General features: G+C 37.7%; 1 long non-coding RNA gene and 1 pseudogene across 1 annotated transcript; both read left to right on the top strand.

The window, feature by feature from the left end:
- The first annotated feature begins 21,093 nt into the window (after positions 1-21,093).
- Positions 21,094-34,805, top strand: LOC117313584 (uncharacterized). Its single transcript, XR_004528112.2, has 5 exons — positions 21,094-21,222; positions 28,404-28,526; positions 30,330-31,576; positions 32,272-32,392; positions 33,853-34,805. It is a non-coding gene; the product is annotated as an uncharacterized lncRNA (long non-coding RNA).
- Positions 34,806-34,956: 151 nt separating this feature from the next.
- Positions 34,957-38,101, top strand: LOC109548811 (taste receptor type 2 member 2-like; annotated as a pseudogene).
- Positions 38,102-52,533: the final 14,432 nt, after the last annotated feature.

Below are 52,533 nucleotides of genomic sequence, written 5' to 3'. Positions count from 1 at the left end.
GATATTCCTGTCTATACGAATAATGAGCAATAACTAGGAACAACTAATGAACACTGTCCTTGTTTTAATTGCACTGTGTATTAGCTATGTTTTCTTTGCCTAGATTAAAGGAGTTGGGGGCGGGAGGGTCTTCCCTCAAAAGAGATCTAATTTACAGTAGCAAAAGGAATTGGAACAGAATCAGTGTCTGATTATCCTTTTTGCTAATTAGAATTTCCTTGCCGCTAGAATGCCTGGCAGGCTCTAGAAGTTACATACAGATTAGTGAGGGAATTTTAGGGGGAGCAGGACATCAGCAGCAAAAATACAAGACCTCCCTCTCCTCGGGGAGAAGACAATTGCCAGTACGCAAAGGAAAACTAAAACCACTGGAAGAAAAGTGACCACTGCAAAGGCCAGAGCGAGACAGGGTGGCCGTCGGTCAGGGTCAGTCACAAGCTCCAGCTGTACATTAAGATGCTCAGCTACACTCCGCTTACCTTCTGACAGATAGAGCCTCCCACCTCCACACCCAGCGGCATCCCCCTACCTCTCTGACCTTCCTCGTGGCTAGGAGCACCAGCCGGTGCCCTGGCTCCAAAGACCTCAGGGAGCCCAAGCCGCGGGGACGGGAAGGATGGGGCCGTCCCGGGCTTCCCTGTCTGTTCCTGCTACAAGTTCAGTTTGGCCACGGGTCTTCACTCATGTCTCAGCCAGCCCTCTTCTTGAACAGCGATGTCAGCCTGTGCGCTGCCCCTCCTGTCTGCGACCACGGCCGGCGGGTCCGAAAGCTGCGCCGTCGCGCCCGCTCCCTCTCGCGGCGTTTCCAGTTCCCGCATCCCGCCGGCCGCTTGCACCTAGTGCCAGCGCTCACCGGAAGTAGAGTGGCTCCGCGCCCTTCTCTTAGTGTAATTGTTTTGGGGGAAGACTTGGTAGTTTTACAAACTTCAGAAATGGACTTTCAGTAGAGGAAGCCAGGTATGGTTCAGTTGGCAGGAGCACCGTCCCTGATTATCCCTGCAGACAGATTCTTCAACCTCTATTGGTTCCTGTTGGATTGTCCACGAAGAGCGTGCTTCTCAGAAGATGCTCCTGCCGCCTTACGTCTCAGTGAGGAAAGGTAGGAGGAGGGAGTAGACGGTTAATGTAGCAGCAACATTCCTCTTTCCCTGCAGCGTTCACAACATTTCGGAAATGAAAAGAACAGCCTGAGACACTTTTCAAACACGTGGCACCAGTAACCACTGTATGATGACGTTTCCAGAGTTCCCTCAACAGAATCTCTCTCCTGACTCCATGCCCGTAAAACCAAATGCCGATTGAATAGCTAGCCCGTGGTCTCCACATCCCAGGATGCCAACTCTGCGTATCTGCACCATCCACACCCTTACTTTTCAAAATTCTCCATGATTTTCTGTCTCAGGAATAATTCCCTCATTTCCTCTCAGCTGAAAGCCTGCAGGTCATCCTCACTTCCCTCCACTGCACCTCCCACAGCTAGGCAGTCCCCCAGACCTGTCTGCTCCTTTAACATCCCTCAATTCCATTCATTTTCTTCCTTCCCTCCTGACGCTACATGGGCAGATAGCCATCAATTCTCACCTAGTTTATGGACAATAACTTTTTTTTGTTTTCATTTTTGCCCACATGTCTATGTAAATCAATTCATCCCCATCCTTTGCATTAGCCCCATGTTCAAAAGATAAGCTACAAGAGTCTTCAGAGTGGCCCCCCTCCATCCTCACTCAGCCTCTTCTTCCACAAGAATGCACACCTCCACTCTCACACAACAGCTCACAATTCTCTGATGTGACCAGGCTCTTATTCATTTCTTTCATATGATAGATCCCTGGCCTGAAGGCTTTCTGTTCCTTATCTTTTACCTGACTATCACCTACTCAGGCTTGGCTTTCAGCTGAGACATCACTTTTTCCAGTGTTTTCTTGACAAACCGAGGATTCCTATAGCTCCATGTACTTAACATTCTCACAGCTCTTTTTTTTTTTGGTAACTATTTTTTTTAATTGGTGTAGAGTTAATTTATAATGTGTTAGTTTCAGGTGTACAGCAAAGTGATTCATATATATATATATATATATATATATACACACACATATATATATATGTTTTCTTTTTCAGATTCTTTTACATTCTAGGTTATTAGAAGATATTGAATATAGTTCCCTGTGCCATACAGTAGGTCCTTTATCTACTTTACATGTAGTAGTGTGTACATGTTAATCCCAAACTCCTAATTTATCTCCCCACTCCCCGCTGTCCCCTTTGGTAACCGTAAGTTTGTTTTCTATGTTTGTGAGTCTATTTCTGTTTTGTAAATAAGTTCATTTGTATCACTTTTTTAGATTCCACATATAAGTGATATCATATGGTATTAGTCTTTCTCTGTCTGACTTAATATGGTAATCTCTAGGTCCATCCATGTTGCTGCAAATGACATTATTTCATTCTTTTTTATGTCTGAGTAATATTCCATTGTGTATATATATATACACCACATCTTCTTTATCCTTTCAACTGTTGATGGACATTTACCCATCATATGGAAGTTCCCCACTTCCCTAACTGCCTACCTCACCAAATTGTGAGGTCCTTGAAGGTAAAGATTGTCTGGATCAACATGTTTGCAGAAGATGGCTCAGTAACAGACACTGTTGACACTCAAAAAGTACTTGCTTGGTTAAACTGAATCCAGTAAAAGTATGAGTTATGCTGACGCGGAAAGCTAGGTCAAGGGTCTGAATGGATATAGTTATTCACTAGGTTCATGAGGGAGTTAGGCTCATTATTGGTCTCAGAAGACAGAGTAGCTTCTGCACCCCCAGCTGATAGACGTGGCTTTGATACATGAAGGTGCCAAAATAACCTACTTTTAAAAACTGCTTTGTCCTTTCATTTTTCCCCTCAAATATTTAAAAAACAAAAGATACAACCTAAGTGGATATACAGTTGTAGCCATTTGGCTCTAATTGTCTATCTGGTCAATGAAATGCTCACTAATTAATCATATTCTCAAAAATATGTCTAGCATTTTTTTTGAAGACAGTATAATCTATTCCAGTTACACTTGCTTAGCATGACATAACTCAGTGTTATTATATCTAGACTGCAGAATATCAGATGATAGAGGGGTCTTGTATTTGAATTAGGAAATTGAGATTGATGCACATCGTTTTCTGTAATTACACTGTATTGCACTGTGACATCAAAATGTACCACATGTTTCCACATGGCCATACCCTTATTCTCACTGTTTCTTTTGCCTAAACTGTCTTTCCCCTTATTTCTTACTGCAAAGAGCATCTTAATGATTCAGCTGAAATATATCCAGTGATACAGAAGTTATAAATTCCATGCCAAGAAAAGTAAGTCATCTCCAGGGTGTCACATGCATAGCTCTCTATGCCCCCTCATTGTTGCAACCATTAATCTTCATTTATACTCACGTAGTGACTGGCAAGCTGTATTTTAATAAACTTTATATGTCTCTTCCCAACATTAAAAATGATTTATTTCTTGTAAATAAGCAGCACTGGCAGGCTGTGTTTGGAAAAAAATGTTGCTGAACAGGCAGCACTAGAGCTGTAAAGCAAATATGGCATTTTTCTAAGGGTTAGTCTCAGTTGCATTATAATACATGAAAGTAGACGGACTTAAATGACTACATACTCTTTGATTCCATTTATATGAATTATTGCAAGGCAATACTATCTGCCCAGAGAACAAATAAGTAGCTTCCAGGGGTTGGCAATGTTATATTTGTTGATTTCAAATGGATAAATAAGTTCATTTTGGAGTGAGACATCTGCTCTATATTTTCCTTATAGAGGTAGGTGCACACTGATTATGTTTATGAAAACTCTCAGAACTGTGCACAAAGAGGGTACGTTTAGTGTGTGGAAATAATATTATTTTGAAAGGAGTAAGAAGAAAGAATTGGAAACAGCCATATTGTTGTTTTTATACCCATAAACCCAAACCTAATTTGTGGTTAAGCTTTCCAGCTGTTCGAGGAGTGAGGAGGTTGAGGAGAACTTGCTGTTAATACTCCTTCTCTTGACTAAGGCGCTGTAACAGGAAGATCACTTTGTACTCATATCACAGATCACTGTGTAACCCTGGTTTATTCATGTTTATGTATGTGTGTTATATGTGACATTAAAAAGTTCACAAAAATTTAAAAAATCTAAGCCACAAATAACCTTGTTCCTAAATATCAGCCTTTGAAAAATACATGCCAAATTTAGTAAAATATGGAACAAATAAATGGCAAATTCTGAGATAATATGCATAGCTCTATACATTTTGAGTAACTCACAGAATTCAGTAGAAATAAAGAGCAGCAACTGAAGTGTCAACGTATTATTTCTCACCTGAAATGACAAAATGAGGGATGTGGTATGCCCTAATTTTTAATAAGTCCACAAAATGATGTGGGGCATAATGAGGAAACATACCATCAATATAACAAAATGGTTATTAATGTGTGTGTGTGTGTGTGTGTGTGTGTGTGTGTATTTGACACAAGGGTTTTTTGGAAGACAGAAGAGTGCTTGCTTCTTGTGTTATAACGCTGGTACTGTCAAGGTACTGGGGGCCCTGCAGAGTGGCAAGGCTTTGTCAGGATGGGGGCCCTGCCCTTCTGCTTATCCTCTGCAACGGACATTGCCTTGCTTGTCATGCATCCTCAAGTCCTCTCAGCTTGCTGCTGCTTCACAGCCATATTTAGAGCACTGAAAACTTTCTTCAAGGCTGATCCTGGTCTTTCTGCCTAGATCTGCCCTATAGCCACTCCTTTAAAGACTCTGTCCCTACCTCTCTCTTCTCCCTTTTCCAAATCTAGAGTAGTCTGGTTGAGGCATGGCCATGTGTCTTTGTGTTTGACGTGGTGACAGGGGAAGGGGAACATACTGTTCTTGTCATCTTTCTCCCAAAGATATTTCATTCAGTCTGCAAATACTCTCTCTTAAAAAGGTTTAAGCTTTTCAAAATAAAAAGCTAGAACATATGGAACAAATTTCTGTTATCTTCCTGTTTTACCATTCTCTCAGAGGTTATACAAAGAGGCTAATTGTAGGAAAGAAAGGAAGGAAAAAATGAAGGAAACAAAGATTAACACCTTAATATATTATATTTGCATAATTATTGGCAGGTTAAATTGCCTAAAAACCAAATAAATGTGCAGCATGTGAAAGAAGAAAACTCTACTGAATATATAAAAGAGTTTAATTAAATATTCATGTATGTTTTTCTGTGGATATGAGGCATCATTAAAAAAAAAGTCAACTTTCCCTATGATAATCTATAAAATTATTATTAAACCAATAAAAATCTTAATAGTAGGTTTAACTGGGACTATGGAAGAAACTCAACTAAATTATATTGGACTCATCTACAAAAGATTAAGTATATCCAAAAAATGAGAAAAATTCCTAAAGAGAATGAAGAATAAAAACACTAATAAGTTTTGCCAGGGGTTTGTTGTTGTTTTGGTATTTTCATGCATGTTTTCTGTTATTTTCAAAACCAATCATCAATTACTAAAATAAATATTAGGTTATTTGTACAGATTTCTTGATAGTGTATAGAAGTAGACTTTAATGTTTCAAATATCTCAAACTGATCATGTCAAGCTTCAATTATGGCTGAAGTAGTCATGGACTAATTTATTCATTTAAAATACAGTACTTACACAGTTGAATTCTGGGAGGTCCAAAGAAATGAAAATAATGTATTAGTAAGAGTTATATTTCAGCCATCTGTATTCTGGAACTACTCTCTTAGGAGCTATAAAACTTTAATAAGGCAAAATGCATCATCAGTTAAAGGGCAGCAGTTACACTAGAAAAATATCAATCAAAATTTCTTTAAAGAGAGGAAAACACATCAGATCTTCTGCTGTGCGTATGGACATGCGGGAATTGGCTGCTCTACGGCTGAATCAAACCTGCACATCACCCTGGATCCCTGTGCCTTCATATCCCTCTCCTCCCCTGGGCACCTGAGGATGCAGGGAATGCCCTGACCCTCTCTGGCAGCTGCCCTGAGCTGCAAGTGGAATAGCAGGTGCAAAAGGGTCTTTTGGCAAACTCTGATTCTGCCCACTTTTCCCTGTTTTGATCATTTTCTTTCCTTAGCTCATTGAGCTTTCAGTTAACAGAGCTGCCAAGCAACTTCAGGTTTTTTGTCATAGGAGAAAATCCTATGTGATAGAAAGAAGTGGTGCTTTCCAATTCTTTCTCCACATTTTGGCTATCTTACTGTAGGTGTCAATGTGTAATGCTGATGTTTTCATAAACTTTGGGAAGTTTGTACTCTCTTCGTCTCCTTTTTTTTTAACCAACGAATTTATTCCATCACAGTTCTGGAAGTCAGAAGTCAGAAATCAATTCTCTGGGTTAAAATCAAAGAGTTGGCAGGGACTCACACCCTCTGGAGCCTCCAGGGGAGGATTCCTTCCTTGTGTCTTCCAGCTTCTGAAGGCTGCCGGCATTCCTTGGCTTGTGGCCACATCATTCCTATCTCTGCCTTCCTCTTCACATTGCCTTCCCCTCTGTGTATTCTATTCCATTTTAAGTTATAAATTCCCTCGTCAATTGATGCTGTGTTTCATATTCATGATGTAGTTTAGACAGTTTTTGAAGTCTCAGCTGAGGCTTTTGAATCTCATGTTCAAAATAGGCATTTTCACACTGTAAAGATGCTCTCTCAGTTTGAGACTTTTAATTTGAATTGTTTCACTCATTTGATTGGTTTCACATAACTTTTAAAATATCACTTTTTTTTCTCTTTTAAGTCTGTTTAAAGAAGTATTTAAGCTTCTTCAAGTCCATTTCTGACTGATTATCTTGGTCTCATTCTTCTGAATCACTTTTTTTCCCTCTGTTTCCAAATTGCCATCATCATTGTAATCTTCTCTAATGAGATGCGGAACACTTATATTCAGGAAAGTTTCAGTCAGAGATTTTAACTCTCTCTATCATTTACAATGAGTTCCCATTGTGTGTCGAAGTTGTCAAGCATTTTGTTGTTGTTCCTTTAGTTTCCACATTCTTTCTGCCGTTCAGCATCTTCTTTAAGCTTTCTCGCGTTGAGCATTTGCATCAAAACCATTATTCCCCTGTGACATAGTTCTTTATGCTTCTGAGATGACTTTAAGTTATTTTTGGACTCAGTCACTTTGAGTTGTAGGGATTTTGATGCCTCTTTAAGTGATTGTGACTGCCTTTAGAGATAGACGATCCTCATGCCATTAAATGAAATTTTTTGTAGCTCTCTTTTCTGTTCTCTGCCAAGACTTATTGTATCCCTCAGGGACCTGTTCACAGCTCTACTAAGTGCTACCAAACACAGAGTTTGTAACTTCAGAGGGCTGGGCTCCACTGCAGGTGATTCGAGGACTTTAGAGTCTTTTGCAATCAGTCTAATCTTCTCACTGATGCCCTGATATTCTTTAACTCAAACAGAAAATCTTTTCCTAGCCTTTTCCCTCCTTAAAGTAAATTGGCTTTTTATGTTAAACACAATCAAAGCAGTTCATACTAGAATTTCATAGGGAAATCCAAACAGACTTGAGCCTTGTGCCCATAATTCAGACAACACCATCAGAGCACTGCACAGCTGCTACGGGACTGGCTGGAAGTTCATTTATTTGGCCTCCAGGAGGCCCTCTCTGATTCCAAAGGGCATTACAGCTCTACTGTGGAAGTTAGCTTGCGGGTTACAAGTCCTTGCCTGGAACCCTGCAAGTGTTTTACTTCAATCCAAACAAGTGCCTGGCAACCAGGACAGACCATGAGTGGGGCTGGTGCAGGGATGGGGGACAGATTTTACAAATTAGTGCTCTCTAACTGTGTCCTGGTACTGTAACTATCTTGCAGGTCATAAGGGTGGGGCCCTAATCTGATTGGACTGTGGCCTTCTAACAAGAGGAGAAGAGATCTCTCTCATTCCACTGTGTGAGGACAGTAGTCATCTGCAAGTCTCCTTGTGACCTCTTTTAACCTTAATTACTTCCTAAAGACCCTGTCTCCAGAGATAGTCACAATGGGGCTTAGGGCTTCAGCATATGAATTGTGGGCAGGGGCCCTGAGGGTGGGTGGGGGGCGGTCGAATCAATCCATAGCAGGAGGATTCAACATAGAGCTCATTCTCTAAACCCATCATGTCCTTACCTTTGGAGAGTTTGAATTCAAGACATGGAAAGTCAGCTGGGTAGGGGGTGAGTTGCTGCCAGGTTCCCATTGCTTTGAGAGCTACTGCATTATACTAAAGGAGGAACAATGTAAGGCAGTTCAGCACAGTGGTTAAGAGACCTGGAATCAGAATGACTTGTTCTGCAAACTAGTCCTGTCACTAACCAGGGTAACTCTGGGCAATTTATTTAACTTGTCTTACCTGTTTTGACATCTGTAAAATGGGGATAATAATATTTGCCTCATGCAGTTTTTGTGTGGATGAAACAAACAATGCATGTGAAGCTTTAGCATAACTGGTGTGTAGAATGTGCTCAACAGTGGGGAAACTTTTGTTATTTTTAGTATTATTATTTGTCGTACGGCCTATCAATGAAATCTCATTAACTGAGCAAATCTACCCAGTGCAGCCAGAAAAAGACTAAATTACATATTACCTGCAAAATTGTCAGGGAGTTTAGAGATTACCTATGGCCTTCATATACCCATCCTCTCTTCTGTTTTTCTGGTTAACTCTTCCTCTTCCCTATGAGTTAGCTAATACATCACCTCTAGCAAACTTACCTCAGCCTCCACTCTCACACTTCCTAATCCGCATTTATACATTATTAAAGCTGAACTCTGCTCTTGCCCTGTAGTACATTTTCTTTTACCTCATAGTCTTGAAATTATATCTGTTTCTAGGTTTACGTCACCTACTAGACTATGAGCTCCTTGAGGATCAAAGCCTTGTTTATATATCTCTGAATGTGCAATGCTTAATTAAGTGTTTAATATTGATGATAAATATTGTTTGAACTGAATTAAACTGAATTAAAATGTATGAAACTCAAGCTACATCTGACATTCACTACTGTGTTACTGGTGGATATTGGGCTGTCTTGATGCAAGCTGTAATACTCTATTCTTATCCATAGGTGGCAGCAATCCCCTAAAATAAGGAGAAAAATGGTCTGTGCACAGATAGAATTGATCAGAGAAGTTAAAACGACTTATTCTAACGTGTATTTTGGCCTTTACATGAATAACTGTGTAAATTCTCATTTTACAGAAATACTAAGGTGAATAGAATACAATCTATTAAACTAGGAACTCCTTGAAGTGAGTATTTTTTCTGTCTTAATTACTCAGTATCTCCAGAGTCACCTACAAAGCCTTGTCTAACTCTTTCCAGCTTATTCTTTGTAGAGGCTGTCGTGCTGTTTGGTGGTCGCTGAGCAAAACTGTGAAGTTGTTTGCATTTGGTTTTGGCAACATCTTTTTTCCTTGACACAAGTTTTTATCACTTATTCCATATCAGTCTTCCTGAAGTACTCACTAATTTCTAATAAAATATTAGTTACATCTTCTATCTATATGGCCATGGACAGAAGTTAGGAGTATTCTTTTTAAAAAAAAAAAAAACTTATTTATTTGACTTATTTTTGGCTGTGTTGGGTCTTCGTTGCTGTGCACGGGCTTTCCCTAGTTGTGGCGAGCGGGGGCTACTCTTCGTTGCAGTATGCAGGCTTCTCATTATAGTGGCCTCTCTTGTTGTGGAGCACAGGCTCTAGGCACGCGGGCTCAGTAGTTGTTGTGCATGGGTTCTAGATCGCAGGCTCAGTAGTTGTGGCCCACGGGTTTAGTGCTTCGCCGCATGTGGGATCTTCCCGGACCAGGAGTTGAAACCATGTTCCCTGCATTGGCAGATGGATTCTTAACCACTGTGCCACGAGGGAAGTCCCAAGGAGTATTTTTAATATTAGGCTCACAAAAAGAAAAAAAAAGATAGGTAGACAGATGATAGACAGATATTTGATATAAATATAGCTGTTATGTATATGGGTATAGATACAGGTATAGGTACAGGTGTAGGTATATTTTGGGTGCAGTTAAGAAAGAAGGAGCTTGTGGTATCAGCAGCCCATTTCCCTAATTTTACACTTCTTTCACTGAAGTCAATGCACTTGTGGGGTCCAGGCTTTCTTTTTGAACTTGACTGGTGAAAAAGCAGTTATTGATCCCTCCTTGACCATTGTTATAACTACTTCAGTGCAACCTGCTTTAGTATATAGTTCAAGTGGAAAGTCCAAATTTTGAGTTGGATCTTTATGTGGAATCCAAATAAATGTCATGTTCAGTGCAACTGTGCCACTCAGTCCCTGAGGATCAGTTTTCTTTTCATGTTCCCAAGGTCTGTTCCACCATAAAAGCAGGAAGCTACTCTTCATCAAGGCATACTCCACAGAATTGTTACACCAGAAGTCAGGAGCTGTTTCCGTTTAATTCAGTAACAATATTACTGGCGGGCTTCCCTGGTGGCACAGTGATTAAGAATCAGCCTGCCAATGCAGGGGACACGGGTTTGAGCCCTGGTCTGGGAAGATCCCACGTGCTGCGGAGCAACTAAGCCTGTGAGCCACAACTACTAAGCCTGTGCTCTAGAGCCTGCGAGCCACAACTACTGAAGCCCGTGTGCCTAGAGCCCATGCTCTGCAACAAGAGAAGCCACCGCAATGAGAAGCCCGCGCACTGCAACGAAGAGTAGCCCTTGCTCACCATAGCTAGAGAAAACCCGCGCACAGCAAAGAAGACCCAACACAGCCAAAAATAAATTTTAAAAAAAACTTAGAAAAAGCAACATTATTGGCAAAACTGCTTGTTAGTAATTTATGGAATTAAATTTTTGTATATCTAGGTCTCAAGTGGCCCTATTGTTACTACTGATTTATTTCAATTATAGATGCAGTCTATAATGAAACTTGATGCTTATCCTTTTTTCCTAATCCCCCAAAGAAATTACAAACATAAAAATCTTCCCATAATAATTAATCCACACAAACTAGAGAGTGAAGCGCCAGGTAGAAGAAAGAATAGTTTACTAAAGATGAAGATCAAGGATAATGACGACGTTTAAGGAAACCAGTAATACATGGTGATGAACATTGTTTTCTTCTAAAGGAAGAGAGAGGGACAAAGCATTTTATGCTATTAAAATTTCATATCTAGTATTTGGTTCAAATAGAAACTGTTTATATCTGCTATAGTGTCCTTGCTAATAGTGGGCACATACTGGATGTTTATATTGGTCAAATTATCCATTTTAATCATTTATTCGGTCAATATTTACTTACTGAGATTATGGGATCCTAGGATTCTACTTCCCCTTCATCATCAACGTACTAAAGGACTTTGGGAAATTTGATTATCTATTAAAATTATTTCCTAAATTTCTTCCAATTCCTTTCACACTAGAAGCGGTAATGAGGCTCTGTAATAACAGAGTCCAACATTATAAGCAACAGCAGTAACAACAAAATAATTCCACCAAGGTCTTTCCCCTTTCTTAACACTGTTTGGAAGAACAAGCTATTAACATTATTTTATTTGATTAAATCAACATTAGACTCTTGTTTCTGATACATGACTTGACACTGCCAATAATTTTATTAAGAAATACCTAATGCAATAATATCCTCTCTCACTGGTTTGCATATAAAATTTGAACAGCAGTAATTTAATTTCATCATGTAATGAAATTATGTATTAGTATTGCTTATATCATAAAATTAAAACGAATTACTCCTGAAGAAAAAGCATACAATGCAGTTTGAGAAAATTTTAATTAGGTGGAACAGAGTAAGAAGAAAATAGGTTTATGTTTGTGTATTTGTATGTATGCAGGTGTCAATTCACACCTGTAAATATACATTTTTTAAAAGATGGAACATGTTTACTTATAGACCTTGTATCTTCTCCTTATATAAACTACTATGACTTATTTTATGCCATATGGCTTATTTCATCATACTTTTAATTCTGACATGCTCTAAAACACCTTTGATTATTATATTACTTATATATCATCAATCCCTCATTCATTTAAAAATATTTCATTTAGCCAGTAGCCCCCATAGAGAGGCTAATTTTTCAATAAATAATTTTAATCTCTGTCTATTCTTTAGATAGAAATAATAAATGTAATTAGTTCATCTATCCCCAGTCTTTTAAATTTTGCTTTATTTTTAGTCAATATCTATTTATTTTGAGAACAATGAATGAAAGCATTTTTAAGTAACAAATGATATTAAGGTTTAAGTTTACCTAGAACAGTATGATTCATTTTCCCCTTCCTTTATTGGCTTATTTTGTTTTGATAATAATGGAAATACATACTTTTAATAAATACTTTGCAAAGTCCAATATAATATTAAAAGCTAGAAAATATGGCTTATAATCCCAACAGCCAGAGGCAACCACTATTAACATATTCTGTTTTTATTCACTTACTTTTTCATATCCCCCTTTTTACATTATACTTGATCCCTCAGCATATAACGATTTCCTGTAATGTTCTTTTGTTTCAACATGGTAGAATAGAGTAGGCAACCTTCTTACATATTGGCTGGCTTTTCCCAGAGAAAGCATCCCAAGAGAACCAGGTAGAACTCGAATGGACTTTTCTGACCTAGTTCAGAAGTCATATAGCCTTACTTTTACGGTATTCTATTGGTGGAATCAACCAAAATCCTACCCAGATTCAAGAGAGGGGGCATTAACCCCCTGCACTGTCATGGGAAGAGAGTCGAAGAATTTTGGTTTATGTTTTAAAATCACCACAATACAAAGACATAAATATTAATCAAAGTCATAATTGGCATTACTTCAATAAAAGAAATAATCAAAATTTCTACAATGGACAAGTCCAAGTTGTTTCTCATCCCATTCCACTAAAAGAGCTCATATGTTCTTTCTCACATTTAGTATGTGAAGCTCTTTCTAAATTTCCCCAATAAAATTTATGGTCACAGTAGGAATGCTTAAAAGGAAGCAGATTTTAGAAACACCTTACGGTGAAAATTTGGAATATCTACATTAACAGGAATTTGGAAGAAGTTGATTCCAACCCTCATGGATGACTTTGAGGGGTTCAAGATTTCAATGGAGGAAATTGACTGCAAATGTGGTAGAAATAGCAATAGAGACTTAGAATTCCTATGTATCATGAATGTTCTTAATGGCATTTAGAATGGTGAATCCTTTCTAGAAGGTTTTCAACTTACTTTGCCCAGATCCATCAGAGGAATCACAATCTACAGCAGCTAAAGCCTTACAAAATGTATTTCTTAAATAGTAGGACTTAAAAGTCCAAATGACTCCTTGATCCATGAACTGCAGAGATGCATGAACTGCACGTCTTAGCAGGGGTGAAAACAACATTCATCTCATTGTACATCTCCGTCAGAGCTCTTGGGTGATCGGGTGCATTGTCAATGAGCAGTAATATTTTGAAAGGAATCTTTTTTTTCCTGAGCAATAGTTCTCAACAGTAGGCTTAAAATATTCAGTAAGCTATGTTGTAATTAGATGTCCTGTCACCTGTTGTTGTTCCATTTAGAGAGCACAGAGTATATTCAGCATAATTCTTAAGAGCCCCAAGATTTTCAGAATGGTAAATGAGCACTGGCTTCAACTCAAAGTCATCAGCTGTATTAGTCCCTAATAAGAGAGTTAGCTGTCCTTTGAAGCTTTGAAGCCATGCATTGACTTCTCCTCTCTAACTATGAAAGTCCTAGATGGTATCTTCTTCCAACAGAAGGCTGTTTTGTCTACATTGAAAATCTGTTGATGAGCGTAGCCCCCTTCATTAATTATCTTAGCTAGATCTTCTGGATAACTTGCTTTAGAGATGGCTTTTCTTAAACTTCATGAACCAACCTCTATGAGCTTCTAACTTTTCTTCTGTGGCTTCCTCACCTCTCTTAGTCTTCATAAAATTGGGGAGTTAGGGCCTTGCTCTGGATTAGGCTTTTGCTTAAGGGAGTGTTGTGGCTGGTTTAATCTTCTATTCAGACCACTGAAACTTTCTCCATAGCAGCAACAAGGCTATCTCACTTTCTTATTTGTGTGCTCACTGAAGTAGTTCTTTTAATTTCCTTTAAAAACTTTTCCTGGGCTTCCCTGGTGGCGCAGTGGTTGAGAGTCCGCCTGCCGATGCAGGGGACACGGGTTCGTGCCCCGGTCCGGGAGGATCCCACATGTCGCGGAGCGGCTGGGCCCGTGAGCCATGGCCGCTGAGCCTGCGCGTCCGGAGCCTGTGCTCCGCAACGGGAGAGGCCACAACAGTGAGAGGCCTGCGTACCGCAAAAAAAAAAACAAAACAAACAAAAAAAACTTTTCCTTGCACTCACAACTTGGCTAACTGTTTGGCACAAGAGGCCTTGCTTTTGGCTTTTGACATGCCTTCCTCACTAAACTTAATCATTTCTAGCTTTTGACTTAAAGTGAGAGACATGTGACTATTCCTTTCACTTGAACACTTAGAGGCCACTGTTGGGTTAATAATTGGCCTAATTTCAATATTGTTGTGTCTCTGGGAATAGGGAGGCCAGAGGAAAGGGAGAGAGATTGTGGAACAGCTGATCAGTGAACCATCAGAACATATACAGCATTTATCTATGAAGTTTGCCATCTTATACAGGCACTGTTCATGGGGCCCTAAAACAATTACAATAATAACATCAAAGATCACTAACCACAGTGACTTCCCTGGTGGCGCAGTGGTTAAGAATCCACCTACCAACTCAGGGGACACGGGTTCGAGCCCTAGTCCGGGAAGACCCCACATGCCACAGAGCAACTAAGCCCGTGCACCACAACTACTGAGCCTGCGCTCTACTGAGACCATGAGCCACAACTGCTGAGCCCATGTGCCACAACTACTGAAGCCCGCGCACCTAGAGCCCATGCTCCGCAACAAGAGAAGGCACCACAATGAGAAGCCTGCGCACCGCAACGAAGGGTAGCCCCCGTTCACCACAACTAGAGAAAGACTGTGTGCAGCAATGAAGACCTAACACAGCCAAAAAATAAAAAATAATAAATAAATTTATTTTAAAAAATAACATCACAGATCACCATAACAAATACAGCAATAATGAAAGAGTTTGAAATATTGTGAGAATTACCAAAATGTGACACAAAGACACGAATTCAGCAGATTCTGTTAGAAAAATAGTTGCTGGGTACAGAGTTGCCACAAGCCTTCAATTTGTAAAAAATGCAATAAAATGAGGTATGCCTGTATACATAGGTATATGTATATGTATATATATGTGTTATATACAGTATATGCAAATATTGTAAATAAAAATGTGTCTGTATTTTGAAATGTTGGTATTAGCTTGGTAAAATGTCTGTAAGGATACTTATCAAATTGTTATACTTGGAACTTGTTATACTTGTTATATTTGGAATCTTAAGGGGTTGGGATTGGAGTAGGGAAGGGCACTTCAATTTTTTTTATAGACCTCAAACTGTTAAAATACATGTATATTACCCCTTTAGTGGTAAACAAATTCATGTCATAATTTTTTTTTGAGAGAAAGAATTGGGACAAAGGAAAATTGAAAGTAAGAAATGTAAAATGAAGCCAGGAGTCTAAACTGGGAGACGTGCAAGACATTCAAACCAGAGAAAAAAGTGCTGTGGGAACCTAAGGGACGGATGTTGGAGCTGCTTGTGAGGCTGGGAAAGGTTACTCTGCACTCTAAGAAGGGGTTCTCTGGACAGAGCGTGGTGACGAAGCCCACACACAGGGGAGACTACTCGTGCAAAGATACGAAGGAGGAAAATAGGCTGGAATGGACCTATTGTGAGACGTCTCACAACAACCAAACGTTGTGAGACGCTTGGTGGAATAATATTTTGAAATATTATTCCATCTTCTTTTTCTTCCAATATTTTGTCTTTTATCTGCTTAGATTTTTAGTACATAGTCTGCTCTGTGTTCATTGCCTCCAGGAGAATTCTGAGACAGAAAGCTGGAATATATTGAGAAACTTGCAGCTTTTGCTTTAATTGCACAAGTTCACAGGAGAATTTAGGGGATAAATATCACTTGTGGATACCGTGATACCCTTGAACTTCTGTATTCCATGCAAAAAATACTCCACGGGGCTTCCCTGGTGGCGCAGTGGTTGAGAGTCCGCCTGCCGATGCAGGGGACACGGGTTCGTGCCCCGATCCGGGAAGATTCCACGTGCCGCGGAGCGGCTGGGCCCGTGAGCCATGGCCGCTGAGCCTGCGCGTCCGGAGCCTGTGCTCTGCAATGGGCGAGGCCACAACAGTGAGAGGCCCGCGTACCGCAAAAAAAAAAAAAATACTCCACGTGAGCAGGGAGTAGAAAAAGGAGGGTGATGCTTTGTGCACAGAGAACATGAGTTAGAGAATGGAGGGCCATGCTCTCTGTCATTGTCCCAAAGGCGAGGCTGGACCAGAGAAGCAAATATTTCTTGACTCATTATTATTTTTGTATTAACAATTTTCTTTGTCTTGCCAAATCACAAAATTATTGCAATTAGAGAGACATCCTGTTTTGCAGGAGATGGCTGTCTTGTTTGATGTGATTATTATAGACTATTTCGCTCTCAAAAACTGCCATGGTTTGGGTGATAAATTATAGAGTCACTCTAATTATCATCAGTGCATATCGAATGTATGCTCTTCTTTGTGTTCTTCCACTCTTCCTTCTCCACCTTTCTCATTTTCAAAAGAATTTGAAGCATCCTTGTAAATAAATATAAGACAACATGAAAAGATAAGTATATTGAGTTCAAAAGACCATAAAGATAGAAAATAAAACAAAACCAAGAATAATGTGGACACACACAGTGACTAATATAAGGTTTCATGTATCTAAGCTATGAACATGTATTTACCTTTAAAATTAGCAACAGGATTCATAGTAACAGCGAGATGAAAACATCAATAGCTCAGTGCAAAACACCAACAGGAAATATTTGAGGGCCCAAAGCAAGCTAATCTGAATGAAAAATTTTTGAGTCAGAGTTTATCAGTTTTCTCATTGATGCCTGCTGTAAACCATGCATGAAACTGAAGTGTTGGGGTGAACAAGACCAGGTTCTAGACCTCATGAAACTTACATTCTATTAGAGGAAACATAATTAACGGGTAAAATCAATAATTTTATTCTATTTAACTATAAAGGAAGTAAAACTACTGCTAGTTTTAGATAGAGGTATCAGAAGGCAAATTTTTTTGGATCCAAGAATAAAATATGAGGAAGATAATGTGGCCTCAATATCCTTTAAACAAAGTAACACTCTCTCTGAGAACTAAAGACTCAATCAATAATTAAGCAATCTGTAATTTAAAACCATATTCATTAGACTTACATGTTTATAATGAACACCTAAAAACGTTTTTCTGATTCTCCAGTTTGATTTTACATTTTATTCATTTTTACTTTTTTATTCATTTTTCCTTTAAGAAAATATAGCTTTTCTAGAAAGCTATATTTTAAGGTTGAAGTAACAGATATTTAAACTAGAAAACTGAATGTATGAAGAAAAAATTTATTGTACATCCTTCCAAATTTTTTCCGTGTGACTGATTACTTACATTTAGCTCAGCGAAGCTACTATTCCTGTGCTTTGTAGCAACTTTTTTATTTTTATGATATATTATTATTTTAGTTTTAATAGAAGAAACTGTATATCATCATTTTAATGGTTACATATTCCTGTATCATTGTATGAGTCGTATGGATGTAGTGTTTGATTTAAAAATACTCTATCATTATTTCGGTTAAGAACTACTTCAAGTTTTTATAATTTAATGGTTGTGCTTAGTCCTTAGCGTGAAGAAATTTAAAAGGATTATACTGTACTGTGTTTGAAATGACATAAGATGTTATTACAAGCAGAAAACCCTACTAAGTCATTGGCCAGTATATTTGGAAATGAAATTTCTAACTATTTGCAAATAAGGATATTAAGCATTAAAATTATTTTGGGCTAAAATTTTTTACTCAGATTTTAATCTAGACATGTTCAAGAATAATGCACACTAATTAATCTAATAGTAAAAAAAAGTTATTATACATTGCTTACTAAATATGCACACAAAATTCCAACATGTTTGACATTTTGGTGTTTGTTGATAGTGTAAACAACAACTTATTTATTCTATTGTTTATTCTAGAAGTTATAAAAAGGCATGATTATTCAAATTCTAAGATACACTTTACGTTGAATCATATATTTGTTATATGTATTAAATGCATTTTCTGTCATTTTATCTCTTTATCTTTTTAAATTATAGTAGCCAATGGTTATACAATATGTCACAAGGTGAGCAGAGAATGGCACCTAAATATTTTTCTGTGCTTTGTCTTTCAGGCAAAGGCTCTTTTATTCTGCAGTGGATTCCTTTGGTAGGGCCTTTAATTAGGAGTTGTTACTTCCTCATTGTTCCTAGTGAATCATAATGCAGTGAAATAGCCCAAAGCAGATGTTTCAGACCAAGAAACACATGTTAAATCAGTGCAATGACAGGCCATATCCTGAAAACAATCACTTTTCTCCTGGGAGATAATCTTAGCTGTGTATTTTGCTCACAGCCTATCAGGGATCATTTTCCCTCCAGCCCAGCAGACTAGAGGAAAGATTGTAACCAGGAAAGGACTGAACTTTGAATAGAACAGCACACAATGTGGGCTGGACTGTTTGTACTGAATTAGTTTTATGTGTGTGTGTTTGTGTGTGTGTGTGTGTATGTGTGTATACACAATAAGCCAAACTTAGATAAATGTATCATCAAATACTTTGATAGTCTTCACCGGTGCACAGGACTGGACTCTTCCTTGTGGTGAAAGCACCCACCTAAAGGGAAAGGATATGTTTTCACTGTCAAGAAAACCAGGAAGGATTTAAGAGTAGGATAGGAAATGAGAAAGGCCTTAGCATTGGGAGGTGAGAAGCTGCTGTCTCCTTAGAGCATAGGTAGTTGGGCCCAGACTGTAAGGTGAGAAAATGCCTGAAGCATTCAGTAATGGATGAACTGGCTTCTCTCTTGTAGAGAATGGCCAAGAGCTAGGCCTGCTTCAGAAGGACTTGTTAAAAGACTTACTGAGGTATATTAAAAATTTTACGAGTTTGAGCAAAAATTGATTGGATTCAGGCAGTGCAAAACCAGCAGTGGTTAGGAGTGCTCAATTGGTAAGAGCTCTGGGAGAAATTCTTATGGAGAAAAGGGGGAAGCAAAGCAAGAAAATTATTGATTGGCAATCGCTTAAAGCCTAAGCTGTGTGTGATTGGTTGTCCTTGGGTTTTGATTTTGTAATCTTGAGGCATTTACAGGCTTCGATTTTTGGTTTGCTTACATCGGCTGCCATGGCATTTGAGCCGCCTCAGTCTAATAACCTCTTTGTTTAATGAGTTTAACAGACTCTAATGCAAATTGCAAGTTGCCCTAGAAGTTATGCCTTTATTTTAATTCAATACTTCAACAAATTCTAAATGTTAAAAGTCACAGCCTATTCTCAGTTGTACTGTGTGAAGTAAGAGCACACAGTGTCTTCCCTGTACCAAGGCCTGAGAAAGCATCAGCCGTGTCCCCATAGAAGGATAGCTGTGAATCTTGGATACACATGAGACAATAGCCTGGAAAACTTAGAAAGCTAGGAAGAAGCTTAGAGCTAACTTTACTAGTTGGACTAGTGGGTTTAGTGCTACAGTATAATATAAATAAATATCACCGTTTTTGTAATCGTAGACTAGAGTGGCCATGTACATAAGGGTTCCAAGTATTCTAATAATGTACTTTCACACCATTTATTAAAAATTCTTACCAAGAAACTATTCAGAGAAGTTGTTCAAATTGGTGCCCCCATTTTACAGATAAGAAAACAGAGACTTGGAAAATTGAAGTTACTTGTCAAGGATATACCACAAGCAAACAACATAAAGAGCTCTCAAATCCATGAATTTTGGGCCATAAATTCCATATCCATTCTACAATAAATCAGTCATCTTCATATTCTACCTACATCTCTGTATACTTCCTTGCAGTTTTATTGAAATACTCCATATATTTCTTGATTTTTATCATTCATTTTTTCACCGGAATTTATTGTGACCTACGTGTCAGCTCTCCTGCTGCCCTCTAGCTCCTTTATCCATAGAACCCGGGTCTCAGCTCTTGTTCAAACCTCCTTTCCTAAAGAATGCAGAGGCTTCAAGCCTGTACATCAAGCCAAAGATTTTTTCTTAATAGTCTCACCCAGGAGTCAAAAGAGGGGGCCTGTATTGCAAATTTCATAATAAATAACTCAGAAGTTCTTATTCATCCTTTTGAATGCTCCAGCCCTTTTCAGTTTCCTGTCAAAGACTCAGCCTGGCACACTCTTCCTCTTTCTAGTTTCCTTTTGGAAGGCAAGTTCCTCTCTCGGTAGCAAAAATCCCCTTTCCTAAAAGCTTGAAAGCCAGGCAGGGCAGGCTTACTAAGCCTCAGTTTGAACCCTAGTAGCTTTACCAACTCTTGTCCTTCACAAAGAACAAAGAGATGCTCTCTCTTCAAGGGGTCTTCTCACCAACAGTTAGTGAAGTGCTTCCTACATGTGAATCGGAATTATCTCCCTGTGGGAAGATAACCATTGTTCAAGATGAAGGGAGAAAATAAGAGAAAGAGCTGGTGTGAGGAGATGGTTCTTTTGTGTCTGGAAACTTGTGGAAACTTGGAGGAGTATGAGCTCTGCAGCACTCCCCTGGAGATGGGGCTTTGTGTCTTCATTTGCTCAAGATGCTCTAACAAAATACCATAGACTTGGTGGCTTCAACAACAAACATGTGTTTCTGACAGTTCTGGAGCCTGAGAAGTCCATGATCAAGGTACCAGCAGATTCAGTGTCTGGTGAGGGCTTTCATCCGGGTTTGGAGAGGGACTTCTTCTTAATGTGTCCTAACGTGGCAAAGAGAGAGAAAGCAAACTCTGCTGTCTCTTCCTTTAAGGGCATTAATCTTCTAATGAGGACCCCAGCTTCATGGCCTAATCTAGACCTAACTACCTCCCAAAGGCCCCACCTTCTAAACCACCACGATGGGGGGTAGGATTTCAACATAAGAAATGGAGGCACAAACATTTAGTGCACAATAGACTTTAACCCCAACTACCCCTTACATCTCTCCACAGGAGGTCTGTGTGGACAAGAAGAGACCAAAGAAGGAAGAGGGGAAGGAGGAATCCTGAGGTAATCGCTCAAATGTCTCTCCACAGATTGCTCAAACAGGATAAGACATGCAAGACGATATACAAGGAATAAGTTGTTTCCCTCAGAAAACAATGCTCTGTAAGATTAAATATTTAGCGCATATCACATGATTTTTGCTCAGCTATTTTATTTTTATTTTTTAACATCTTTATTGCAGTATAATTGCTTTACAATGGTGTGTTAGTTTCTGCTTTATAACAAAGTGAATCAGTTATACATATACATATATCCCCATATCTCTTCCCTCTTGCGTCTCCCTCCCTCCCACTCTCCCTATCCCACCCCTCTAGTTGGTCACAAACCCTAATCTCCCTGTGCTATGCGGCTGCTTCCCACTAGCTATCTACCTTACGTTTGGTAGTGTATATATGTTTATGCCTACTCTCGCTTTGTCATAGCTCACCTTTCCCCCTCCCCATACCCGCAAGTCCATTCTCTAGTAGGTCTGTGTCTTTATTCCTGTCTTACCCCTAGGTTCTTCATGACATTTTTTTCCCTTAAATTCCATATATATGTGTTAGCATACAATATTTGTCTTTCTTTTTCTGACTTATTTCACTCTGTATGAAAGACTCTAGGTCCATCCACCTCACTACAAATAACTCAATTTCGTTTCTTTTTATGGCTGACTAATATTCCATTGTATATATGTGCCACATCTTCTTTATCCATTCATCCAATGATGGACACTTAGGTTGTTTCCATCTCCGGGTATTGTAAGTAGAGCTGCAATGAATATTTTGGTACATGACTGTTTTTGAATTATGGTTTTCTCAGGGTATATGCCCAGTAGTGGGATTGCTGGGTCATATGGTAGTTCTATTTGTACTTTTTTAAGAAACCTCCATACTGTTCTCCATAGTGGCTGTACCAATTTACATTCCCACCAGCAGTGCAAGAGTGTTCCCTTTTCTCCACACCCTCTTAAGCATTTATTGTTTCTAGATTATTTGATGATGGCCATTCTGACTGGTGTGAGATGATATCTCATTGTAGTTTTGATTTGCATTTCTCTAATGATTAATGATATTGAGCATTCTTTCATGTGTTTGTTGGCAGTCTGTATATCTTTTTGGGAGAAACGTCTGTTTTGGTCTTCTGCCCATTTTTGGATTGGGTTGTTTGTTTTTTTGTTATTGAGCAGCATGAGCTGCTTGTAAATTTTGGAAATTAATCCTTTGTCAGTTGCTTCATTTGCAAATATTTTCTCCCATTCTAAGGGTTGTCTTTTGGTCTTGTTTATGGTTTCCTTTGCTGTGCAAAAGCTTTTAAGTTTCATTAGGTCCCATTTGTTTATTTTTGTTTTTATTTCCATTTCTCTAGGAGGTGGGTCAAAAAGGATCTTGCTGTGATTTATGTCATAGAGTGTTCTGCCTATGTTTTCCTCTAAAAGTTTAATATTTTCTGGCCTTACATTTAGGTCTTTAATCCATTTTGAGTTTATTTTTGTGTATGGTGTTAGGGAGTGATCTAACCTCATACTTTTACATGTACCTGTCCAGTTTACCCAGCACCACTTATTGAAGAGGCTGTCCTTTCTCCACTGTACATTCCTGCCTCCTTTATCAAAGATAAGGTGACCATATGTGCGTGGGTTTATCTCTGGGCTTTCTATCCTGTTCCATTGATCTATCTTTCTGTTTTTGTTCCAGTACCATACTGACTTGATTACAGTAGCTTTGTAGTATAGTCTGAAGTTAGGGAGCCTGATTCCTCCAGCTCCGTTTTTCGTTCTCAACATTGCTTTGGCTATTTGGGGTCTTTTGTGTTTCCATACAAATTGTGAAATTTTTTGTTCTAGTTCTGTGAAAAATGCCAGTGGTAGTTTGATAGGGATTGCATTGAATCTGTACATTGCTTTGGGCAGTAGAGTCATTTTCACAATGTTGATTCTTCCAATCCAAGAACATGGTATATCTCTCCATCTATTTGTATCATCTTTAATTTCTTTCATCAGTGTCTTATAATTTTCTGCATACAGGTCTTTTGTCTCCTTAGGTAGGTTTATTTCTACATATTTTATTGTTTTTGTTACAATGGTAAATGGGAGTGTTTTCTTGATTTCACTTTCAGATTTTTCATCATTAGTGTATAGGAATGCCAGAGATTTCTGTGCATTAATTTTGTATCCTTCTACTTTACCAAATTCATTGATTAGCTCTAGTAGTTTTCTGATAGCATCTTTAGGATTCTCTATGTATATTATCAAGTCATCTGCAAACAGTGACAGCTTTACTTCTTCTTTTCCAATTTGGATTCCTTTTATTTCCTTTTCTTCTCTGATTGCTATGGCTAAAACTTCCAAAACTATGTTGAATAAGAGTGGTGAGAGTGGGCAACCTTGTCTTGTTCCTGATCTTAGTGGAAATGGTTTCAATTTTTCACCATTGAGGACGATGTTCGCTGTGGGTTTGTCATATGTGGCCTTTATTATGTTGAGCAAAGTTCCCTCTATGCCTACTTTTGCAGAGTTTTTATCATAAATGGTGTTGAATTTTGTCGAAAGCTTTCTCTGCATCTATTGAGATGACCGTATGGTTTTTCTCCTTCAATTTGTTAATATGGTGTATCACGTTGATTGATTTGCATATATTCAAGAATCCTTGCATTCCTGGAATAAACCCCACTTGATCATGGTGTATGATCCTTTTAATGTTATGTTGGATTCTGTTTACTAGTATTTTGTTAAGGATTTTTGCATCTATGTTCATCAGTGATATTGGCCTGTAGTTTTCTTTCTTTGTGACATTTTTGTCTGGTTTTGGTATCAGGGTGATGGTGGCCTCACAGAATGAGTTTGGGAGTGTTCCTCCCTCTGCTATATTTTGGAAGAGTTTGAGAAGGATAGGTGTTACCTCTTCTCTAAATGTTTGATAGAATTCGCCTGTGAAGCCATCTGGTCCTGGGGTTTTGTTTGTTGGAAGATTTTTAATCACAGTTTCAATTTCAGTGCTTGTGATTGGTCTGTTCATATTTTCTATTTCTTCCTGATTCAGTCTTGGAAGGTTGTGCATTTCTAAGAATTTGTCCATTTCTTCCAGGTTGTCCATTTTATTGGCATAGAGTTGCTTGTAGTAATCTCTCATGATCTTTTGTATTTCTGCCGTGTCAGTTGTTACTTCTTTTTCATTTCTAATTCTATTGATTTGAGTCTTCTCCCTTTTTTTCTTGAGGAGTCTGGCTAATGGTTTATCAATTTTGTTTATCTTCTCAAAGAACCATCTTTTAGTTTTATTGATCTTTGCTATTGTTTCCTTCATTTCTTTTTCATTTATTTCTGATCTGATCTTTATGATTTCTTTCCTTCTGCTAACTTTGGGTTTTCTTTCTTCTTCTTTCTCTAATTGCTTTAGGTGCAAGGTTGGGTTGTTTATTCGAGATGTTTCCTGTTTCTTAAGGTAGGATTGTATTGCTATAGACTTCCCTCTTAGAACTGCTTTTGCTGCATCCCATAGGTTTTGGGTCGTTGTGTCTCCATTGTCATTTGTTTCTAGGTATTTTTTTATTTCCTCTTTGATTTCTTCAGTGATCACTTCGTTATTAAGTATTCTATTGTTTACCCTCCATGTGTTTGTATTTTTTATAGATCTCTTCCTGTAATTGATATCTAGTCTCATAGCATTGTGGTTGGAAAAGATACTTGATACACTTTCAATTTTCTTAAATTTACCAAGGCTTGATTTGTGACCCAAGATATGATCTATCCTGGAGAATATTCCATGAGCACTTGAGAAAAATGTGTATTCTGTTGTTTTTCAATGGAATGTCCTATAAATATCAATTAAGTCCATCTTGTTCAATATATCATTGAAAGCTTGAGTTTCCTTATTTATTTTCATTTTGGATGATCTGTCCATTGGTTTAAGTGGGGTGTTAAAGTCCCCTACTATGAGTGTGTTACTGTTAGTATTTGCCTTATATATTGAGGTGCTACTATGTTGGGTGCATAAATATTTATAATTGTTATATCTTCTTCTTGGATCGATCCCTTGATCATTATGTAGTGTCCTTCTTTGTCTCTTGTAATAGTCTATTTTAAAGTCTATTTTGTCTTATATGAAATTGCTACTCCAGCTTTCTTTTGATTTCCATTTGCATGGAATATCTTTTTCCATCCCCTCACTTTCAGTCTTTATGTGTCCCTAGGTCTGAAGTGGGTCTCTTGTAGACAGCATATGTATGGGTCTTGTTTTTGTATCCATTCAGCCAGTCTGTGTCTTTTGGTGGGAGACTTTAATCCATTTACATTTAAGGTAATTATCAATATGTATGCTCCTATTCCCATTTTGTTAATTGTTTTGGGTTTGTTATTGTATGTCTTTTCCTTCTCTTGTGTTTCTTGCCTAGAGAAGTTCCTTTCGCATTTGTTGTAAAGCTGGTTTAATGATGCTGAATTCTCTTAGCTTTTCCTTGTCTGTAAAGGTTTTAATTTCTCCATGAAATCTGAATGAGATCCTTGCTGGGTAGAGTAATCTTCGTTGTAGGTTTTTCTCCTTCATCACTTTAAATATGTCCTGCCACTCCCTTCTGGCTTGCAGAGTTTCTGCTGAAAGATCAGGGGTTAACCTTATGGGTTTTCCCCTGTGTGTTAGTTGTTGTTTTTCCCTTGCTGCTTTTAATATGTTTTGTTTGTATTTAATTTTTGATACTTTGATTAATATGTGTCTTGGCTTGTTTCTCCTTGGATTTATCCTGTATGGGACTCTCTGTGCTTCCTGGACTTGATTAACTATTTTCTTTCCCATATTAGGGAAGTTTTCAACTATAATCTCTTCAAATATTTTCTCAGTCCTTTCCTTTTTCTCTTCTTCTTCTGGGACCCCAATAATTTGAATGTTGGTGTGTTTAATGTTGTCCCAGAGGTCTCCGAGACTGTCCTCAGTTCTTTTCATTCTTTTTTCTTTATTCTGCTCTGCAGTAGTTATTTCCATTATTTTATCTTCCAGGTCACTTATCCGTTCTTCTGCCTCAGTTATTCTGCTATTGATCCCTTCTAGAGTATTTTTAATATCATTTATTGTGTTGTTCATCACTGTTTGTTTGCTGTTTAGTTCTTCTAGGTCCTTGTTAAATGTGTCTTGTATTTTCTCTATTCTATTTCCAGGATTTTGGATCATCTTTACTATCATTATTCTGAATTCTTTTTCAGGTAGACTGCCTATTTCCTCTTCATTTGTTAGGTCTGGTGGGTTTTTATCCTGCTCCTTCATCTGCTGTGTGTTTTTCTGTCTTCTCATTTTGCTTATCTTACTGTGTTTGGGGTCTCCTTTTCTCAGGCTGCAGGTTCATAGTTCCCGCTGTTTTTGTTGTCTGTCCCCAGTGGCTAAGGTTGTTTCAGTGGGTTGTGTAGGCTTCCTGGTGGAGGGGACAAGTGCCTGTGTTCTGGTGGATGAAGCTGGATCTTGTATTTCTGGTGGGAAGATCCACATCTGGTGGTGTGTTTTGGGGTGTCTCTGGCCTTATTATGATTTTAGGCAGCCTCTCTGCTAATGGGTGTGGTTGTGTACCTGTCTTGCTGGTTGTTTGGCATAGGGTGTCCAGCACTGTAGCTTGCTGGTCGTTGAGTGAAGCTGGGTGTTGGTGTTGAGATGGAGATCTCTGGGAGATTTTTGCTGTTTGATATTATGTGGAGCTGGGAGGTCTCTTTTGGACTAGTGTCCTAAAGTTGGCTCTCCCACGTCAGAGGCACAGCACTGACTGCTGGCTGCAACACCAAGAGCCTTTCATCCACACGGCTTTCGCGCCGCCCTTGTCTCGGATCTCCCGCCCCTGCTCCTCAGGCCGGGTCCCCATGGGAGGTCGCTTCTTTTTAGTTTTTTATGCATTTAAAATTAACATTGTAATGAATTAGTTAGTTAATTCTAGGACCTGGCATGTAGTAAATATTCGATCGTGTAAATTAATATCAGTCGAACTGTGCTTTTGAGAGCAAAGATAATTTTTATTTTATCTGTGCTTGAGCCAAGTTCTTGAAAATTGCAACTTCAGTTTCTTAAGTAAAAGCAGTACTTTTCAATGTAGAAAATGTAGAAATGAATGTAAGCCAAAAGAATATATATTTTAAAAACCACCCATAATCCTGCCATACAAAGATGACTAACTGTAACATTTTTGATGCAAACTTTCTTTTTGAGGGTTGGGAAGGGAAATTTAAAGGGATTTAAACAGAGAAAGAAATGTATCTCCCCAGAGGCTGATTGTGGTGATAGCATCAGGAATGAAGTTAGAAAGCCACAAAAAAAAGGTTGTTGGACCACTTTTTCCTAAAGATTCTTCTTTTGGAGTCCTTCCTTGTAAAATTCTCAAGGGGCAGAAACAGGTTTTATGAGGCCTACAGTTTATATAATCTGGGCCCTTTTTATTTAAAAACATACAAAATTAGGCACACAAAATCATATACAAAAGTGAGAATTATTTAGAAAGAGAAATTACAACATATTACACATTTTAAAAAGCTGGCAAATACCATAAGCATCACAAAATGCAAACAAAATGCATACTTTTATTAATAACTGCCTCACTTCTAAAATACATTTTCCTACATTTTTTGGCTGTATAGTCTTTGAGTGCCTCCTCACATAAAGCAGTACTATACCACTTTAAAAAGAGACTAGGAAGATAATTCAGTCTTTTAGCACAGTTGCTTGAAATGTTTTATTATTAATAATAATTTAGAAAAATTTCTTTCAGATTCACTGTTTACAACTAGTGCTATCATGTAAAGTTTTAGGGTTGTTGTTTCCTTTGTTTATAGGCTATAAGGCTAGGACAAATTTTTACAGACTAGCTTTTGAATACGTTTATTTTTAGACCAATTCTTTCTCCATTTCTATACTTCTAGTGTTAGATGTTGTTGGACATGTTTATAAACTAATGTGCTTCTGACTCAGGTGCTAACATCTTTGTGACATGATGTAACAGAGAAGAACAAACCAGACTCTGTATTGGATCTATTCTTTTAGGTCTAACACTTGTGCTCTGTTGCCTGTGCTTAGTCATGCTGGCTCTGCACCTCTGTAAAAGAATGTTGCCTATAACCTGAAATATGCATGATAGCCTATTCTCAAGGCTCTGACCTTTAAAGGTATAACGCTTGTCCATTCATAGAGATAAAAAGTTGCGGAACAGAAAATACCAATTGTCTTATTGGTGTTTTACAGGAACATTGTGACCAAACCTACATGGACAGCTGCAAGAGCAAAGGATTCTGGCAACAAGAACTTTGCAACAACCAGCCACACCTCCTCCCCTTTTAGTATGAGAGAAGCCTGAATTCTAACTGGGTAAGATGGTTCTTTGGGACACCTGTCTACCATCTTCTTGGTCTGCAAGCTTTCCAAATAAAGTTACTATTCCTTGCCCCAGCAACTCTATTTACTGACCTGTCATGTAGGAAGCAGTAGAAGCTTGGACCCGTAAAAATGACACCCAGCCGAATTGGTATGATGCCTGGTCAAAAGCCATTCCTGCACAGAGACAGCTAAGTCTCTAGCTACTATGTAATAATAATATGTAACTATCCAAGTAAGAGACTGTGAACCACATAAGTATATCATATTAAACTTAATCTCAATGTATCACCAACTCAACTTCCTTTTAGACAGATCTCACAAATTGCTGCAATCATTCCAGTCCCACTTAACATGAGGAAAGTACAAAGAAAACAAAGTGAAGAGAGAGCAGTCTTAGCAAATTTCAGATAAAATATTTTACTTTTGCAGATATTACAAAAAAATATTTGGCTATGGTCCCTTACAAGGCCTTGGCCAGTGGTAATAAGAGGCCCTGAAGCTTCTGCTTCATTAGCTTCTTGATAAATCCACCTCTGCCTGGAAAGTTGTGTTTTATTTTACCAAAAGCTGGTGTCCTGAAATTCCTCCCTCACCCAAAGTTGTTAACTCTTCATAGACATAGAGGTGTGTGGCACAAAGCATCCGTATATCTTCATGAATACTTGCTCAGCTAAGGAGATCTCTTTCCATACCAAAGATGATTTATTTCAGTATTTCAGCTTCTTGGACTAGTAAATTTAATAATGGATTTAAATTATGATTACATATTTATATTATGAGGGCAAACAATAATAATAATAATAGTTAACTCATCTATAATAATGCTTCCCTATGTTTATATGGTATTTTTAACTTTTCAAAGTACATTTCCATAAAGCACCATGGCTATTAAGTTTTACTGTCACCAGTGAAAATCTGGATAATACATGTAAATATGTATTAGTAAAAAGACTCACCATCTCACTTATTTACATAAAACAAAATCTGCATTTACCTACACTGCGGTGATTTAATGTCTAAGCAGACACAGCAGGAACTACAGCCCCTCCCCTATGTAAATATGTGTCATTCTGTATATACAAACTACCTTGATAACAAAATGAAGACTAGATAAATGGGATTAAAAACCATAGTACATGATTTTATCTTTAGAAATATGCCATTTAAGCAATTTCAAGTATTACTTAATTAGTAATCTCTTTTATTACTTCACAGATTTAGGTATTTTATGACCTAGTTACTAATGATAAAAGTTAAAATAATGTTATTATATTAGATATGAAAGAAGAACAATACAATAATTAATTATAAAAATATCTGTATTTTGACGATGGATTATGACCACAAAAATCTAAATGGTAAGAAAATATGTTTTCTGTAAAAAAAAACTAGAAAGTTTTCTTTTAAAAATGTACAAGAAATATGAAAATGAGATTTCTTATAAACAAAGACATACAATAAGTATTCTGATTTTTAAGTGAAGTTCACAATATCAATAATATGTTAGTTAACCAGAAAAAAACAATCAAGATACCACATTAACTGGGGGAGCAGTAAGTCCACTGTGTCACACTGTTGAACATGATAAATGTTCTGAATCTACATTATATGACACCAAAAAGCTGTTTTGTTTGTTTTTTTATAATCAAGTAGTGGACTTCATTGTGTCTAGATGATTTGCTATGGAAAAAACTGATTTGAAAAGGTATTCCCTTAGAAGCCAGTCTTGTATTCATAACTAACGCCTTTTTGCGGTACGCGGGCCTCTCACTGTTGTGGCCTCTCCCGTTGCAGAGCACAGGCTCCGGATGCGCAGGCCCAGCGGCCATGGCTCACGCGCCTAGCTACTGTGCGGCATGTGGGATCTTCCTGGACCGGGGCATGAACCCATGTCCCCTGCATCGGCAGGCGTATTCTCAACCACTGCGCCACCAGGGAAGCCCGTGATTTACGTTTTAATCTGTCTTGATACCTTTTAATACATCATCTACAGATGGAGCCCAGAGTACACTGGAAATCTGGTGAGTTCACATGCTGATACCTGCTGAACTGCATAAAGGATATCATAGGTTTAGATTCTTATTTCTCAAGCTAAATGTGATGTTAACCTTAATCCAAAATGTGATGATTAGATGCAGACCTTTGCAAAGCTACAGATGTGACAACAGGGATAATATTTAAGATGCCAACGACCATATAATTAATACAAATGATAGAGAACGAGACACTCACCATAGACTCTGCTTTCACTTTTATAGAATCCATGGTCATATTGAGTTACCTTTTTAACAGATATTCTTAAACTTCCTAGGAAAAATAGGCTCACTTTATAATTTGTCGTATTTATTTTATTGGCTACTGCTAACTATTGACTGGTCATTGCATGTTAATTTGCAAGATTTACAGTGAATGGACATATACTCCTCTTCACTTAGAGACAGAACTGCTCTAGCATTAATACATAAACTCTGTCAAGAATTTCCCCCTCATTTTCCTCTACCTGTTACCAGTGATAGCCAAATGTTAGAGAATCAGAATATATGCACTTAAAAGAAGCAACACATATCTAGTCCAAATGAAAAATTCAATTCCAAAAATCCAGTATTCAAACTTTAGAATCAGCTGGTTAACCTGTTTCCTAGAATCTATGTTACATTTCCAAGGGGCAGAATCAGCAGAATGTAAGTACACATATTACTGTACACACACACACACAAATGTACTATGCATGTAATCTTAGAAGAGGAAACATTTCTATTCTATTCACTAGTTTTTGGATGTCACAGTCATACATATACTAGGTTGATATTTTGGGTTCAGAAGAAATAATGTCTCTTAGAAGTGTTAACATTTTTATATGTGGATACCTTTTAGGGTAAAGCTCAATTTACACATGCTGCTTTGAACATAATCTGTTTTTCTGTTTTTTCTCTGAGTTAGCACAGACGGCCCACGTGATCACATCCATATGTAAATCAAGGAAAGTTTGTGCTACTTTTTTGTTCACTGTGGATGGATGGCTTCATATGATCTTCTGAAAGGTTCGTATATCGCCAGTTCAATTCATTAGGAGTTCTTCTGAAATGACAGTATCACTAAAATTGAGCACAGAGCTTTTTATTTTCTACAAATGTTGTCTCAAGGTAGCATCAGCTAGATCTCAGACAAGGAAAAATATTGTTTGATTAAGCTTTTGATATCTCTCATAAACAAAGGACATGAAAAAAAAAATAACCCAAAGGACAGAAATTGATCTTGTATCATGGACAGCCTGAACTGTCATAGTAAAGCTAAAGAAGATAAATGATGGTGTTGGAGTTTTAACTCATTGCTGATTGGTTTCTAGCTGCTATAAATCTTTCCTTTTAAGAATTTATCCTTGGAAAGATCAGGAAAATAGTAACAAATGTATCATTCTCCAACAAATTGCTACCTATTTTCGTTTTGAGTCCACAGTGCCTCCAGAAATATAAAGGTATAGAGGGGTCTTGTGTTGGAATAGGATCACTTTGTATGTGAAATAGATATTGAAAAAAATGGATATTGGAAAAAAAAACACTGAAGAAGGCACAGATCACTGTCAAAATGTCTAAACACTGTAAATGTTTACTTAAATGTATTGAAACAATTTGGTCTTCAAAATTGGCTAAATAATATCAGACTTTCTTGATTTTTTTTATTGTTATTATGTGTGTTCTGAACTATGATTTGGAGTTGTATTCTTTTTATATTTCAGAATAAGAAATTGCTCAGCTATGTAGAAAGTGTGACTAAGTGTGTCTGAAGTGTATCAGTTTGTGTATATGGAGATCAAAACATATTTCTACCTTTGTCATGCATTGTCTGGTTAAATTTAGGTAAGTTATCTAACACCTCAAGACATATTTTCCTATCTCTACAATAGAGATAATTCTATCTTTTAAAAATATTAGAAAATTTTAAGAAATTAAATGAGCTTTTTGAACTCGGTATTTTGGTAAAAGTGTATTATTTAATTACACCCCACTTACTGACAAATTATTTTATAATACCTCAGTTTGGGGGAATACATTTGTTTTTATTTCCACATTTTCTGCTGTGAGCTACTTTTCCTGATTACATGCATGTTACAAGGAATGTTATACATCTGAAGGTGGGCTACAGTCCATTTCAGGATGGAGATAGAAGGCATGTGTCTTACTTTTATTAGTACACCATTCTAATTACTTCTCTCTGACTTTTGGACTATAAGCCTTTCTTCTTTGGTCTGCTTCTGTTATGTTATTTAACATTTACTCAATTGCAATGAAAAAATTAAAATGTCCCTTTCCCAAATTTGCCTCTCTTCTATTTTCTTAGATACATATACGTCATATTCAACCAGTTCAGAGCAGTTATTTACATTTTGCAGCTTTATACAGTTTTCAAAAGTGTTGCATCCTTAATTTCCTGTTGGTTTAAACTGCTCCATGGTACAATGAAAGCTGAATTTTAGTGATGTGGTAAGGAGATAGTGAAGTCCTCAATTACACAGTCTCTTTGAGAAACTGAGCTCTCCTCTACCTCCTCATTCACTGATTGTCTGAGACACAAATTATAATTTGCACATGGAAAGACCTTCAAAGTAGAATTATAATAAACGTTATGACTCAGCTGGGGTGGGAGAAGTTGAGAACAATTGTCTCAAAAACAGGATATTAATCCAATATATTAATCAGTGGATCAAGAAATCTTATCCTGTGTCCTACATGGGACAAAGCTCATGCAAAGGCAGCTCAACTAATTCAAGGTTTTGGAAGAAACTTTCAAGATTTTGGCAGAAGATGAGTGAAAATGTTGACAAAATCAAAATTGTAGGTAATTCATTTTTTCCTCTTCACTTGTTTTGCTTATGAGGAAATGTAAGATCAGAAAATTGAAATGATCTATACAAGTTCTGCCAGTTTTTACTCATTTAAACCTTGAATAAGTCACTTAGTCTTTAGGATTCCAAAATATCCTTCTCTATAAAATGGGGATTTTTGTGATGGAATCTGATTCACTTCTTCTACCAGTAAGATTTTTATGAATCCTAAGAAATTCTATACCTTTCCAGAACTGAGTTGTGTCTCATTTTCCACATAAAAATTCAGTAACAATATCTACTGAATGCTTAATACTAAAGCTTTATTTGCTGCTTTAGTCCCATGACATCCAGATGCAGTCAGATATGATAACAATCCAGTTATCATATCCTTTTAAATGCCATCACTCAATAAATATAACCCAGTCTCAGAGAGGTAATTTAGGACACTAAGCTGTATACTGTACAAATCCCATTTCTTCTCCTTCACCCCAGGATCATGACACTGGTCTAGAGTCTGGAATTGAGATGAAGCTTCTTCACCTGTACCTAGAATTGGGAATAGACCCTGGAGGCGATGGGGCAAGGCAAATACCATTCACTTGACAAAGTCATGGTTTGTAGACAAGGAAGATGGCAAGTCCAGGCACCAAAGGCAAACTGATGTACAGGTCACAAAGCAAGCATTTTAGAAGAGATAGAGATGGGATAAATCTTGGATATCTGTGATGTATAGAAAATGGGTGGGAAGGTCACCTGATGGTAGCAGGGGAACGCTACACAGGTGGCACTGACATGTGCTTTCATGGGCTAGTAGGCTTTAAAAACCATGAATGGTGTGGACAGTGGGTGGCAAGTCCAGTTCTTTGCTTTTCTATTTTCTATACTTTTATAATCTTATTTCTTATTGAAAACATTTCAACTGTCTTATCGAAAATATTAACAGAATCAATATTTTCTTGCTGAGGTAAATAGAATAAGACATTTAATAGTAATAATTAGTAGTTACCATGTGTTGAGTGCTTAGTATGACCTAGCCACTGAACTAAACAGTTTGAGCACCATATATTAGTTATGAAGTAGTAATGATTTATTTACACCTTACATGTGATGTAACTAATTTTCGGCAAGGTTATATGAACATCTCTTTGCAATAAAGGGAGGAAAATCATTTTAACGCCTATGTAATTACACCCTCTGTTTGTAGTTTGAAGTTTCTGTACCATCTGCCTTTTGAAGGGATATTCTTCAGCATGAGCAGACATGATGTAAGCATGTGGATTGAATATGCACTACTTTTATCACTGGGGTTTGCTGACCCTTAGGTCAGAATTTTACCAAGAAGACTGAAAATATGAGAGATCATTTAGGGTAATGAAGGATTATTATACCAAGTTAGGTTGCAGGGGCTTACCTGGTGGCGCAGTGGTTAAGAATCCGCCTGCCAATGCAGGGGACACGGGTTCGAGCCCTGGTCCAGGAAGATGCCACATGCCGCGGAGCAACTAAGCCCGTGTGCCACAACTACTGAGCCTGTGCTCTAGAGCCCGTGAGCCACAACTACTGAGCCTGCGTGCTACAACTACTGAAGCCCATGTGCCTAGAGCCTGTGCTCCGCAACGAAGCCTCGCAGTGAGAAGCCTGCGCACCGCAACGAAGAGTAGCCTCCGCTGCCACAATTAGAGAAAAGCCCTCACACAGCAATGAAGACCCAATGCAGCCAAAAATAAATAAATTAAATAAATTTTAAAAAAAAGTTAGGTCCCAGGAAATGATTTTCAAGTCTGGAGAAAAAAATTGTCTTTTATGGGGCTGGGGTGGGGGTGGAGGATCAGGAAGGATTCATTCAAAGTGTCTTGGAATGATTATTATGAGGGAAAAAAAGAAACAGTCACATCTGAGACTGGATACTTGTGCCAATAATAAGAAATAGCTGTCTGTCCCAAGAATGTGGCATTTGTCCTTAGGAGAAAACAAAAGACAGAAAGGAAATAGTAGTAACCTAAATAAAAAATATTTATAATCAGATGTTTGGCATAATTGAGTAAGCGTGAGAACTGAATAATGCCAATATGGCAGTTTTTACTGGGATGTAATTGGAAGACTTAGCCATCATTCAGATCTTTGGATGTGCATTCCCTAAGTTTCAAATTCAGGGCACCAGATTTAAAAAGTACTCCCTCAATTTTTCTTCCTTAAGGAAAAAGTCTAGTGGTAGACTCTACTTACGATCCAGAAGTTGGCAGAAGGTCAGATTTCTCAGTGCTGTATGTTTCTATCTGCAACATCATATGGAGGAGGTATTTGACACCATCCACAAGGAAAAGGTAAGATTTGTGGTAGGAAACATGGCCTCCTCTTTGTCAGCTCGTCTTCATGTTATCCTCATGTCAGCAGAATTTATCACAGGGATTACAGTAAATGGATTTCTTATAATCATCGACTGTAATGAATTGGTCAAAAGCAGAAAGCTGACACCAATGCATCTCCTTTTCATATGCATAGGGATGTCTAGATTTGGTTTGCAGATAGTGTTAATGGTAAAGTTTTTCTCATGTTCTTTCCACTCTTTTATAGAGTAAAAATTTATGGTACAGCGATGATTTTTTGGGGATGTTTTTCAGCTCTGTCAGTCTCTGGTTTGCCACCTGTCTCTCTGTATTTTACTGCCTCAAGATAACACACTTCACCCAGTACTGTTTTCTTTGGCTGAAATTCAGGATCTCAAAGTTAATGCCTTGACTGCTTCTGGGAAGCCTGCTGACCTCCGTGAGCATTGCAACTCTGTGTGTCAAGGTGGATTACCCTAAAAATGTGGATATTGATGTCCTCAGGGATGCCATGCTAAAGAGGACTAAACTCAAGACAAAGCAGATTAATGAAGTGCTTCTTGTCAGCTTGGCATTAATATTTCCTCTGGCCATATCTGTGAGGTGAACTGTTATGTTATTCAGTTCTCTCTATAAACACGCTAATCGGATGCAAAATGGACCTCTTGGTTTTAGAAACGCCAGCACTGAAGCCCATATTAATACATTAAGATCAGTGATAACATTCTTTTGCTTCTTTATTTCTTATTTTGCTGCCTTCATGGCAAATATGACATTCAGTATTCCTTATGGGAGTCAGTGCTTCTTTGTGGTGAAGGACATAATGGCAGCATATATCCCTCTGGCCATTCGGTTATAATTATCTTGAGTAATTCTCAGTTCCAACAACCAGTCAGGAGACTTCTCTACCTCAGAAAGAATCAATGAAGGGGAGGATCAATGTAAAATATTTTGTACTTCCTTGTCATGGTTTCGATGGACTTGTGTTTTGTTTTTGTTTATTTATGTGTTTTGTGTGCTCTCTCTCTCCCCTGGAAGCACTAATTTTGATGTTGGATGGATAAGATATCTCTTTTTCCAGGACTTGTGTGCTTAAAAATATTATGACAGTAACACATATAGATAACTAGTACTTGCATTGGAGTGCCAGTTGTGTTAGAAATTGGAAAAAAATACTAAGACTTCACTTGGCTGACCAAAGTAATTCTGTTATCTGTCTTCCCAGGTCATTGAGAATCTTCTGGTTTAGATGAGCAACATCACATTGATTTAGTCTAAGACTTGAAACAGTATAATAATTTGGCTATTTGATTGCACATAACTATTTTCCAAGGAGAGTCATTAGTGTAATTATTTTAAAATGCAAATTATATGTTCAAAGTGTATGTATGTCAGGGCAGTGTACTCAGATATACCGATTAAAGTCTTATTTTGCTAGATACACAGATTAAAGTCTTATTTTGCTTTTGATTTTAGTTACTAGTTCAGGTTGGTAAATGATAAGGTGCAAATAGAGCTGGCATATAAATACACAATGTAGGGTCTCCATTTTTTTACGAGTTGAAGAAACATTTTTCAACCCCCTGAAGTGTGAAAGTCATACCGAAATAGGATGTGAGGGAGGTTGCTGACAATGGAGTCCCAGCAGGAAATCATTCAAATGGTGTTTTAACTTCCCTCCTACTAGGAATATTGTCTGAGGTATGGCTGCAGCAAATGACTTGAAGATCTAAAGTGAAAGCTTTGAAATCTGTTGCTAGATTTGAATTGATTCTGCTCTTTTAAAATCTTCAATTCTGTTGCTTTGGGGAAGAAAATATTTTTTGTAATATCTTACATCTCAGGATATCTGTTTGAATCTGTGAAATCCTCACTGGCTCTTAAACAAATAAAAAGCTAGGTAGTCATTTTAATTGTAAATAAATTGTAATTTAAATGGATTAAGAGTTGCCAGGGTGGGGGAAAAAAAACTAGATATGTGTGTGAATATGTGCACATGTATGTGTGAATTTTTTTACTTTACAAAATATTTCCACACACAATTCTTTATTTCATTCTCAGAACACTTTGTAAAGTAGGCAGTAGAATTATCTCAGTTTTATAGTTGAGAAATTAAGGTTTGGAGAGGTCATTATACATGCCTAAGTCCATTCAACTACAGTCAAGTGGTATAATTGGAATTCAAACCTGGTTCTTCTGTCACTAAAGTCAGTACCCTCTCTGGTTTTCTTTCCATTATTCTTTTTTTTTAAATAAATTTATTTATTTTATTTATTTATTTTTGGCTGCGTTGGGTCTTCGTTGCTGCGCGCAGGCTTTCTCTAGTTGCAGTGAGCAGGGTCTACTCTTTATTTTTTTTTTTTTGCGGTACGCGGGCCTCTCACTGCTGTGGCCTCTGCCGTTGCAGAGCACAGGCTCCGGACGCGCAGGCCCAGCGGCCATGGCCCACGGGCCCAGCTGCTCCGCGGCACTTGGGATCCTTGCGGACCGGGGCACGAACCCGTGTCCCCTGCATCGGCAGGCGGACTCTCAACCACTGCGCCACCAGGGAAGCCCAGGGTCTACTCTTCATTTCAGTGCGTGGGCTTGTCACTGTGGTGGCTTCTGTTGCTGCGGAGCATGGGCTCTAGGCATGCGGGCTTCAGTAGTTGTGGCATGTAGGCTCAGTAGTTGTGGCTCACAGGCTCTAGAGCACAGGCTCGGTAGTTTTGGCGCTCCGGGGCATGCGGGATTTTCCCGGACCAGAGCTCGAACCCGTGCCCCCTGCATTGGCAGGCAGATTCTTAACCACTGCGCCACCAGAGAAGTCCCTTTCCGGTATTCTTTACAGGCAACTTTAGATTCTGAAAGTCATGACAAGAAATGACATTCAACCTATTACCTAAAACATCCTATGACATTTCTGTTATGTCCCTACAAAGTCAATTAAAAAATATTTCACAAATGTCTGAATTATTCTGTTATTGGGTGAAATTATTTAGTATCTGTTTCATCTCATATTTGGTTTACTAACAATCTGAAATGAGGTACACATAGGTGCTCAATTTACATTTTAGTATCCCTTGACTCTTATATGGTAGGGAAATTGCTGTACCAGTCTCCCTTGTTATAGGTCAGGTGGGGCTAACCTCTCTGCTGGGAAAACGGGTATTTACTATGTTTACATCTTGAGTTTTGGCTAATTGTGTAACTGGAAACTACTCCTCAGATTATAGAACCGATTTACAAGCTTTTGCATCATCCTGGGGGAGCCCACACCCCCTGGTCTCCTAGGCCAAGCTGAAAGTCTTATTTATGCTAGTGCCTGAATTACGCAGGGAATCGTGGCAGATATTTACATGGCAAGATCTGATATAATTTGGCCATTTATATCCTCTACTCTGCTCATCTATTTTTTTTAATTCAAGAAATAATTTTAGTAATTTTTTTTTTTTTTTTTTTTTTTTTTTTGCAGTACGCGGGCCTCTCACTGTTGTGGCCTCTCCCGTTGCAGAGCACAGGTTCCGGACGCGCAGGTTCAGCGGCCATGGCTCACGGGACCAGCCGCTCCGCGGCATGTGGGATCCTCCCGGACCGGGGACGAACCCGTGTCCCCTGCATCGGCAGGCGGACTCTCAACCACTGCGCCACCAGGGAAGCCCCAGTACGCTTTTATTTTATTTTTTTATGCGGTACGCGAGCCTCTCACTGTTGTGGTTTCTTCCGTGCGGAGCACAGGTTCCAGACGCACAGGCTCAGCGGCCATGGCTCACGGACCTAGCCGCTCCGCGGGGCATGTGGGATGTGGGACGTGGGATCTTCCCGGACCGGGGCACGAACCCGTGTCTCCTGCATCAGGCAGGCAGACTCTCAACCACTGTGCCACCAGGGAAGCCCAATTTTAGTAATTTTTCAAAAATTGTAAAATAATACACAGTCAATGTAAAAAATTGGGAAAATACAGGGGAATTCCCTGGCAGTTCAGTGGTTAGGACTCCTTTCTTCCACTGCTGAGGGCCCGGGTTCCACAAGCCACGCAGTGCAGCAAAAAAAAAAAAAAAAAAAAAAAGGGAGAATACAGACATATTAGAAGTGAACCAGATACAATCACAGGTAAAATTTTCATATACATTCTTTCAGAATTTGAAATATACATCATATAGACATATATAACTATATATATGTATGGGATGGGTATAATTTATTACATTATGAGGATCCTGCTGTATATATACTTTATACTACATTTGCATTTAAATTACATGTGAGAAATTTGCATATTTTAACAGCTTAAAAATGTTTTGTTTTATGGTTGTAACTTTGTTTTTAACCACTTTTCTATAATTAACCAGTATCTCCATTAACAAAAAGAACTATAGAGTTGAAAATAATGTTTACATTATTGAAGAAAAAAAGGAAGGAGCTCACCCAAACAAAACAAAACACATAAAAGGTGAAATAAAAGTTTACAATTAAAAAAAAGGAGAATCTTTTATTATTAATAGTATTTATACATAAATAAGCAAATTGGTACTAATGCCTTGAAAAATTCTGGCATGGGAATCTCTTGGCATGAGGCCTGTTGGCATGGGAACCTTTTGTAATGATGCTATGGGCTGGGAGTTCCCTTGGAATGGGTTTCAGGCTAGGAATTCCTTGGAATGGGACTGTGGCATAGCAAGCATTCTAAGATTTCATAAAGTCTGTATAAAAAGGCATCAATGCCTTTAAAATGTATTTCAGTAGTTAAGTAATTTTCTATTCCAGAATTGCCTTTTTTTGTGTATATTATTTCAGGGATCCTCACAACCCTGATAGAGGATATTATCATCTGTGTTAAAGATGAAGAAATCTACACTTCAAGAGACAATAGAATTGGTCTGGAATTATCTAGACCTGAGTCTCGCCTTCTAAATCTAAATTCCATATTTTTTTTCCTAAACTTAATTGTGCATCAAAGTCACCTGGGAAACATTTTATAATTGTAGATTCCCAGGCTTATCCTCGACATGCTGAATATAGTCTCTGGAGATAGAGCCCAAGATTCTGGATAATAAACCACCCCGGGAAATTCTGATAAAACTTTTTATGGACCAAGGTTTGTGACTCACTGCATCACAGTATATTAATGCTACTAATTGGAGCCTAAGAAATATATTCATTTCGAAATAAAGTCTTTGTTAGGAGAAATTTTAATGGCATTTAAATAATATTATTTTCCATTACAAAACATTCAAGTTATAACTCACCCTAACAGAACCAGGCTTGGATTAGCTCACCTAAGAATTTGCAAAGACTGATAGGTCATCTTTTCTAGGGTAATGTAACTGTCGACCAGTTATTTATCTTTTTTTTTTTTTTTTAATAATGCTCTGATGTAGGGTTTTTTAAAATTAATTTATTTGTTCTTTTTATTTATGGCTATGTTGGGTCTTCGTTTCTGTGTGAGGGCTTTCTGTAGTTGTGGCAAGCGGGGGCCACTCTTCATCGCGGTGCGCGGGTCTCTCACTATCGCGGCCTCTCTTGTTGCGGAGCACAGGCTCCAGACGCGCAGGCTCAGTAATTGTGGCTCACGCGCCCAGTTGCTCCGCAGCATGTGGGATCTTCCCAGACCAGGGCTCGAACCCGTGTCCTCTGCACTGGCAGGAACATTCTCAACCACTGCGCCACCATGGAAGACCAAGTTATTTATCTTTTATGGCGAAATAGCCCTGTGACCAATTAGTCGTGTGGCGAAACCGCTTGAAGTAAAGAGGTTTACGGCAGAAATACAGCACTCGACTTTTTCAGGACTCAGGTAAGACAAGGAATTCCCATAGATTCCACAAAGACTTTTCATGTCACTGGGAGTTTGAAATCTGCAAATAGGAGTTTGGCTTATTTTCCCAATGTGTTCTTGATCATTTTGTATCCAGGAAGACTTTGTTATGGGTGGATGAGATCTTTTACTGTAGAGGACCACATATACACTTATTCAGTAAATAAGTAAATACTGAGAGGTAAGAATGTTCATGTTTCCAGTTCTTGGGCACGTCACAGCTGATTCAAACCTAAAAATGAATTTGAGGACGTCTGTATTTATTCTGTCTCTTCTGGCTTCTCCCTCAATAGACACAGCTTTCTCTTCTTATCAACACTACAGAATTTATATTTAATTCATTAGTAAAAAGTTTTAGTTTTAGCCATTGGAGTTAAGTTACTACAGAGAAAACTTTTACTAGTTAAGCCCCAAAATCTTGTGCCTCTTCTGTGTGACACTGCTTAAATAGTAAATCTTCTGAAAATTAAAAGCTTCCTTCCCACATAAACACATATCTATCCAAACTTCTAAAAGAATAAGAATTACAAAATTTTATTAAGAACTCCTTCCATTTTGTAAGGCAAGCTTCCTGGATTTTACTGAGGGGATAGATAGGGAAATTACCAATAAGTTTCACATAAGTAATCTCAGGATGAAGAGACTTATGCAGTTTTTCTATGATTGGGGTTATGAATGTGCCACTCACACTACTAGTGACACCAAACGTTGATTTGTTATCAAAAGGAGGTATTCTGATTGTAGCAGGGATTAACTGTGGATTAGTTACTTGACCCCTGATCCATGGAGTAAAGAGAGGAGGTCATTTTCAATAAGGGGGGGCCTTCTGAAAAATAAACTCTGCATGTTTGACTTGGATGGGATGAATCTCAGTATGAGAGCCAGTAAGGGGTGGAATGAGAAAAAGGCCAATGGGAAATAAAGGTGTATCATATCAACGTTGCAGTTTTTTTCTAGCGCTCTTCTCTGTGTCACAGATTCCTCAGAACAGAGGATCCCTGACACATGAAAAATGATACCCAAATTATATACTTCTGGTTGAGGGGAATGAGTCATTAATGGAATCCTTCTTGTGACACTGTCTAAGAGCCCATTCTATATATAAAAGACGAATGAAAGAAAATATTTAAATGTTATAACTCTGGGAAATTTTAACAAGGGTTGCCATACACCATCCACTGAGCACAAAGTATTACATGCTTAAAGTACATAACTCGGGTTATATCAATAACTGCTCTTTCACTATTATGCCAAATATTGTTCTCCAGTTTCTCTAGGGGTATATGTTTTCACAGAAACGATAAAGACAATGGAAATGCTACTCTATGGAAAATTATGAGAACTGGAGAGGATGGAGCTTTATGGACCCAGTTTTCTATGCTATGATTCTTTCAAATGTAAGTTTGCATTTTCAGACACCCTTAGTTTGTGCAATATGTTTTAATAAATAATTTTAAAAGTTGCTAAGTCTATGCTTATGTCTCTTTTTAAAAAACTCTTACTTCCCCATTATGGTCCACTATAGTTTTTTCAATACGTAGTTTCACAGAAGTAAAATTTTTTTCCTTTAAATCATCTTAAAATCATTAATAGATTCTGGTTTTGCTTTTTATTTATTTTTACTATTATTACTATTATTATTTTGGCCGCACTGTGTGGCTTGCGGGATCTTAGTTCCCCAACCAGGGATCGAACCCACACCCTCGGCAGTGAAACCATGATGTCCTAACCACTGGACCGTCAGGGAATTCCTGGTTTTGCTTTTTAAATGTACGCTAAGTTTTCTAAAAATTTTCTATACCTCTATCAGTGTTGACAAGTGTTCTAACGTGTGCACTGCAGTGTGTTAAAGTTTCTCTGATTTCAGTCATAAAATCACATAAAGAAAAAGCAGATAAAAAAAGTTTTAGAATCTGTACTAGCAGTTCCCTCAGTAACCTCTAAAGCAGAGGTTCTCAAATTTGAATTTGAACATCAGAATCACCTGGAGGGTGTGTTAAAACACAGATTGCTGCACCCCATCTCCAGAGTTTCTGACTCAGTAGGTTTTTGGGTAGGGCCTGAGAATTAGTATTTCTAACACATTCTCAAATGATACTCATGCTAGTGGTCTCGGGACCCCACCTTGTGAACCACTGATTTAGAGTTATTGTACTGCAGAGGCTGAAAACCAGGCCTCTGAGGCCAGATGGGGTGGATTTTCATTCTGGCCCCATTGCTTATTAGCTCTATAACCTTGAACAAGTCACTAGACTCTTTCCTTCTGTTTCCTCATCTGTCAAATGAGATAATAAAAGGACTTACTTCCAAAGGTTGCTGTGAGATTGAGTGTATTAACAAGTGTAAAGCACCTAGAACAGTGGCCCACAGCAAAGATCAGTTAGTCAGTATTTTATTAAGTCAAGAATAATTTTCAGTTGCCACTCTGTGGAAGACGTGTAGATTATTTATTATTCTTAAATCCATTTCTCTACTGTTTTGAAGTTGGACAAATAGAACTAAAATTTTTTATCAGTACTTTGAGAAAAGAGGTAAAGTATACTAAGTTTAAAAATGATGAACAGGGTTAGTATTTTTATTAGGCATAAAAGAGAGTAAACATGTATTTTAGAATGCTATAGAAGGCAACAGACTAAATGAGGTAGTAAAACAAGAATTCGCAACCACCAGAGGATGACACAATGACAGCAGTGTGTGACATGGGAGTGAAGGGAGGCACCAAGAGGCTGAAGGGTGTGGTAGAAAGAGGTGAGAAGGCAATGTTTGCCATTTTGCCTAGGTCCTTAGGAGAGGTCACTGATAACGCTGGTTTTAGATGTGGGACAGTGTTGTGCACTGTAGTGCTTGACCTGGTGAGTAAATGTGGAATGGATAAGTCCTTCTTTGAAACATCACTCACACTTTTGTCAAGGGGCCATGTTTTAATTGGTGTGACTTGAACATGGATAACTGAAGGAGCAGTTCTCTAACCATGGTAAATCTGAGCAGTCTCATGGGAGGAAGGAAAGAAAACAGCACAAATCAACAGACAAGCTATGAACATCAATAACAATGACCCAGGCAGTCTCAGGCTCAGTGCAGAGCAGCCAAATTTATGTACAGTGTGAAAGCATCACATGTGATTAGGCCTATTTTATTCATACACAGCCCTGCTTTGTAGATAAATCTACGGTGAATTGATCTCCATTTCTAATAGTGGAAAGAAAGCCCCTCTTCCCTAGAGTACTCACCAATTGTCTGCTAGAAAACCTATTGTAGAATTTATTGACGTTCTGTAGTGCAACAAGCATGACTCTCCTAAGATGCTCCAGGCAGCTCACCTTGATCTGCCTGGACAATGAGACAGCTAGAATAGGGAGGTTTTCCCTCTTCTGATGAGAGGGGTTGCTTCTAATCTCAGCTTCCCCCTGCATTGTTAGCTTTTTTCCTCAAAATATAGGAATGCAACTTTGCACAGGTCCCCAAAGTCACCAAACGCTGAGCAGCTGGCTTTCCCAGACACTCCTGTGAACAGCTGGCATCCAAACTCAGTAAGGCTGGTACGCAGTTAACTTGTTAGTCAGTGTACTCTGCTCCCCACATCCCCACTGATAAAGGTGCTCTCAGACTTGTACTGTAAACAGGAGAGCAACAGGAGGAGTTCCTGTCACCCAGAATGTTCATCTACCGTGTGTTCAACTGTGTGCCCCACTCCTCATTCCCCACCTAGAGGATATTAGGAGATCTGAGAACTCAAGTCCCCTTTTTTCTGACCTTTGGTTGTAAAACTGTTACCCCAGTAAAATCCATTCCTTAACCCACACTGTGTGGCATGTTAGGTGGCACTCACAAAGAGGCCCACCTTGTGTCAAGGGTAAACTCAAGTGTGTCTAATCTCCAATATCCACTCATATAACTCTGTCCTCTCAACAGGGTTTCACAGGGTACCACCTCATTTCCCAGTGCCAGTTCTCTCATTGTTCTGAAGTGTAACTCCTATGGTTTTATGGACCTGAATTCATGTAAATAAGTATAGTATCTTGTCTCCTCATCTAACTCAAGCTTCAATTTGTTCCTCTTCATGTTTGCTATTTTCAGTGTAGAAATTGTTCCCTTTCATAAGGGAGGAGATAAAACAGAAGCAAAACTGTTTAGCTACATAATGGCATTCATTAATATTATTCCTTCTGCCCAAGAAACTCCCTCATTCTTATTTTCTTATTCTGAACATAATTGAAAACCTATTTTTCTTGTTAATTTATGGAGTATTTCAAACTGCATTTACGTGATAAGATTATTACTACAGTACACTTTAAGTTAATTCATTTGTATAAACATACGTTATTCAAGTGGCTTTTTCAAAAATGTGCTCATTCAATGCCTTCCAACTAGAAGCTATTAAATTCTTAGTGGTGGGTAATAAAAAGTAAAAACTCTTCTCTTCTAATTTCCAGAATCTTACTTTAAATTAAGTGTGGCTCATAATTCAGGTGAACAAAGATGTGAGAGGTGGTGTGGGATAGCTTATGTGACTGACCCTTAGGAGACAATAATAAAAAGTTTCCCCAAACTGGAGCCAAGGAATTCAGCTTAAGAGATTAGCTGGAAAGGAAGGGAAAACACTATAGGACATTTTCTTTTTCACTTTTAAATGGTGATCACTCTCATGCTTTAATTTTCTTCCCCTCATCTCTGCACAGAAAAATAAGGGATACTAATTTGCAGAGATAAGATGATGCTTTGTTACTTTTTATGATACCCAAAATTCCAAAGACCAGAGGGCAAATATCTAATGTGTTAATTTTAAAAGAAAAAAACCTAGATATTGGAGATGATAATAAAATTATATTAAAGTACAGAAAAAATGTGCATATTCCTTAATACCAGGAGACATAAAAGTCAGAGTGTGGAGGTTTTTATTTTCCACAACAGGGTACCTTCCTAAATTTGTGGAAGCTGAGCAACAGATCCTTGCACATCCCACACATATTCATGTGCAGTAAAAATTTATTATACACTCAAAGTATCTACTTAAGAGGAGATTTTTGGGTGTTCTATATATAACTTGAGTCACTTAACCATGAAATAGTATCTCCCTAACAGAAACTTCTTGAAAAGCATTCATGAAAGCATTAAAGAGAATTAAAGTAGCTTTTATGCTGTCCACCCATCTAAATCATCTTCCCTTCCTCTCCTTTTTATTAAGAACTTTGTTGTTGTCAAGAATTAGAATAGACCTTGGTTGCTCTAAGAAATTTTCAGAGACGTTCTTAAACTTCAAGGACCTACCCCTCATTAACTTCCCAGGAGAGTAACTGTCAGGACGGATCATTTGACATTTAGTACCTGTCTTGAGATGTATTCCTATAGGTTTGTGTCTTTTCTAGCCAATTATTTATAATTTTCTTGAAATCTGTGGCCACATCATATGTATTTTGGCATCGCAAACAATAGTAGTGAACCAAATATAAAAGGCACTTTGAACATATGCTTTTGAGAAAGAATCATATGCATCTCTATGCAAAGAGAGAGAAAGAGAAATACAATCAGCATAAAGATAGATTAATTTTATATCAAAACTGTAAGAAATTGAGTAAACCCAACTCTACTGTCATTTCCCCAAGGAAAAAACACAGTGAAATTGAATATTGGGGAAAACAGTACAGGCAAATTTATCTTTGAGTCTCAGTTTACAAACTGGGATAAAATTATAAGTAATGCACTGCCACCCAGTGGCGAACTTTCACTTCAGACGAAACAATAGTTAAGCTAGTCAAAAGACTCCAGACTTAGAGATCTTAGTTCAGGAAATTTTACACCTCATTAGAAAAATATGAGGAAGAGAGAAGTTAATGCTCAGGTCATGGGAATTTTTTGGACCAAATGAGAGTGAATAACTAGCGCAAATCACAAACAAACTGTAAAGAAAAAAGCAAAACCAAAAATATTTGACTTTTGTGAGATAATTAGAAACTTGAATTTTGCCTGGCTATTCAGTATCAATGAATTGATGTTCCTTTTTTTACATGTCATAGTGGTGCTATGCATACGCTTTTAAAATAAAAGTGTTTTTATCTTTTAGTGGAAACATCCTAAAATAATTACTGATAAGTTGATATGATGCATCAAAATAATATGAGGAATGGAGGGAGATAAGTTGGAGGTATATTTAAAGCAATTTGAGCTATATAAGTTGATCAATTTTTTAGCCGGGTGATGGTTACATGAAGATTCATTATACAATTCTGTCTACTTTGGTACATATTTGAAATTTTCTATGACAAGTTTATTTTTTTTAAATCTCACCAAGATATATATATTATCATTGAGTGTAGAATTTGATCAATAAAAATAGAAAGCTTTCTCCATAAATTATTTTGCAGAAATCAGTAGGTTAAGCCATAAGTTAGGAAGACGAACTTGTAATCTTCATTTGCCTTATAAAGTGAACATTAAGGAAATTAACTCAAACCTTCTTCAACCCAAGGTAATAAAAGAGTTGAAACTGCTTTTCAAATTGTGTTTATATTAAATGTCAACTCACGTTGACTTACAAAAGAGATTACTAAACAAATATGAAAAGTAAATTGTCAAGACATTTAGGAAAACTGCACTGGAGTGGAATTATTTTCTCTCTTTTTTCCTCTTGACATTTACTGAGTATTGAGTTTTGTAGTATGTTGATTTTCTAACCTTTCAAAAAAGAGCTCGGGAGTTATTGCTTTGTTACTAGGTTTTAGGCAACATTAGAGGTCCTGCTTTCACTCTTTTTTCCTACTCTGACTTCACTCCTTTAGAAAATTAATTCTGTTTCTTAGCAACCCGGGTGGGTAACACTTAAATATACTTCAAGTTCTTTTGTAAAGCAAAGGCTAAATGTTTCCCTTATAAACTGTTTGCTTAGTCTTATTTGGCTTTGCAGAAAAGATCTGCTGAGACATACTGCCGTAAACATTTTTATTAAAACTCTCAGTTTTAAATGGTGAGTGAAGTTACTGATTTTCTAATGAATGCTTCTGATTTTTGTGTTTATTTGGAATTATTCCAGTTTATCAATTTGTCTAAGTCTTTGGAATCTGTGTGTTTTATGTTAAGATATATGAGATGAATTCATTTAAGAGAGAAACATTCTCTTTATATATAATATTATAAATAGGAGATCATGAAATATGTTAAGAAGGAGAAAGCGCAGCTGGAAGAAAGTGTTGAGTTTCTTTATAAACCTACAAACGTGCATGAATTCGTGATCTAAGGAGTTCACTGTGATCTTAATAGCAGAATATTTTACAATGCTCTTTTCTTATGTTGGCATCATTTAGGTATCAGGTATATATCTATATCAATCTATCTCTCTGTCTGTCTATCTCCCCAAATACTTAAGTTTACAAAATTAAACTCAGATACGTAAGCAAATTTAGAAAAAAATATAATTAGATATTTGAGCTTTTAGATACAGTTTCAAAAAAGGAGCATCTGTAATTTCCAGAATTTGGCAACCAATTGCTTGCCAAATGGTTCAAACCGTTGAACCATTTAAAGTTTGCATTTTTGTAAGGTAGAAAAATCGTTGAATAAAAGGAATTTCACATGGCTCAACCTAAAATATGCAGAGCCCTACATAGTGTTTGTAAAGATAGAAATCTTTGTTTCAATTTTATATTCTAATTTGGGGGCAGATGTTGTAAACAACTAACTTTAATACAAGGTACAAGCCAAAATGTAGCTTCAAGTTCCATTGCTGTATTCAGAAGGAAGTATGAATCTTGATAGATCTGGCAATGCTTTTATTGGAGGTGGTATTTAAACTGATCCTTGAGACCAGTGTAATTTCATAGATGGAGAATAACTGTGCTTACTGAATACAGATTAAGCCATTCTTTTATTTCCAGTGAGACATCTTAGCCAAAATATAGCTTTTGTAATATCAACATTTACCACTAAATCTTTGACTGAATGAGAATATTGCTAGTTTACTTTTTCTGACTTTCTCAGCTACACATCTTATGACTTTGTATTTCTCTGTGCCTTAGCTTTTTCCATGTAAAGTGAGGATTATAATGTGATATTGCCATCACAGGCTTCAATCTTTCAACTAGATCTCCAGTTGATTTCTTTCTGCTGGGGTGTCTTGGGACTACAATGACATATGCTAATGCATGATTCATATATTATACTATAGAAGCTTAATTTTACACACATATTATTCAAGGAATAATATGTAACAATAAATTCATAATATAAGGACAAAATAAAGAATCATGCAAAATTAAAGATAATTTCTCACTAGTTTAAATATCGCATAGTAGCAATTTTTGGTAGTCAGGAAGACCCAGGCATATACAGAGAGAGACAGATGGGAGCTTTAGTGGCAACAAGGTGACAGATGAGCGTGTTCATTCCCAGCTACCTAGTCAAAAAGAGGGCCAGACCAGCACTGCATTCTGCAATCACAGCTTCTTAGTCTGATGGCTGTCTAGCTCTCTAACTGCCATGATACTTGTTTTTTATATCAATTAGACTTCTGAGGTCTTGATCTATTCTTATTCTTCCAGTTTATAACCCTCCTCGTCAGTTTCTTCATAGCTGTATGTCCTGGTGGGACACTTCATTGTCTCACCAACACCATCAGTCTTCATGTCTTTTCATGGCAGGAGATTACAAAACCCTGACCATGAATCAGTCTACTCGTGTGCTTTCTTTGCTCATGTAACCAGATTTCAGAGCCCTGCAGGAGACAGGTATATTTACAATTTTAGTCAAGGCTGAGCCTTCAGTGCTTCTCAGAAGTTTAAAAATATATTTCTACAGAAATGTGAAGGGTCATAAATGAGGCAAGAGAGTTATAAAATAAGGCATATACTGGGAGCAAATTAACAACTGACTGCCAAGGGCTTGATTTTCATCAGCTCCAGGTCAGTACGTAGGTCAGGGCTGATGTCACATTAGCCAGATTCAGAAGAGTCCAACATGAAAAATAGAACATGCAGATTTATTAGTTTATGAGAAAAATAAACCAAACTAACTCATATTTTTTTTCTAGCTCATTGTCTTCCAGTAGACTACTGTACATGCAAAGCGAAATGATCATCTGAGGGTGATTTGGTGAAAGTTAGATGAGAGTAAGAATTAATTAATGGTTTATATGTTAAATGGCCCAGGTTATGAAAAGTCATGCATCAGTCTTCTAAGTTTAGATAGATATGATAATGAAAATAAAAATATCAAATATGGGCCAGCATGCTCTCCCCTCTGGATGAATCTTGGAAGGGTACAGCCAACCTTCAAACTCTCACCCTTTCTTTTTAAAAATCTTTTATTTATAAACCCTTTTAATTTCTATGCAGACATTCCTCTTGTTTACTGTATAATGTAGAAACATGAAATTAACATATTTTTATTATTTAATTTATATTTTTTGCATTGCTTAGGAAATAGTAATCCTATTTCCACATATTTTGTTAACTGGTGTGTTATTTTAGTGATTATTTTATAGTAACTTTGTAGAGATTGTAAGTGGCTCCCTATTCATCAACTCTCCCTTATTTTTAATGTATTAATGAGCAACAGAGGATAACATATTTTTGAACACTTGGGGAATTTCTAATCTTCTCACTCAGATATTAAGCACACTCTTTTTTTGTCTCTATTCGGCTTTTTAAAAAAGTGTATAAGAATACTTATCATGAGATCTAGCCTCCTAACAGATTTTCAAGTGCACAACACAGTGTTAATATAGGTACACCATTGTACAGCAGACCTCTAGAATTTATTCATCTTGTATAACTGAAACTTTATACCTGTTGAATAGCAGTTCCTCATCCCTCCTCCCCCTCAGGCCCTGGCAACCACCATTCTACTCTCTGTTCCTGTGAGTTTGACTCTTTTAGATTTCCTCATATAGGTGGAATCATGCAGGAATCATGACTGGCTTTATTTCACTTAGCATAATGTCCTCCAACTTCATTCATATTGGTGCACATGGCAGAATTGCCTTCATTTTTAAGGCTGAATACTATTCCATTTTGTGTATATACAACATTTTCTTTATCCATTTGTTAGTTTGCAACCTCCTCAGGAGCTGCACAGGTGTAATCTGAAACTGGCCCCTGTACGTGGAGGGCAAGGAGAGATGGAAGACAGAGGCAGACCACTCCAGATTGGGAGGTAGGCAGGTTTAAGAAGCGAAGGAACTTACACACGTGACTTGTCTTGGGCGGCTGCTAAGATGAGTAGATCTCTGTGCTCCCCACTCCCCCAATTTAAAAAGTTTATAGAGAGAACTTCACTGGATAAAGTCACGTATACAGTCCAGATAGTCTCGGCACCATATTACTATTTCAAGGCTGTGTCCTTGGGCAGCTTCTAGAGCAGGAAAGGCAAGTGATGCACACATTCTAAGGACAGGGTAGCGGGTAAGGGACGTCTGATTGCCTAGGTCCAGCTCACAGGTCAACTGGTGGTCACTTTCTCACGATGACCTCCTCCAACACCATTCATCCAGCAATGAATATTTAGATTGCTTCTGTATCTTAACTGTTGTGAATAATGCTGCAATTAACATGAGAGTGCAGATATCTCTTTGAGATTCTGATTTCAATTTTTTGGATAAATACCCAGAAGTGTGATTATTGGATCATATGGCAGTTCTATTTTTAAACTTTTGAGGAGCCACCACACTGTCTTCCTTACTGGCTGCATCATTTTACATTGTCACCAATAGTGTACAAGTGTTCCAGTTTTTCTACATCCTCACCAACACTTAATGTCTTTAATTTTTTTGATTATAGCTATTCTGACAGGTGTGAGATGATGTCTCATTGTGGGTTTGATTTGCATTTTCCTGATGGTTAGTGATGTTGAGCATCTTTCCATACACCTGTTGGCCATTTGTATATCTTCTTTGGAGAAATGTCTATTGAAGTCTTTAGCTCATTTTTCAGTCAAGTTATTTGTTTTTGTTGCTATTGAGTTGAAGGAGTTCTTAAATATTTCGGATATTAACCCCTTATCAGATAAACAGTTTGCAAATATTTTCTTCCATTCCATAGGTTGCCTTTTCACTCTGTTGAT

This window comes from Tursiops truncatus, chromosome 9 (assembly GCF_011762595.2).
Source record: "Tursiops truncatus isolate mTurTru1 chromosome 9, mTurTru1.mat.Y, whole genome shotgun sequence".
Taxonomy (NCBI): domain Eukaryota; kingdom Metazoa; phylum Chordata; class Mammalia; order Artiodactyla; family Delphinidae; genus Tursiops; species Tursiops truncatus.
This window is presented reverse-complemented; position numbering and strand designations above follow the sequence as displayed.